The following is a 72,089-nucleotide window of genomic DNA, read 5'->3' on the forward strand; positions in this document are numbered from 1 at the left end:
TTTACAACCCAGGACAACGACTTCCAGAAAGGCTCTGCTGCCCTAGTACCCAGATTGGGGACTGGAGAAATGCTGCCTCCTTGTGGCCGTTTCCCACAGCAGCAGCTTTAAACCCACCGCAAAAGGTCACTAAATATTCACCAACTTGCAGTTCTGTAAATGACACGTGCCTTCCAAAGAATTTCTGGGGTCAAAAATCGAGCAAAAAATTCAAAAGAGGGCAACCTTCGAAGAAGACAATTTCAAGAGGTATATTGTACTCAGGGTTTTTTCTTTTAAGTGAAAAGAAAAAGGCGTGGGAAAATGATGAATTTTAGGAATTTTTAAAGACATGTAAACCCAAATTACAAAAAGCTATCAGCTCACACCAGTCAGAATGGCCATCAACAAAACTGCTGCAAACAATAAATGCTGACGTGATTGTGGAGAAATGCGTACCCTCGATTCTAAGGGGGACGTGGTAAGAGCCACTAATGAAAGCACAATTGAGGTGCCTTGAAAAGGTAAACATTGAGCTACCATACCAGTCAATCAGTCATACCCACTGCTGGGTCTATCACCTGAGAAAATGAAAATCCAAAAGTCACAGGCTGGCAATCCTGCACTCCCGCAATAGTTACCATAGGCAACACTTGGAAGCAACGAAAATGTCCATCAACAGAGGAATGCACCAAGAAGAAGTGGTCCATGTACACAATGGAATATTAGCCATGGAAAACATTGAAGCACTGTTCTTTGAGGCACCATAGATGAGCCTGGAGATAATCACAAAACATGAAGTAGGTCGGAAAGCAAAAGACCTATATCCTATAATATCACTTATGGCATTATCTACTAACTGACACAAATGAACATATTTCCAAAGAGAAAGACACTCACAGGCTTAGAAAACAAACTATGCTCATCTAAAAGGAAAGGAGGGGGGAATCGATAAATGAAGGTTAGTGTTACTATACGTATACAAATACATAGTATATACATGTATCAAAAAGAACGACCATATAGCAAGGGAGGTCTATGGAACACTGTAATATTTTACATGGGAAGAGGATCTGTACATTAATAGACATACATAATGTACAAATGAACCAGATTGTGTACACCTAGGACAAACAATATTCTAATCTTTACCCCGATTAAAAAAATTTTTAAAACCAAGAAGAAGTAATGAGACATAAACTTATGGGGATTTCTCCTGGCAAATTCCATTCTAATTTACAACCCAGGACAACGACTTCCAGAAAGGCTCTGCTGCCCTAGTACCCAGATTGGGGACTGGAGAAATGCTGCCTCCTTGTGGCCGTTTCCCACAACAGCAGCTTTAAACCCACCACAAAAGGTCACTAAATATTCACCAACTTGCAGTTCTGTAAATGACACGTGCCTTCCAAAGAATTTCTGGGGTCAAAAATCGAGCAAAAAATTCAAAAGAGGGCAACCTTCAAAGAAGACAATTTCAAGAGGTATATTGTACTCAGGGTTTTTTCTTTTAAGTGAAAAGAAAAAGGCGTGGGAAAATGATAAATTTTAGGAATTTTTAAAGACACGCAAACCGAAATTACAAATACCTATCAGCTCACAGCAGTCAGAATGGCCATCAGCAAAAATGCTGCAAACAATACATGCTGAAGGGATTGTGGAGAAATGTGTACGCTGAGCTCTAAGGGGGACGTGGTAAGAACCATTAATGTAAACACAATGGAGGTGCTTTGAAAAGGTAAACATTGAGCTACCAGTGAATCAAGCATACCAAGGAATGCACCAAGAAGAAGTGGTCCATGTATACAAGGGAATAGTACTCCAGTAAAAAATATAAATTAAATGTGAAAAACAAACAAATGTAAGGAGACATCAGCATTTGTGGGTTTCTCCGGGCACATTCCACTCTAATTTATAACCGAAGAACACCACTGGCCGGTAGGTCTGTTTCCCTAGTACCAGCGTGGGGAACGTAGAAAGGCTGCCGCCCTCTGGCCGTTACCTGCAAAAGCAGGTTTAAAGCCTGACCTAATGGTCACTTCATATGAACTAGTACTGCAGGGCTGTAAATGAAACCTGCCCTCAAAATGTCTTGAGGGAGGTAATGGCCAAAATATTTCAAAAGGTGACACATACTTTAAGGAAACACTTTGAAGAACTAAGCTCTAATCACAGCTGGAAAAATAAAAAGCACATGTCTTAAAGCTCAATTTCAACGCATTATGAGACACATGCAAATTCAACCACAAAGAGGTATCAGCTCACACCAGTCAGAATAACCATCAGCAAAAGACTACAAAGAATAAATGCTGAAGGTGCTGTGGAGAAATGCATACCCTCAACTTTATGTGCGACGTAACCTGGAAAGAGCCACCAAAGAGCACAGAATGGAGGTGCCTTTAAAAGGTAAACATTGAGCTACCATATGATCCAGCAGACCCATTCCTGGAACTATGACCTAAGAAGACAGAATTGGAAAGACACAGGCAGGCAAATCTGCATTGCATAGTATTACAATAGCCAAGATATGGAAGTAACCAAAAAGTCCACCGACAGATGGGTGGACAAAGAAGAACTGCTACATGTACAGACGGAATATGAGCTAGCGAAAAAATGAAACAATGCCATTTGCAGCACCACAGATGAGTCTAGAAGGAATCACGCAACTTGTAGTAAGTGAGACAGCGAAAGACACATATCTTATCATATCACATACAGGTGTTACCTAAAAACTGAAACAAACGAAGATATTTCCACAGAGAAAGGCAATCACAGATTCAGTACGAAAACTTATGGTTCGCCAAATGGAAAGGTGTGAGGATTGGATACACTACCATATGGAGGTTAACAGAGAGATACAAACACATGTGAAATATATAATCACCAAAGACCTACGGAATACCAAGAGAAGACTACTCAACATTGTGTCATAACCTACATGGGAAAAGGACCTGAAGAACAATAGATATACGTATATGTGTGAAAGAACCACATCTTGCACACCTAGAACACACAAAACATTGTAATCAAGTTTGCTGTGATAAAAAATAAAAATTAAGTTAAAACTCCGAACAAGAAGTAATGAGACATAAACTTAAAGGGCTTTTTCCTGGCACATTCCATTCTAATTTACAACCTAGAACACCACTTCCAGTAAGGCTCTGTTGCCCTAGTAACCAGATTTGGTAAGGGAGAAATGCTGCCGCCTTGTGGCCCATTCCCGCAAGAGCAGCTCTTAACCCACAGCTAATGGTCACTTAACATTCACAAGGACTCAGGGCTGTAAAGGACACCTGCCCTCAAAATTGTGCTGAGGTAGGGAATGGATAAAAACAATTCAAAACAGGCAACATTTTCAAGAAGATAGTATGAAGAGGTAAGTTTTACTCACTCTCTTTTTCAAAAAAGGAAAATGGATAAAAGCTCAACCTCAGGAAGTATTAGACTCATGCAATCTAATCTACAAAAAGTTTTCAACTCACACCAGTCGACTGACCATCAGCAAAAAGCCTACAAACAATCAATGCTGAGGAGGTTTTAGAGAACTGTGTACCCTCTAGCTGCTGGTGAGATGTAAAGTGGTTAACAGCCAATAATGAGAACAGAAAGGAGCTGCGTTTAAAAGGAAAAATTGACGTACCATTCAATCCAGCAGGCGCACCAATGGGCCTCTCACCTGAGAAGACCAGAATCAAGAAGACCCGGGCTGCAAAAGCTGCACTGCAGCCTTATTCACAATAGACAAGACAGTGAAGCAACCAAAATGTCCAGCAACAGATGAAGGGATAAAGAAGAAGGGGTCCATGTACACAATGAATACTAGCCATGGAAAACAATGAAACACTGCTCTTTGAGGCACCATACATGATCTTGGAGATAAACACAGAACATGAGGGAAGTCGGAAAGCAAAAGTCCTATATCCTATGATATCACTTATAGGCGTTATCTAATAACTGACACAAATGAACACATTTCCACAGAGAAAGGCAATCACAGACTTATAAAAAAAAAAAACTGTGCTTATCTAAAAGGAAAGGTGGGGGGAACGGATAAATGAAGATTAGCGTTACCATATGTATACAAATTCATATTATATACATATATCAAAAAGACCGACCATATAGCAAGGGAGGTTGACGGAACACTCTGTAATAATTTACATGGGAAGAGGATCTCTACATCAATAGATATATATAATGTGTAAATGAACCAGAGTGTGTACACCTTGGACAAACAACATTTGAACCATTACCCCAATGTAAAATATTAAAACAACGAACTAGAAGTAATGAGACGTAAACTTATGGGGGGTTTTCCTGGCACATTCCATTCAAATTTACAACCTAGGTAAACGACTTCCAGAAAGGCTCTGCTGCCCTAGTACCCAGATTTGGGAGTGGAGAAATGCTGCATCCTTGTGGCCGTTTCCCACAACAGCAGCTTTAAACCCACTGCAAAAGGTCACGAAATATTCACCAATTGCAGTTCTGTAAATGACACCTGCCCTCCAAAAAATACTGAGGTCGAAAATCGACCCCAAAATTCAAGAGTGCAACCTTCCAAGAAGACAATTTGAAGAGGTAGATTGTACTCACACTTTGTTTTTCTTTTTTCTTTTAACAGAAAAGAAAAAGGCGTGGAAAAATGATGAATTTTAGGAATTTTTAAAGACATGTAAACCCAAATTACAAAAAGCTATCAGCTCACACCAGTCAGAATGGCCATCAACAAAACTGCTGCAAACAATAAATGCTGACGTGATTGTGGAGAAATGCGTACCCTCGATTCTAAGGGGGACGTGGTAAGAGCCACTAATGAAAGCACAATTGAGGTGCCTTGAAAAGGTAAACATTGAGCTACCATACCAGTCAATCAGTCATACCCACTGCTGGGTCTATCACCTGAGAAAATGAAAATCCAAAAGTCACAGGCTGGCAATCCTGCACTCCCGCAATAGTTACCATAGGCAACACTTGGAAGCAACGAAAATGTCCATCAACAGAGGAATGCACCAAGAAGAAGTGGTCCATGTACACAATGGAATATTAGCCATGGAAAACATTGAAGCACTGTTCTTTGAGGCACCATAGATGAGCCTGGAGATAATCACAAAACATGAAGTAGGTCGGAAAGCAAAAGACCTATATCCTATAATATCACTTATGGCATTATCTACTAACTGACACAAATGAACATATTTCCAAAGAGAAAGACACTCACAGGCTTAGAAAACAAACTATGCTCATCTAAAAGGAAAGGAGGGGAGAATCGATAAATGAAGGTTAGTGTTACTATACGTATACAAATACATAGTATATACATGTATCAAAAAGAACGACCATATAGCAAGGGAGGTCTATGGAACACTGTAATATTTTACATGGGAAGAGGATCTGTACATTAATAGACATACATAATGTACAAATGAACCAGATTGTGTACACCTAGGACAAACAATATTCTAATCTTTACCCCGATAAAAAAAATTTTAAAAACCAAGAAGAAGTAATGAGACATAAACTTATGGGGATTTCCTCTGGCAAATTCCATTCTAATTTACAACCCAGGACAACGACTTCCAGAAAGGCTCTGCTGCCCTAGTACCCAGATTGGGGACTGGAGAAATGCTGCCTCCTTGTGGCCGTTTCCCACAACAGCAGCTTTAAACCCACCGCAAAAGGTCACTAAATATTCACCAACTTGCAGTTCTGTAAATGACACGTGCCTTCCAAAGAATTTCTGGGGTCAAAAATCGAGCAAAAAATTCAAAAGAGGGCAACCTTCGAAGAAGACAATTTCAAGAGGTATATTGTACTCAGGGTTTTTTCTTTTAAGTGAAAAGAAAAAGGCGTGGGAAAATGATAAATTTTAGGAATTTTTAAAGACACGCAAACCGAAATTACAAATACCTATCAGCTCACAGCAGTCAGAATGGCCATCAGCAAAAATGCTGCAAACAATACATGCTGAAGGGATTGTGGAGAAATGTGTACGCTGAGCTCTAAGGGGGACGTGGTAAGAACCATTAATGTAAACACAATGGAGGTGCTTTGAAAAGGTAAACATTGAGCTACCAGTGAATCAAGCATACCAAGGAATGCACCAAGAAGAAGTGGTCCATGTATACAACGGAATAGTACTCCAGTAAAAAATATAAATTAAATGTGAAAAACAAACAAATGTAAGGAGACATCAGCATTTGTGGGTTTCTCCGGGCACATTCCACTCTAATTTATAACCGAAGAACACCACTGGCCGGTAGGTCTGTTTCCCTAGTACCAGCGTGGGGAACGTAGAAAGGCTGCCGCCCTCTGGCCGTTACCTGCAAAAGCAGATTTAAAGCCTGAGCTAATGGTCACTTCATATGAACTAGTACTGCAGGGCTGTAAATGAAACCTGCCCTCAAAATGTCTTGAGGGAGGTAATGGCCAAAATATTTCAAAAGGTGACACATACTTTAAGGAAAAACTTTGAAGAACTAAGCTCTAATCACAGCTGGAAAAATAAAAAGCACATGTCTTAAAGCTCAATTTCAACGTATTATGAGACACATGCAAATTCAACCACAAAGAGGTATCAGCTCACACCAGTCAGAATAACCATCAGCAAAAAACTACAAAGAATAAATGCTGAAGGTGCTGTGGAGAAATGCATACCCTCAACTTTATGTGCGACGTAACCTGGAAAGAGCCACCAAAGAGAACAGAATGGAGGTGCCTTTAAAAGGTAAACATTGAGCTACCATATGATCCAGCAGACCCATTCCTGGAACTATGACCTAAGAAGACAGAATTGGAAAGACACAGGCAGGCAAATCTGCATTGCATAGTATTACAATAGCCAAGATATGGAAGTAACCAAAAAGTCCACCGACAGATGGGTGGACAAAGAAGAACTGCTACATGTACAGACGGAATATGAGCTAGCGAAAAAATGAAACAATGCCATTTGCAGCACCACAGATGAGTCTAGAAGGAATCACGCAACTTGTAGTAAGTGAGACAGCGAAAGACACATATCTTATCATATCACATACAGGTGTTACCTAAAAACTGAAACAAACGAAGATATTTCCACAGAGAAAGGCAATCACAGATTCAGTACGAAAACTTATGGTTCGCCAAATGGAAAGGTGTGAGGATTGGATACACTACCATATGGAGGTTAACAGAGAGATACAAACACATGTGAAATATATAATCACCAAAGACCTACGGAATACCAAGAGAAGACTACTCAACATTGTGTCATAACCCACATGGGAAAAGGATCTGAAGAACAATAGATATACGTATATGTGTGAAAGAACCACATCTTGCACACCTAGAACACACAAAACATTGTAATCAAGTTTGCTGTGATAAAAAATAAAAATTAAGTTAAAACTCCGAACAAGAAGTAATGAGACATAAACTTAAAGGGCTTTTTCCTGGCACATTCCATTCTAATTTACAACCTAGAACACCACTTCCAGTAAGGCTCTGTTGCCCTAGTAACCAGATTTGGTAAGGGAGAAATGCTGCCGCCTTGTGGCCCATTCCCGCAAGAGCAGCTCTTAACCCACAGCTAATGGTCACTTAACATTCACAAGGACTCAGGGCTGTAAAGGACACCTGCCCTCAAAATTGTGCTGAGGTAGGGAATGGATAAAAACAATTCAAAACAGGCAACATTTTCAAGAAGATAGTATGAAGAGGTAAGTTTTACTCACTCTCTTTTTCAAAAAAGGAAAATGGATAAAAGCTCAACCTCAGGAAGTATTAGACTCATGCAATCTAATCTACAAAAAGTTTTCAACTCACACCAGTCGACTGACCATCAGCAAAAAGCCTACAAACAATCAATGCTGAGGAGGTTTTAGAGAACTGTGTACCCTCTAGCTGCTGGTGAGATGTAAAGTGGTTAACAGCCAATAATGAGAACAGAAAGGAGCTGCGTTTAAAAGGAAAAATTGACGTACCATTCAATCCAGCAGGCGCACCAATGGGCCTCTCACCTGAGAAGACCAGAATCAAGAAGACCCGGGCTGCAAAAGCTGCACTGCAGCCTTATTCACAATAGACAAGACAGTGAAGCAACCAAAATGTCCAGCAACAGATGAAGGGATAAAGAAGAAGGGGTCCATGTACACAATGAATACTAGCCATGGAAAACAATGAAACACTGCTCTTTGAGGCACCATACATGATCTTGGAGATAAACACAGAACATGAGGGAAGTCGGAAAGCAAAAGTCCTATATCCTATGATATCACTTATAGGCGTTATCTAATAACTGACACAAATGAACACATTTCCACAGAGAAAGGCAATCACAGACTTATAAAAAAAAAAACTGTGCTTATCTAAAAGGAAAGGTGGGGGGAACGGATAAATGAAGATTAGCGTTACCATATGTATACAAATTCATATTATATACATATATCAAAAAGACCGACCATATAGCAAGGGAGGTTGACGGAACACTCTGTAATAATTTACATGGGAAGAGGATCTCTACATCAATAGATATATATAATGTGTAAATGAACCAGAGTGTGTACACCTTGGACAAACAACATTTGAACCATTACCCCAATGTAAAATATTAAAACAACGAACTAGAAGTAATGAGACGTAAACTTATGGGGGGTTTTCCTGGCACATTCCATTCAAATTTACAACCTAGGTAAACGACTTCCAGAAAGGCTCTGCTGCCCTAGTACCCAGATTTGGGAGTGGAGAAATGCTGCATCCTTGTGGCCGTTTCCCACAACAGCAGCTTTAAACCCACTGCAAAAGGTCACGAAATATTCACCAATTGCAGTTCTGTAAATGACACCTGCCCTCCAAAAAATACTGAGGTCGAAAATCGACCCCAAAATTCAAGAGTGCAACCTTCCAAGAAGACAATTTGAAGAGGTAGATTGTACTCACACTTTGTTTTTCTTTTTTCTTTTAACAGAAAAGAAAAAGGCGTGGAAAAATGATGAATTTTAGGAATTTTTAAAGACATGTAAACCCAAATTACAAAAAGCTATCAGCTCACACCAGTCAGAATGGCCATCAACAAAACTGCTGCAAACAATAAATGCTGACGTGATTGTGGAGAAATGCGTACCCTCGATTCTAAGGGGGACGTGGTAAGAGCCACTAATGAAAGCACAATTGAGGTGCCTTGAAAAGGTAAACATTGAGCTACCATACCAGTCAATCAGTCATACCCACTGCTGGGTCTATCACCTGAGAAAATGAAAATCCAAAAGTCACAGGCTGGCAATCCTGCACTCCCGCAATAGTTACCATAGGCAACACTTGGAAGCAACGAAAATGTCCATCAACAGAGGAATGCACCAAGAAGAAGTGGTCCATGTACACAATGGAATATTAGCCATGGAAAACATTGAAGCACTGCTCTTTGAGGCACCATAGATGAGCCTGGAGATAATCACAAAACATGAAGTAGGTCGGAAAGCAAAAGACCTATATCCTATAATATCACTTATGGCATTATATACTAACTGACACAAATGAACATATTTCCAAAGAGAAAGACACTCACAGGCTTAGAAAACAAACTATGCTCATCTAAAAGGAAAGGAGGGGGGAATCGATAAATGAAGGTTAGTGTTACTATACGTATACAAATACATAGTATATACATGTATCAAAAAGAACGACCATATAGCAAGGGAGGTCTATGGAACACTGTAATATTTTACATGGGAAGAGGATCTGTACATTAATAGACATACATAATGTACAAATGAACCAGATTGTGTACACCTAGGACAAACAATATTCTAATCTTTACCCCGATTAAAAAAATTTTAAAAACCAAGAAGAAGTAATGAGACATAAACTTATGGGGATTTCTCCTGGCAAATTCCATTCTAATTTACAACCCAGGACAACGACTTCCAGAAAGGCTCTGCTGCCCTAGTACCCAGATTGGGGACTGGAGAAATGCTGCCTCCTTGTGGCCGTTTCCCACAGCAGCAGCTTTAAACCCACCGCAAAAGGTCACTAAATATTCACCAACTTGCAGTTCTGTAAATGACACGTGCCTTCCAAAGAATTTCTGGGGTCAAAAATCGAGCAAAAAATTCAAAAGAGGGCAACCTTCGAAGAAGACAATTTCAAGAGGTATATTGTACTCAGGGTTTTTTCTTTTAAGTGAAAAGAAAAAGGCGTGGGAAAATGATGAATTTTAGGAATTTTTAAAGACATGTAAACCCAAATTACAAAAAGCTATCAGCTCACACCAGTCAGAATGGCCATCAACAAAACTGCTGCAAACAATAAATGCTGACGTGATTGTGGAGAAATGCGTACCCTCGATTCTAAGGGGGACGTGGTAAGAGCCACTAATGAAAGCACAATTGAGGTGCCTTGAAAAGGTAAACATTGAGCTACCATACCAGTCAATCAGTCATACCCACTGCTGGGTCTATCACCTGAGAAAATGAAAATCCAAAAGTCACAGGCTGGCAATCCTGCACTCCCGCAATAGTTACCATAGGCAACACTTGGAAGCAACGAAAATGTCCATCAACAGAGGAATGCACCAAGAAGAAGTGGTCCATGTACACAATGGAATATTAGCCATGGAAAACATTGAAGCACTGTTCTTTGAGGCACCATAGATGAGCCTGGAGATAATCACAAAACATGAAGTAGGTCGGAAAGCAAAAGACCTATATCCTATAATATCACTTATGGCATTATCTACTAACTGACACAAATGAACATATTTCCAAAGAGAAAGACACTCACAGGCTTAGAAAACAAACTATGCTCATCTAAAAGGAAAGGAGGGGAGAATCGATAAATGAAGGTTAGTGTTACTATACGTATACAAATACATAGTATATACATGTATCAAAAAGAACGACCATATAGCAAGGGAGGTCTATGGAACACTGTAATATTTTACATGGGAAGAGGATCTGTACATTAATAGACATACATAATGTAGAAATGAACCAGATTGTGTACACCTAGGACAAACAATATTCTAATCTTTACCCCGATTAAAAAAATTTTAAAAACCAAGAAGAAGTAATGAGACATAAACTTATGGGGATTTCTCCTGGCAAATTCCATTCTAATTTACAACCCAGGACAACGACTTCCAGAAAGGCTCTGCTGCCCTAGTACCCAGATTGGGGACTGGAGAAATGCTGCCTCCTTGTGGCCGTTTCCCACAACAGCAGCTTTAAACCCACCGCAAAAGGTCACTAAATATTCACCAACTTGCAGTTCTGTAAATGACACGTGCCTTCCAAAGAATTTCTGGGGTCAAAAATCGAGCAAAAAATTCAAAAGAGGGCAACCTTCGAAGAAGACAATTTCAAGAGGTATATTGTACTCAGGGTTTTTTCTTTTAAGTGAAAAGAAAAAGGCGTGGGAAAATGATAAATTTTAGGAATTTTTAAAGACACGCAAACCGAAATTACAAATACCTAGCAGCTCACAGCAGTCAGAATGGCCATCAGCAAAAATGCTGCAAACAATACATGCTGAAGGGATTGTGGAGAAATGTGTACGCTGAGCTCTAAGGGGGACGTGGTAAGAACCATTAATGTAAACACAATGGAGGTGCTTTGAAAAGGTAAACATTGAGCTACCAGTGAATCAAGCATACCAAGGAATGCACCAAGAAGAAGTGGTCCATGTATACAACGGAATAGTACTCCAGTAAAAAATATAAATTAAATGTGAAAAACAAACAAATGTAAGGAGACATCAGCATTTGTGGGTTTCTCCGGGCACATTCCACTCTAATTTATAACCGAAGAACACCACTGGCCGGTAGGTCTGTTTCCCTAGTACCAGCGTGGGGAACGTAGAAAGGCTGCCGCCCTCTGGCCGTTACCTGCAAAAGCAGGTTTAAAGCCTGATCTAATGGTCACTTCATATGAACTAGTACTGCAGGGCTGTAAATGAAACCTGCCCTCAAAATGTCTTGAGGGAGGTAATGGCCAAAATATTTCAAAAGGTGACACATACTTTAAGGAAACACTTTGAAGAACTAAGCTCTAATCACAGCTGGAAAAATAAACAGCACATGTCTTAAAGCTCAATTTCAACGCATTATGAGACACATGCAAATTCAACCACAAAGAGGTATCAGCTCACACCAGTCAGAATAACCATCAGCAAAAAACTACAAAGAATAAATGCTGAAGGTGCTGTGGAGAAATGCATACCCTCAACTTTATGTGCGACGTAACCTGGAAAGAGCCACCAAAGAGCACAGAATGGAGGTGCCTTTAAAAGGTAAACATTGAGCTACCATATGATCCAGCAGACCCATTCCTGGAACTATAACCTAAGAAGACAGAATTGGAAAGACACAGGCAGGCAAATCTGCATTGCATAGTATTACAATAGCCAAGATATGGAAGTAACCAAAAAGTCCACCGACAGATGGGTGGACAAAGAAGAACTGCTACATGTACAGACGGAATATGAGCTAGCGAAAAAATGAAACAATGCCATTTGCAGCACCACAGATGAGTCTAGAAGGAATCACGCAACTTGTAGTAAGTGAGACAGCGAAAGACACATATCTTATCATATCACATACAGGTGTTACCTAAAAACTGAAACAAACGAAGATATTTCCACAGAGAAAGGCAATCACAGATTCAGTACGAAAACTTATGGTTCGCCAAATGGAAAGGTGTGAGGATTGGATACACTACCATATGGAGGTTAACAGAGAGATACAAACACATGTGAAATATATAATCACCAAAGACCTACGGAATACCAAGAGAAGACTACTCAACATTGTGTCATAACCTACATGGGAAAAGGACCTGAAGAACAATAGATATACGTATATGTGTGAAAGAACCACATCTTGCACACCTAGAACACACAAAACATTGTAATCAAGTTTGCTGTGATAAAAAATAAAAATTAAGTTAAAACTCCGAACAAGAAGTAATGAGACATAAACTTAAAGGGCTTTTTCCTGGCACATTCCATTCTAATTTACAACCTAGAACACCACTTCCAGTAAGGCTCTGTTGCCCTAGTAACCAGATTTGGTAAGGGAGAAATGCTGCCGCCTTGTGGCCCATTCCCACAAGAGCAGCTCTTAACCCACAGCTAATGGTCACTTAACATTCACAAGGACTCAGGGCTGTAAAGGACACCTGCCCTCAAAATTGTGCTGAGGTAGGGAATGGATACAAACAATTCAAAACAGGCAACATTTTCAAGAAGATAGTATGAAGAGGTAAGTTTTACTCACTCTCTTTTTCAAAAAAGGAAAATGGATAAAAGCTCAACCTCAGGAAGTATTAGACTCATGCAATCTAATCTACAAAAAGTTTTCAACTCACACCAGTCGACTGACCATCAGCAAAAAGCCTACAAACAATCAATGCTGAGGAGGTTTTAGAGAACTGTGTACCCTCTAGCTGCTGGTGAGATGTAAAGTGGTTAACAGCCAATAATGAGAACAGAAAGGAGCTGCATTTAAAAGGAAAAATTGACGTACCATTCAATCCAGCAGGCGCACCAATGGGCCTCTCACCTGAGAAGACCAGAATCAAGAAGACCCGGGCTGCAAAAGCTGCACTGCAGCCTTATTCACAATAGACAAGACAGTGAAGCAACCAAAATGTCCAGCAACAGATGAAGGGATAAAGAAGAAGGGGTCCATGTACACAATGAATACTAGCCATGGAAAACAATGAAACACTGCTCTTTGAGGCACCATACATGATCTTGGAGATAAACACAGAACATGAGGGAAGTCGGAAAGCAAAAGTCCTATATCCTATGATATCACTTATAGGCGTTATCTAATAACTGACACAAATGAACACATTTCCACAGAGAAAGGCAATCACAGACTTATAAAAAAAAAACTGTGCTTATCTAAAAGGAAAGGTGGGGGGAACGGATAAATGAAGATTAGCGTTACCATATGTATACAAATTCATATTATATACATATATCAAAAAGACCGACCATATAGCAAGGGAGGTTGACGGAACACTCTGTAATAATTTACATGGGAAGAGGATCTCTACATCAATAGATATATATAATGTGTAAATGAACCAGAGTGTGTACACCTTGGACAAACAACATTTGAACCATTACCCCAATGTAAAATATTAAAACAACGAACTAGAAGTAATGAGACGTAAACTTATGGGGGGTTTTCCTGGCACATTCCATTCAAATTTACAACCTAGGTAAACGACTTCCAGAAAGGCTCTGCTGCCCTAGTACCCAGATTTGGGAGTGGAGAAATGCTGCATCCTTGTGGCCGTTTCCCACAACAGCAGCTTTAAACCCACTGCAAAAGGTCACGAAATATTCACCAATTGCAGTTCTGTAAATGACACCTGCCCTCCAAAAAATACTGAGGTCGAAAATCGACCCCAAAATTCAAGAGTGCAACCTTCCAAGAAGACAATTTGAAGAGGTAGATTGTACTCACACTTTGTTTTTCTTTTTTCTTTTAACAGAAAAGAAAAAGGCGTGGAAAAATGATGAATTTTAGGAATTTTTAAAGACATGTAAACCCAAATTACAAAAAGCTATCAGCTCACACCAGTCAGAATGGCCATCAACAAAACTGCTGCAAACAATAAATGCTGACGTGATTGTGGAGAAATGCGTACCCTCGATTCTAAGGGGGACGTGGTAAGAGCCACTAATGAAAGCACAATTGAGGTGCCTTGAAAAGGTAAACATTGAGCTACCATACCAGTCAATCAGTCATACCCACTGCTGGGTCTATCACCTGAGAAAATGAAAATCCAAAAGTCACAGGCTGGCAATCCTGCACTCCCGCAATAGTTACCATAGGCAACACTTGGAAGCAACGAAAATGTCCATCAACAGAGGAATGCACCAAGAAGAAGTGGTCCATGTACACAATGGAATATTAGCCATGGAAAACATTGAAGCACTGCTCTTTGAGGCACCATAGATGAGCCTGGAGATAATCACAAAACATGAAGTAGGTCGGAAAGCAAAAGACCTATATCCTATAATATCACTTATGGCATTATCTACTAACTGACACAAATGAACATATTTCCAAAGAGAAAGACACTCACAGGCTTAGAAAACAAACTATGCTCATCTAAAAGGAAAGGAGGGGGGAATCGATAAATGAAGGTTAGTGTTACTATACGTATACAAATACATAGTATATACATGTATCAAAAAGAACGACCATATAGCAAGGGAGGTCTATGGAACACTGTAATATTTTACATGGGAAGAGGATCTGTACATTAATAGACATACATAATGTACAAATGAAACAGATTGTGTACACCTAGGACAAACAATATTCTAATCTTTACCCCGATTAAAAAAATTTTAAAAACCAAGAAGAAGTAATGAGACATAAACTTATGGGGATTTCCTCTGGCAAATTCCATTCTAATTTACAACCCAGGACAACGACTTCCAGAAAGGCTCTGCTGCCCTAGTACCCAGATTGGGGACTGGAGAAATGCTGCCTCCTTGTGGCCGTTTCCCACAGCAGCAGCTTTAAACCCACCGCAAAAGGTCACTAAATATTCACCAACTTGCAGTTCTGTAAATGACACGTGCCTTCCAAAGAATTTCTGGGGTCAAAAATCGAGCAAAAAATTCAAAAGAGGGCAACCTTCGAAGAAGACAATTTCAAGAGGTATATTGTACTCAGGGTTTTTTCTTTTAAGTGAAAAGAAAAAGGCGTGGGAAAATGATGAATTTTAGGAATTTTTAAAGACATGTAAACCCAAATTACAAAAAGCTATCAGCTCACACCAGTCAGAATGGCCATCAACAAAACTGCTGCAAACAATAAATGCTGACGTGATTGTGGAGAAATGCGTACCCTCGATTCTAAGGGGGACGTGGTAAGAGCCACTAATGAAAGCACAATTGAGGTGCCTTGAAAAGGTAAACATTGAGCTACCATACCAGTCAATCAGTCATACCCACTGCTGGGTCTATCACCTGAGAAAATGAAAATCCAAAAGTCACAGGCTGGCAATCCTGCACTCCCGCAATAGTTACCATAGGCAACACTTGGAAGCAACGAAAATGTCCATCAACAGAGGAATGCACCAAGAAGAAGTGGTCCATGTACACAATGGAATATTAGCCATGGAAAACATTGAAGCACTGTTCTTTGAGGCACCATAGATGAGCCTGGAGATAATCACAAAACATGAAGTAGGTCGGAAAGCAAAAGACCTATATCCTATAATATCACTTATGGCATTATCTACTAACTGACACAAATGAACATATTTCCAAAGAGAAAGACACTCACAGGCTTAGAAAACAAACTATGCTCATCTAAAAGGAAAGGAGGGGGGAATCGATAAATGAAGGTTAGTGTTACTATACGTATACAAATACATAGTATATACATGTATCAAAAAGAACGACCATATAGCAAGGGAGGTCTATGGAACACTGTAATATTTTACATGGGAAGAGGATCTGTACATTAATAGACATACATAATGTACAAATGAACCAGATTGTGTACACCTAGGACAAACAATATTCTAATCTTTACCCCGATTAAAAAAATTTTTAAAACCAAGAAGAAGTAATGAGACATAAACTTATGGGGATTTCTCCTGGCAAATTCCATTCTAATTTACAACCCAGGACAACGACTTCCAGAAAGGCTCTGCTGCCCTAGTACCCAGATTGGGGACTGGAGAAATGCTGCCTCCTTGTGGCCGTTTCCCACTACAGCAGCTTTAAACCCACCACAAAAGGTCACTAAATATTCACCAACTTGCAGTTCTGTAAATGACACGTGCCTTCCAAAGAATTTCTGGGGTCAAAAATCGAGCAAAAAATTCAAAAGAGGGCAACCTTCAAAGAAGACAATTTCAAGAGGTATATTGTACTCAGGGTTTTTTCTTTTAAGTGAAAAGAAAAAGGCGTGGGAAAATGATAAATTTTAGGAATTTTTAAAGACACGCAAACCGAAATTACAAATACCTATCAGCTCACAGCAGTCAGAATGGCCATCAGCAAAAATGCTGCAAACAATACATGCTGAAGGGATTGTGGAGAAATGTGTACGCTGAGCTCTAAGGGGGACGTGGTAAGAACCATTAATGTAAACACAATGGAGGTGCTTTGAAAAGGTAAACATTGAGCTACCAGTGAATCAAGCATACCAAGGAATGCACCAAGAAGAAGTGGTCCATGTATACAAGGGAATAGTACTCCAGTAAAAAATATAAATTAAATGTGAAAAACAAACAAATGTAAGGAGACATCAGCATTTGTGGGTTTCTCCGGGCACATTCCACTCTAATTTATAACCGAAGAACACCACTGGCCGGTAGGTCTGTTTCCCTAGTACCAGCGTGGGGAACGTAGAAAGGCTGCCGCCCTCTGGCCGTTACCTGCAAAAGCAGGTTTAAAGCCTGACCTAATGGTCACTTCATATGAACTAGTACTGCAGGGCTGTAAATGAAACCTGCCCTCAAAATGTCTTGAGGGAGGTAATGGCCAAAATATTTCAAAAGGTGACACATACTTTAAGGAAACACTTTGAAGAACTAAGCTCTAATCACAGCTGGAAAAATAAAAAGCACATGTCTTAAAGCTCAATTTCAACGCATTATGAGACACATGCAAATTCAACCACAAAGAGGTATCAGCTCACACCAGTCAGAATAACCATCAGCAAAAGACTACAAAGAATAAATGCTGAAGGTGCTGTGGAGAAATGCATACCCTCAACTTTATGTGCGACGTAACCTGGAAAGAGCCACCAAAGAGCACAGAATGGAGGTGCCTTTAAAAGGTAAACATTGAGCTACCATATGATCCAGCAGACCCATTCCTGGAACTATGACCTAAGAAGACAGAATTGGAAAGACACAGGCAGGCAAATCTGCATTGCATAGTATTACAATAGCCAAGATATGGAAGTAACCAAAAAGTCCACCGACAGATGGGTGGACAAAGAAGAACTGCTACATGTACAGACGGAATATGAGCTAGCGAAAAAATGAAACAATGCCATTTGCAGCACCACAGATGAGTCTAGAAGGAATCACGCAACTTGTAGTAAGTGAGACAGCGAAAGACACATATCTTATCATATCACATACAGGTGTTACCTAAAAACTGAAACAAACGAAGATATTTCCACAGAGAAAGGCAATCACAGATTCAGTACGAAAACTTATGGTTCGCCAAATGGAAAGGTGTGAGGATTGGATACACTACCATATGGAGGTTAACAGAGAGATACAAACACATGTGAAATATATAATCACCAAAGACCTACGGAATACCAAGAGAAGACTACTCAACATTGTGTCATAACCTACATGGGAAAAGGACCTGAAGAACAATAGATATACGTATATGTGTGAAAGAACCACATCTTGCACACCTAGAACACACAAAACATTGTAATCAAGTTTGCTGTGATAAAAAATAAAAATTAAGTTAAAACTCCGAACAAGAAGTAATGAGACATAAACTTAAAGGGCTTTTTCCTGGCACATTCCATTCTAATTTACAACCTAGAACACCACTTCCAGTAAGGCTCTGTTGCCCTAGTAACCAGATTTGGTAAGGGAGAAATGCTGCCGCCTTGTGGCCCATTCCCGCAAGAGCAGCTCTTAACCCACAGCTAATGGTCACTTAACATTCACAAGGACTCAGGGCTGTAAAGGACACCTGCCCTCAAAATTGTGCTGAGGTAGGGAATGGATACAAACAATTCAAAACAGGCAACATTTTCAAGAAGATAGTATGAAGAGGTAAGTTTTACTCACTCTCTTTTTCAAAAAAGGAAAATGGATAAAAGCTCAACCTCAGGAAGTATTAGACTCATGCAATCTAATCTACAAAAAGTTTTCAACTCACACCAGTCGACTGACCATCAGCAAAAAGCCTACAAACAATCAATGCTGAGGAGGTTTTAGAGAAATGAGTACCCTCTAGCTGCTGGTGAGATGTAAAGTGGTTAACAGCCAATAATGAGAACAGAAAGGAGCTGCGTTTAAAAGGAAAAATTGACGTACCATTCAATCCAGCAGGCGCACCAATGGGCCTCTCACCTGAGAAGACCAGAATCAAGAAGACCCGGGCTGCAAAAGCTGCACTGCAGCCTTATTCACAACAGACAAGACAGTGAAGCAACCAAAATGTCCAGCAACAGATGAAGGGATAAAGAAGAAGGGGTCCATGTACACAATGAATACTAGCCATGGAAAACAATGAAACACTGCTCTTTGAGGCACCATAGATGATCTTGGAGATAATGACAGAACATGAGGGAAGTCGGAAAGCAAAAGTCCTATATCCTATGATATCACTTATAGGCGTTATCTAATAACTGACACAAATGAACACATTTCCACAGAGAAAGGCAATCACAGACTTATAAAAAAAAAACTGTGCTTATCTAAAAGGAAAGGTGGGGGGAACGGATAAATGAAGATTAGCGTTACCATATGTATACAAATTCATATTATATACATATATCAAAAAGACCGACCATATAGCAAGGGAGGTTGACGGAACACTCTGTAATAATTTACATGGGAAGAGGATCTCTAGATCAATAGATATATATAATGTGTAAATGAACCAGAGTGTGTACACCTTGGACAAACAACATTTGAACCATTACCCCAATGTAAAATATTAAAACAACGAACTAGAAGTAATGAGACGTAAACTTATGGGGGGTTTTCCTGGCACATTCCATTCAAATTTACAACCTAGGTAAACGACTTCCAGAAAGGCTCTGCTGCCCTAGTACCCAGATTTGGGAGTGGAGAAATGCTGCATCCTTGTGGCCGTTTCCCACAACAGCAGCTTTAAACCCACTGCAAAAGGTCACGAAATATTCACCAATTGCAGTTCTGTAAATGACACCTGCCCTCCAAAAAATACTGAGGTCGAAAATCGACCCCAAAATTCAAGAGTGCAACCTTCCAAGAAGACAATTTGAAGAGGTAGATTGTACTCACACTTTGTTTTTCTTTTTTCTTTTAACAGAAAAGAAAAAGGCGTGGAAAAATGATGAATTTTAGGAATTTTTAAAGACATGTAAACCCAAATTACAAAAAGCTATCAGCTCACACCAGTCAGAATGGCCATCAACAAAACTGCTGCAAACAATAAATGCTGACGTGATTGTGGAGAAATGCGTACCCTCGATTCTAAGGGGGACGTGGTAAGAGCCACTAATGAAAGCACAATTGAGGTGCCTTGAAAAGGTAAACATTGAGCTACCATACCAGTCAATCAGTCATACCCACTGCTGGGTCTATCACCTGAGAAAATGAAAATCCAAAAGTCACAGGCTGGCAATCCTGCACTCCCGCAATAGTTACCATAGGCAACACTTGGAAGCAACGAAAATGTCCATCAACAGAGGAATGCACCAAGAAGAAGTGGTCCATGTACACAATGGAATATTAGCCATGGAAAACATTGAAGCACTGTTCTTTGAGGCACCATAGATGAGCCTGGAGATAATCACAAAACATGAAGTAGGTCGGAAAGCAAAAGACCTATATCCTATAATATCACTTATGGCATTATCTACTAACTGACACAAATGAACATATTTCCAAAGAGAAAGACACTCACAGGCTTAGAAAACAAACTATGCTCATCTAAAAGGAAAGGAGGGGGGAATCGATAAATGAAGGTTAGTGTTACTATACGTATACAAATACATAGTATATACATGTATCAAAAAGAACGACCATATAGCAAGGGAGGTCTATGGAACACTGTAATATTTTACATGGGAAGAGGATCTGTACATTAATAGACATACATAATGTACAAATGAACCAGATTGTGTACACCTAGGACAAACAATATTCTAATCTTTACCCCGATTAAAAAAATTTTAAAAACCAAGAAGAAGTAATGAGACATAAACTTATGGGGATTTCTCCTGGCAAATTCCATTCTAATTTACAACCCAGGACAACGACTTCCAGAAAGGCTCTGCTGCCCTAGTACCCAGATTGGGGACTGGAGAAATGCTGCCTCCTTGTGGCCGTTTCCCACAACAGCAGCTTTAAACCCACCACAAAAGGTCACTAAATATTCACCAACTTGCAGTTCTGTAAATGACACGTGCCTTCCTAAGAATTTCTGGGGTCAAAAATCGAGCAAAAAATTCAAAAGAGGGCAACCTTCAAAGAAGACAATTTCAAGAGGTATATTGTACTCAGGGTTTTTTCTTTTAAGTGAAAAGAAAAAGGCGTGGGAAAATGATAAATTTTAGGAATTTTTAAAGACACGCAAACCGAAATTACAAATACCTATCAGCTCACAGCAGTCAGAATGGCCATCAGCAAAAATGCTGCAAACAATACATGCTGAAGGGATTGTGGAGAAATGTGTACGCTGAGCTCTAAGGGGGACGTGGTAAGAACCATTAATGTAAACACAATGGAGGTGCTTTGAAAAGGTAAACATTGAGCTACCAGTGAATCAAGCATACCAAGGAATGCACCAAGAAGAAGTGGTCCATGTATACAAGGGAATAGTACTCCAGTAAAAAATATAAATTAAATGTGAAAAACAAACAAATGTAAGGAGACATCAGCATTTGTGGGTTTCTCCGGGCACATTCCACTCTAATTTATAACCGAAGAACACCACTGGCCGGTAGGTCTGTTTCCCTAGTACCAGCGTGGGGAACGTAGAAAGGCTGCTGCCCTCTGGGCGTTACCTGCAAAAGCAGGTTTAAAGCCTGACCTAATGGTCACTTCATATGAACTAGTACTGCAGGGCTGTAAATGAAACCTGCCCTCAAAATGTCTTGAGGGAGGTAATGGCCAAAATATTTCAAAAGGTGACACATACTTTAAGGAAACACTTTGAAGAACTAAGCTCTAATCACAGCTGGAAAAATAAAAAGCACATGTCTTAAAGCTCAATTTCAACGCATTATGAGACACATGCAAATTCAACCACAAAGAGGTATCAGCTCACACCAGTCAGAATAACCATCAGCAAAAAACTACAAAGAATAAATGCTGAAGGTGCTGTGGAGAAATGCATACCCTCAACTTTATGTGCGACGTAACCTGGAAAGAGCCACCAAAGAGCACAGAATGGAGGTGCCTTTAAAAGGTAAACATTGAGCTACCATATGATCCAGCAGACCCATTCCTGGAACTATGACCTAAGAAGACAGAATTGGAAAGACACAGGCAGGCAAATCTGCATTGCATAGTATTACAATAGCCAAGATATGGAAGTAACCAAAAAGTCCACCGACAGATGGGTGGACAAAGAAGAACTGCTACATGTACAGACGGAATATGAGCTAGCGAAAAAATGAAACAATGCCATTTGCAGCACCACAGATGAGTCTAGAAGGAATCACGCAACTTGTAGTAAGTGAGACAGCGAAAGACACATATCTTATCATATCACATACAGGTGTTACCTAAAAACTGAAACAAACGAAGATATTTCCACAGAGAAAGGCAATCACAGATTCAGTACGAAAACTTATGGTTCGCCAAATGGAAAGGTGTGAGGATTGGATACAGTACCATATGGAGGTTAACAGAGAGATACAAACACATGTGAAATATATAATCACCAAAGACCTACGGAATACCAAGAGAAGACTACTCAACATTGTGTCATAACCCATATGGGAAAAGGATCTGAAGAACAATAGATATACGTATATGTGTGAAAGAACCACATCTTGCACACCTAGAACACACAAAACATTGTAATCAAGTTTGCTGTGATAAAAAATAAAAATTAAGTTAAAACTCCGAACAAGAAGTAATGAGACATAAACTTAAAGGGCTTTTTCCTGGCACATTCCATTCTAATTTACAACCTAGAACACCACTTCCAGTAAGGCTCTGTTGCCCTAGTAACCAGATTTGGTAAGGGAGAAATGCTGCCGCCTTGTGGCCCATTCCCGCAAGAGCAGCTCTTAACCCACAGCTAATGGTCACTTAACATTCACAAGGACTCAGGGCTGTAAAGGACACCTGCCCTCAAAATTGTGCTGAGGTAGGGAATGGATAAAAACAATTCAAAACAGGCAACATTTTCAAGAAGATAGTATGAAGAGGTAAGTTTTACTCACTCTCTTTTTCAAAAAAGGAAAATGGATAAAAGCTCAACCTCAGGAAGTATTAGACTCATGCAATCTAATCTACAAAAAGTTTTCAACTCACACCAGTCGACTGACCATCAGCAAAAAGCCTACAAACAATCAATGCTGAGGAGGTTTTAGAGAACTGTGTACCCTCTAGCTGCTGGTGAGATGTAAAGTGGTTAACAGCCAATAATGAGAACAGAAAGGAGCTGCGTTTAAAAGGAAAAATTGACGTACCATTCAATCCAGCAGGCGCACCAATGGGCCTCTCACCTGAGAAGACCAGAATCAAGAAGACCCGGGCTGCAAAAGCTGCACTGCAGCCTTATTCACAATAGACAAGACAGTGAAGCAACCAAAATGTCCAGCAACAGATGAAGGGATAAAGAAGAAGGGGTCCATGTACACAATGAATACTAGCCATGGAAAACAATGAAACACTGCTCTTTGAGGCACCATACATGATCTTGGAGATAAACACAGAACATGAGGGAAGTCGGAAAGCAAAAGTCCTATATCCTATGATATCACTTATAGGCGTTATCTAATAACTGACACAAATGAACACATTTCCACAGAGAAAGGCAATCACAGACTTATAAAAAAAAAAAAAACTGTGCTTATCTAAAAGGAAAGGTGGGGGGAACGGATAAATGAAGATTAGCGTTACCATATGTATACAAATTCATATTATATACATATATCAAAAAGACCGACCATATAGCAAGGGAGGTTGACGGAACACTCTGTAATAATTTACATGGGAAGAGGATCTCTACATAAATAGATATATATAATGTGTAAATGAACCAGAGTGTGTACACCTTGGACAAACAACATTCGAACCTTTACCCCAATGTAAAAACTTAAAACAACGAACTAGAAGCAATGAGACGTAAACTTATGGGGGGTTTTCCTGGCACATTCCATTCAAATTTACAACCTAGGTAAACGACTTCCAGAACGGCTCTGCTGCCCTAGTACCCAGATTTGGAAGTGGAGAAATGCTGCATCCTTGTGGCCGTTTCCCACAACAGCAGCTTTAAACCCACTGCAAAAGGTCACGAAATATTCACCAATTGCAGTTCTGTAAATGACACCTGCCCTCCAAAAAATACTGAGGTCGAAAATCGACCCAAAAATTCAAGAGTGCAACCTTCCAAGAAGACAATTTGAAGAGGTAGATTGTACTCACACATTGTTTTCTTTTTTCTTTTAACAGAAAAGAAAAAGGCGTGGAAAAATGATGAATTTTAGGAATTTTTAAAGACATGTAAACCCAAATTACAAAAAGCTATCAGCTCACACCAGTCAGAATGGCCATCAACAAAACTGCTGCAAACAATAAATGCTGACGTGATTGTGGAGAAATGCGTACCCTCGATTCTAAGGGGGACGTGGTAAGAGCCACTAATGAAAGCACAATTGAGGTGCCTTGAAAAGGTAAACATTGAGCTACCATACCAGTCAATCAGTCATACCCACTGCTGGGTCTATCACCTGAGAAAATGAAAATCCAAAAGTCACAGGCTGGCAATCCTGCACTCCCGCAATAGTTACCATAGGCAACACTTGGAAGCAACGAAAATGTCCATCAACAGAGGAATGCACCAAGAAGAAGTGGTCCATGTACACAATGGAATATTAGCCATGGAAAACATTGAAGCACTGTTCTTTGAGGCACCATAGATGAGCCTGGAGATAATCACAAAACATGAAGTAGGTCGGAAAGCAAAAGACCTATATCCTATAATATCACTTATGGCATTATCTACTAACTGACACAAATGAACATATTTCCAAAGAGAAAGACACTCACAGGCTTAGAAAACAAACTATGCTCATCTAAAAGGAAAGGAGGGGGGAATCGATAAATGAAGGTTAGTGTTACTATACGTATACAAATACATAGTATATATATGTATCAAAAAGAACGACCATATAGCAAGGGAGGTCTATGGAACACTGTAATATTTTACATGGGAAGAGGATCTGTACATTAATAGACATACATAATGTACAAATGAACCAGATTGTGTACACCTAGGACAAACAATATTCTAATCTTTACCCCGATTAAAAAAATTTTAAAAACCAAGAAGAAGTAATGAGACATAAACTTATGGGGATTTCCTCTGGCAAATTCCATTCTAATTTACAACCCAGGACAACGACTTCCAGAAAGGCTCTGCTGCCCTAGTACCCAGATTGGGGACTGGAGAAATGCTGCCTCCTTGTGGCCGTTTCCCACAACAGCAGCTTTAAACCCACCGCAAAAGGTCACTAAATATTCACCAACTTGCAGTTCTGTAAATGACACGTGCCTTCCAAAGAATTTCTGGGGTCAAAAATCGAGCAAAAAATTCAAAAGAGGGCAACCTTCGAAGAAGACAATTTCAAGAGGTATATTGTACTCAGGGTTTTTTCTTTTAAGTGAAAAGAATAAGGCGTGGGAAAATGATGAATTTTAGGAATTTTTAAAGACATGTAAACCCAAATTACAAAAAGCTATCAGCTCACACCAGTCAGAATGGCCATCAACAAAACTGCTGCAAACAATAAATGCTGACGTGATTGTGGAGAAATGCGTACCCTCGATTCTAAGGGGGACGTGGTAAGAGCCACTAATGAAAGCACAATTGAGGTGCCTTGAAAAGGTAAACATTGAGCTACCATACCAGTCAATCAGTCATACCCACTGCTGGGTCTATCACCTGAGAAAATGAAAATCCAAAAGTCACAGGCTGGCAATCCTGCACTCCCGCAATAGTTACCATAGGCAACACTTGGAAGCAACGAAAATGTCCATCAACAGAGGAATGCACCAAGAAGAAGTGGTCCATGTACACAATGGAATATTAGCCATGGAAAACATTGAAGCACTGCTCTTTGAGGCACCATAGATGAGCCTGGAGATAATCACAAAACATGAAGTAGGTCGGAAAGCAAAAGACCTATATCCTATAATATCACTTATGGCATTATCTACTAACTGACACAAATGAACATATTTCCAAAGAGAAAGACACTCACAGGCTTAGAAAACAAACTATGCTCATCTAAAAGGAAAGGAGGGGGGAATCGATAAATGAAGGTTAGTGTTACTATACGTATACAAATACATAGTATATACATGTATCAAAAAGAACGACCATATAGCAAGGGAGGTCTATGGAACACTGTAATATTTTACATGGGAAGAGGATCTGTACATTAATAGACATACATAATGTACAAATGAACCAGATTGTGTACACCTAGGACAAACAATATTCTAATCTTTACCCCGATTAAAAAAATTTTAAAAACCAAGAAGTAATGAGACATAAACTTATGGGGATTTCTCCTGGCAAATTCCATTCTAATTTACAACCCAGGACAACGACTTCCAGAAAGGCTCTGCTGCCCTAGTACCCAGATTGGGGACTGGAGAAATGCTGCCTCCTTGTGGCCGTTTCCCACAGCAGCAGCTTTAAACCCACCGCAAAAGGTCACTAAATATTCACCAACTTGCAGTTCTGTAAATGACACGTGCCTTCCAAAGAATTTCTGGGGTCAAAAATCGAGCAAAAAATTCAAAAGAGGGCAACCTTCGAAGAAGACAATTTCAAGAGGTATATTGTACTCAGGGTTTTTTCTTTTAAGTGAAAAGAAAAAGGCGTGGGAAAATGATGAATTTTAGGAATTTTTAAAGACATGTAAACCCAAATTACAAAAAGCTATCAGCTCACACCAGTCAGAATGGCCATCAACAAAACTGCTGCAAACAATAAATGCTGACGTGATTGTGGAGAAATGCGTACCCTCGATTCTAAGGGGGACGTGGTAAGAGCCACTAATGAAAGCACAATTGAGGTGCCTTGAAAAGGTAAACATTGAGCTACCATACCAGTCAATCAGTCATACCCACTGCTGGGTCTATCACCTGAGAAAATGAAAATCCAAAAGTCACAGGCTGGCAATCCTGCACTCCCGCAATAGTTACCATAGGCAACACTTGGAAGCAACGAAAATGTCCATCAACAGAGGAATGCACCAAGAAGAAGTGGTCCATGTACACAATGGAATATTAGCCATGGAAAACATTGAAGCACTGCTCTTTGAGGCACCATAGATGAGCCTGGAGATAATCACAAAACATGAAGTAGGTCGGAAAGCAAAAGACCTATATCCTATAATATCACTTATGGCATTATCTACTAACTGACACAAATGAACATATTTCCAAAGAGAAAGACACTCACAGGCTTAGAAAACAAACTATGCTCATCTAAAAGGAAAGGAGGGGAGAATCGATAAATGAAGGTTAGTGTTACTATACGTATACAAATACATAGTATATACATGTATCAAAAAGAACGACCATATAGCAAGGGAGGTCTATGGAACACTGTAATATTTTACATGGGAAGAGGATCTGTACATTAATAGACATACATAATGTACAAATGAACCAGATTGTGTACACCTAGGACAAACAATATTCTAATCTTTACCCCGATTAAAAAAATTTTAAAAACCAAGAAGAAGTAATGAGACATAAACTTATGGGGATTTCTCCTGGCAAATTCCATTCTAATTTACAACCCAGGACAACGACTTCCAGAAAGGCTCTGCTGCCCTAGTACCCAGATTGGGGACTGGAGAAATGCTGCCTCCTTGTGGCCGTTTCCCACAACAGCAGCTTTAAACCCACCGCAAAAGGTCACTAAATATTCACCAACTTGCAGTTCTGTAAATGACACGTGCCTTCCAAAGAATTTCTGGGGTCAAAAATCGAGCAAAAAATTCAAAAGAGGGCAACCTTCGAAGAAGACAATTTCAAGAGGTATATTGTACTCAGGGTTTTTTCTTTTAAGTGAAAAGAAAAAGGCGTGGGAAAATGATAAATTTTAGGAATTTTTAAAGACACGCAAACCGAAATTACAAATACCTATCAGCTCACAGCAGTCAGAATGGCCATCAGCAAAAATGCTGCAAACAATACATGCTGAAGGGATTGTGGAGAAATGTGTACGCTGAGCTCTAAGGGGGACGTGGTAAGAACCATTAATGTAAACACAATGGAGGTGCTTTGAAAAGGTAAACATTGAGCTACCAGTGAATCAAGCATACCAAGGAATGCACCAAGAAGAAGTGGTCCATGTATACAACGGAATAGTACTCCAGTAAAAAATATAAATTAAATGTGAAAAACAAACAAATGTAAGGAGACATCAGCATTTGTGGGTTTCTCCGGGCACATTCCACTCTAATTTATAACCGAAGAACACCACTGGCCGGTAGGTCTGTTTCCCTAGTACCAGCGTGGGGAACGTAGAAAGGCTGCCGCCCTCTGGCCGTTACCTGCAAAAGCAGGTTTAAAGCCTGAGCTAATGGTCACTTCATATGAACTAGTACTGCAGGGCTGTAAATGAAACCTGCCCTCAAAATGTCTTGAGGGAGGTAATGGCCAAAATATTTCAAAAGGTGACACATACTTTAAGGAAACACTTTGAAGAACTAAGCTCTAATCACAGCTGGAAAAATAAACAGCACATGTCTTAAAGCTCAATTTCAACGCATTATGAGACACATGCAAATTCAACCACAAAGAGGTATCAGCTCACACCAGTCAGAATAACCATCAGCAAAAAACTACAAAGAATAAATGCTGAAGGTGCTGTGGAGAAATGCATACCCTCAACTTTATGTGCGACGTAACCTGGAAAGAGCCACCAAAGAGCACAGAATGGAGGTGCCTTTAAAAGGTAAACATTGAGCTACCATATGATCCAGCAGACCCATTCCTGGAACTATAACCTAAGAAGACAGAATTGGAAAGACACAGGCAGGCAAATCTGCATTGCATAGTATTACAATAGCCAAGATATGGAAGTAACCAAAAAGTCCACCGACAGATGGGTGGACAAAGAAGAACTGCTACATGTACAGACGGAATATGAGCTAGCGAAAAAATGAAACAATGCCATTTGCAGCACCACAGATGAGTCTAGAAGGAATCACGCAACTTGTAGTAAGTGAGACAGCGAAAGACACATATCTTATCATATCACATACAGGTGTTACCTAAAAACTGAAACAAACGAAGATATTTCCACAGAGAAAGGCAATCACAGATTCAGTACGAAAACTTATGGTTCGCCAAATGGAAAGGTGTGAGGATTGGATACACTACCATATGGAGGTTAACAGAGAGATACAAACACATGTGAAATATATAATCACCAAAGACCTACGGAATACCAAGAGAAGACTACTCAACATTGTGTCATAACCTACATGGGAAAAGGATCTGAAGAACAATAGATATATGTATATGTGTGAAAGAACCACATCTTGCACACCTAGAACACACAAAACATTGTAATCAAGTTTGCTGTGATAAAAAATAAAAATTAAGTTAAAACTCCGAACAAGAAGTAATGAGACATAAACTTAAAGGGCTTTTTCCTGGCACATTCCATTCTAATTTACAACCTAGAACACCACTTCCAGTAAGGCTCTGTTGCCCTAGTAACCAGATTTGGTAAGGGAGAAATGCTGCCGCCTTGTGGCCCATTCCCACAAGAGCAGCTCTTAACCCACAGCTAATGGTCACTTAACATTCACAAGGACTCAGGGCTGTAAAGGACACCTGCCCTCAAAATTGTGCTGAGGTAGGGAATGGATACAAACAATTCAAAACAGGCAACATTTTCAAGAAGATAGTATGAAGAGGTAAGTTTTACTCACTCTCTTTTTCAAAAAAGGAAAATGGATAAAAGCTCAACCTCAGGAAGTATTAGACTCATGCAATCTAATCTACAAAAAGTTTTCAACTCACACCAGTCGACTGACCATCAGCAAAAAGCCTACAAACAATCAATGCTGAGGAGGTTTTAGAGAACTGTGTACCCTCTAGCTGCTGGTGAGATGTAAAGTGGTTAACAGCCAATAATGAGAACAGAAAGGAGCTGCATTTAAAAGGAAAAATTGACGTACCATTCAATCCAGCAGGCGCACCAATGGGCCTCTCACCTGAGAAGACCAGAATCAAGAAGACCCGGGCTGCAAAAGCTGCACTGCAGCCTTATTCACAATAGACAAGACAGTGAAGCAACCAAAATGTCCAGCAACAGATGAAGGGATAAAGAAGAAGGGGTCCATGTACACAATGAATACTAGCCATGGAAAACAATGAAACACTGCTCTTTGAGGCACCATACATGATCTTGGAGATAAACACAGAACATGAGGGAAGTCGGAAAGCAAAAGTCCTATATCCTATGATATCACTTATAGGCGTTATCTAATAACTGACACAAATGAACACATTTCCACAGAGAAAGGCAATCACAGACTTATAAAAAAAAAACTGTGCTTATCTAAAAGGAAAGGTGGGGGGAACGGATAAATGAAGATTAGCGTTACCATATGTATACAAATTCATATTATATACATATATCAAAAAGACCGACCATATAGCAAGGGAGGTTGACGGAACACTCTGTAATAATTTACATGGGAAGAGGATCTCTACATCAATAGATATATATAATGTGTAAATGAACCAGAGTGTGTACACCTTGGACAAACAACATTTGAACCATTACCCCAATGTAAAATATTAAAACAACGAACTAGAAGTAATGAGACGTAAACTTATGGGGGGTTTTCCTGGCACATTCCATTCAAATTTACAACCTAGGTAAACGACTTCCAGAACGGCTCTGCTGCCCTAGTACCCAGATTTGGGAGTGGAGAAATGCTGCATCCTTGTGGCCGTTTCCCACAACAGCAGCTTTAAACCCACTGCAAAAGGTCACGAAATATTCACCAATTGCAGTTCTGTAAATGACACCTGCCCTCCAAAAAATACTGAGGTCGAAAATCGACCCCAAAATTCAAGAGTGCAACCTTCCAAGAAGACAATTTGAAGAGGTAGATTGTACTCACACTTTGTTTTTCTTTTTTCTTTTAACAGAAAAGAAAAAGGCGTGGAAAAATGATGAATTTTAGGAATTTTTAAAGACATGTAAACCCAAATTACAAAAAGCTATCAGCTCACACCAGTCAGAATGGCCATCAACAAAACTGCTGCAAACAATAAATGCTGACGTGATTGTGGAGAAATGCGTACCCTCGATTCTAAGGGGGACGTGGTAAGAGCCACTAATGAAAGCACAATTGAGGTGCCTTGAAAAGGTAAACATTGAGCTACCATACCAGTCAATCAGTCATACCCACTGCTGGGTCTATCACCTGAGAAAATGAAAATCCAAAAGTCACAGGCTGGCAATCCTGCACTCCCGCAATAGTTACCATAGGCAACACTTGGAAGCAACGAAAATGTCCATCAACAGAGGAATGCACCAAGAAGAAGTGGTCCATGTACACAATGGAATATTAGCCATGGAAAACATTGAAGCACTGTTCTTTGAGGCACCATAGATGAGCCTGGAGATAATCACAAAACATGAAGTAGGTCGGAAAGCAAAAGACCTATATCCTATAATATCACTTATGGCATTATCTACTAACTGACACAAATGAACATATTTCCAAAGAGAAAGACACTCACAGGCTTAGAAAACAAACTATGCTCATCTAAAAGGAAAGGAGGGGGGAATCGATAAATGAAGGTTAGTGTTACTATACGTATACAAATACATAGTATATACATGTATCAAAAAGAACGACCATATAGCAAGGGAGGTCTATGGAACACTGTAATATTTTACATGGGAAGAGGATCTGTACATTAATAGACATACATAATGTACAAATGAACCAGATTGTGTACACCTAGGACAAACAATATTCTAATCTTTACCCCGATTAAAAAAATTTTAAAAACCAAGAAGTAATGAGACATAAACTTATGGGGATTTCTCCTGGCAAATTCCATTCTAATTTACAACCCAGGACAACGACTTCCAGAAAGGCTCTGCTGCCCTAGTACCCAGATTGGGGACTGGAGAAATGCTGCCTCCTTGTGGCCGTTTCCCACAGCAGCAGCTTTAAACCCACCGCAAAAGGTCACTAAATATTCACCAACTTGCAGTTCTGTAAATGACACGTGCCTTCCAAAGAATTTCTGGGGTCAAAAATCGAGCAAAAAATTCAAAAGAGGGCAACCTTCGAAGAAGACAATTTCAAGAGGTATATTGTACTCAGGGTTTTTTCTTTTAAGTGAAAAGAAAAAGGCGTGGGAAAATGATGAATTTTAGGAATTTTTAAAGACATGTAAACCCAAATTACAAAAAGCTATCAGCTCACACCAGTCAGAATGGCCATCAACAAAACTGCTGCAAACAATAAATGCTGACGTGATTGTGGAGAAATGCGTACCCTCGATTCTAAGGGGGACGTGGTAAGAGCCACTAATGAAAGCACAATTGAGGTGCCTTGAAAAGGTAAACATTGAGCTACCATACCAGTCAATCAGTCATACCCACTGCTGGGTCTATCACCTGAGAAAATGAAAATCCAAAAGTCACAGGCTGGCAATCCTGCACTCCCGCAATAGTTACCATAGGCAACACTTGGAAGCAACGAAAATGTCCATCAACAGAGGAATGCACCAAGAAGAAGTGGTCCATGTACACAATGGAATATTAGCCATGGAAAACATTGAAGCACTGCTCTTTGAGGCACCATAGATGAGCCTGGAGATAATCACAAAACATGAAGTAGGTCGGAAAGCAAAAGACCTATATCCTATAATATCACTTATGGCATTATCTACTAACTGACACAAATGAACATATTTCCAAAGAGAAAGACACTCACAGGCTTAGAAAACAAACTATGCTCATCTAAAAGGAAAGGAGGGGAGAATCGATAAATGAAGGTTAGTGTTACTATACGTATACAAATACATAGTATATACATGTATCAAAAAGAACGACCATATAGCAAGGGAGGTCTATGGAACACTGTAATATTTTACATGGGAAGAGGATCTGTACATTAATAGACATACATAATGTACAAATGAACCAGATTGTGTACACCTAGGACAAACAATATTCTAATCTTTACCCCGATTAAAAAAATTTTAAAAACCAAGAAGAAGTAATGAGACATAAACTTATGGGGATTTCTCCTGGCAAATTCCATTCTAATTTACAACCCAGGACAACGACTTCCAGAAAGGCTCTGCTGCCCTAGTACCCAGATTGGGGACTGGAGAAATGCTGCCTCCTTGTGGCCGTTTCCCACAACAGCAGCTTTAAACCCACCGCAAAAGGTCACTAAATATTCACCAACTTGCAGTTCTGTAAATGACACGTGCCTTCCAAAGAATTTCTGGGGTCAAAAATCGAGCAAAAAATTCAAAAGAGGGCAACCTTCGAAGAAGACAATTTCAAGAGGTATATTGTACTCAGGGTTTTTTCTTTTAAGTGAAAAGAAAAAGGCGTGGGAAAATGATAAATTTTAGGAATTTTTAAAGACACGCAAACCGAAATTACAAATACCTATCAGCTCACAGCAGTCAGAATGGCCATCAGCAAAAATGCTGCAAACAATACATGCTGAAGGGATTGTGGAGAAATGTGTACGCTGAGCTCTAAGGGGGACGTGGTAAGAACCATTAATGTAAACACAATGGAGGTGCTTTGAAAAGGTAAACATTGAGCTACCAGTGAATCAAGCATACCAAGGAATGCACCAAGAAGAAGTGGTCCATGTATACAAGGGAATAGTACTCCAGTAAAAAATATAAATTAAATGTGAAAAACAAACAAATGTAAGGAGACATCAGCATTTGTGGGTTTCTCCGGGCACATTCCACTCTAATTTATAACCGAAGAACACCACTGGCCGGTAGGTCTGTTTCCCTAGTACCAGCGTGGGGAACGTAGAAAGGCTGCCGCCCTCTGGCCGTTACCTGCAAAAGCAGGTTTAAAGCCTGAGCTAATGGTCACTTCATATGAACTAGTACTGCAGGGCTGTAAATGAAACCTGCCCTCAAAATGTCTTGAGGGAGGTAATGGCCAAAATATTTCAAAAGGTGACACATACTTTAAGGAAACACTTTGAAGAACTAAGCTCTAATCACAGCTGGAAAAATAAACAGCACATGTCTTAAAGCTCAATTTCAACGCATTATGAGACACATGCAAATTCAACCACAAAGAGGTATCAGCTCACACCAGTCAGAATAACCATCAGCAAAAGACTACAAAGAATAAATGCTGAAGGTGCTGTGGAGAAATGCATACCCTCAACTTTATGTGCGACGTAACCTGGAAAGAGCCACCAAAGAGCACAGAATGGAGGTGCCTTTAAAAGGTAAACATTGAGCTACCATATGATCCAGCAGACCCATTCCTGGAACTATGACCTAAGAAGACAGAATTGGAAAGACACAGGCAGGCAAATCTGCATTGCATAGTATTACAATAGCCAAGATATGGAAGTAACCAAAAAGTCCACCGACAGATGGGTGGACAAAGAAGAACTGCTACATGTACAGACGGAATATGAGCTAGCGAAAAAATGAAACAATGCCATTTGCAGCACCACAGATGAGTCTAGAAGGAATCACGCAACTTGTAGTAAGTGAGACAGCGAAAGACACATATCTTATCATATCACATACAGGTGTTACCTAAAAACTGAAACAAACGAAGATATTTCCACAGAGAAAGGCAATCACAGATTCAGTACGAAAACTTATGGTTCGCCAAATGGAAAGGTGTGAGGATTGGATACACTACCATATGGAGGTTAACAGAGAGATACAAACACATGTGAAATATATAATCACCAAAGACCTACGGAATACCAAGAGAAGACTACTCAACATTGTGTCATAACCTACATGGGAAAAGGACCTGAAGAACAATAGATATACGTATATGTGTGAAAGAACCACATCTTGCACACCTAGAACACACAAAACATTGTAATCAAGTTTGCTGTGATAAAAAATAAAAATTAAGTTAAAACTCCGAACAAGAAGTAATGAGACATAAACTTAAAGGGCTTTTTCCTGGCACATTCCATTCTAATTTACAACCTAGAACACCACTTCCAGTAAGGCTCTGTTGCCCTAGTAACCAGATTTGGTAAGGGAGAAATGCTGCCGCCTTGTGGCCCATTCCCGCAAGAGCAGCTCTTAACCCACAGCTAATGGTCACTTAACATTCACAAGGACTCAGGGCTGTAAAGGACACCTGCCCTCAAAATTGTGCTGAGGTAGGGAATGGATACAAACAATTCAAAACAGGCAACATTTTCAAGAAGATAGTATGAAGAGGTAAGTTTTACTCACTCTCTTTTTCAAAAAAGGAAAATGGATAAAAGCTCAACCTCAGGAAGTATTAGACTCATGCAATCTAATCTACAAAAAGTTTTCAACTCACACCAGTCGACTGACCATCAGCAAAAAGCCTACAAACAATCAATGCTGAGGAGGTTTTAGAGAAATGAGTACCCTCTAGCTGCTGGTGAGATGTAAAGTGGTTAACAGCCAATAATGAGAACAGAAAGGAGCTGCGTTTAAAAGGAAAAATTGACGTACCATTCAATCCAGCAGGCGCACCAATGGGCCTCTCACCTGAGAAGACCAGAATCAAGAAGACCCGGGCTGCAAAAGCTGCACTGCAGCCTTATTCACAATAGACAAGACAGTGAAGCAACCAAAATGTCCAGCAACAGATGAAGGGATAAAGAAGAAGGGGTCCATGTACACAATGAATACTAGCCATGGAAAACAATGAAACACTGCTCTTTGAGGCACCATACATGATCTTGGAGATAAACACAGAACATGAGGGAAGTCGGAAAGCAAAAGTCCTATATCCTATGATATCACTTATAGGCGTTATCTAATAACTGACACAAATGAACACATTTCCACAGAGAAAGGCAATCACAGACTTATAAAAAAAAAAAAACTATGCTTATCTAAAAGGAAAGGTGGGGGGAACGGATAAATGAAGATTAGCGTTACCATATGTATACAAATTCATATTATATACATATATCAAAAAGACCGACCATATAGCAAGGGAGGTTGACGGAACACTCTGTAATAATTTACATGGGAAGAGGATCTCTACATAAATAGATATATATAATGTGTAAATGAACCAGAGTGTGTACACCTTGGACAAACAACATTCGAACCTTTACCCCAATGTAAAAAATTAAAACAACGAACTAGAAGTAATGAGACGTAAACTTATGGGGGGTTTTCCTGGCACATTCCATTCAAATTTACAACCTAGGTAAACGACTTCCAGAACGGCTCTGCTGCCCTAGTACCCAGATTTGGGAGTGGAGAAATGCTGCATCCTTGTGGCCGTTTCCCACAACAGCAGCTTTAAACCCACTGCAAAAGGTCACGAAATATTCAGCAATTGCAGTTCTGTAAATGACACCTGCCCTCCAAAAAATACTGAGGTCGAAAATCGACCCAAAAATTCAAGAGTGCAACCTTCCAAGAAGACAATTTGAAGAGGTAGATTGTACTCACACTTTGTTTTTCTTTTTTCTTTTAACAGAAAAGAAAAAGGCGTGGAAAAATAATGAATTTTAGGAATTTTTAAAGACATGTAAACCCAAATTACAAAAACCTATCAGCTCACACCAGTCAGAATGGCCATCAACAAAACTGCTGCCAACAATAAATGCTGACGTGATTGTGGAGAAATGCGTACCCTCGATTCTAAGGGGGACGTGGTAAGAGCCACTAATGAAAGCACAATTGAGGCGCCTTGAAAAGGTAAACATTGAGCTACCATACCAGTCAATCAGTCATACCCACTGCTGGGTCTATCACCTGAGAAAATGAAAATGCAAAAGTCACAGGCTGGCAATCCTGCACTCCCGCAATAGTTACCATAGGCAACACTTGGAAGCAACGAAAATGTCCATCAACAGAGGAATGCACCAAGAAGAAGTGGTCCATGTACACAATGGAATATTAGCCATGGAAAACATTGAAGCACTGCTCTTTGAGGCACCATAGATGAGCCTGGAGATAATCACAAAACATGAAGTAGGTCGGAAAGCAAAAGACCTATATCCTATAATATCACTTATGGCATTATCTACTAACTGACACAAATGAACATATTTCCAAAGAGAAAGACACTCACAGGCTTAGAAAACAAACTATGCTCATCTAAAAGGAAAGGAGGGGGGAATCGATAAATGAAGGTTAGTGTTACTATACGTATACAAATACATAGTATATACATGTATCAAAAAGAACGACCATATAGCAAGGGAGGTCTATGGAACACTGTAATATTTTACATGGGAAGAGGATCTGTACATTAATAGACATACATAATGTACAAATGAACCAGATTGTGTACACCTAGGACAAACAATATTCTAATCTTTACCCCGATTAAAAAAATTTTAAAAACCAAGAAGAAGTAATGAGACATAAACTTATGGGGATTTCTCCTGGCAAATTCCATTCTAATTTACAACCCAGGACAACGACTTCCAGAAAGGCTCTGCTGCCCTAGTACCCAGATTGGGGACTGGAGAAATGCTGCCTCCTTGTGGCCGTTTCCCACAACAGCAGCTTTAAACCCACCGCAAAAGGTCACTAAATATTCACCAACTTGCAGTTCTGTAAATGACACGTGCCTTCCAAAGAATTTCTGGGGTCAAAAATCGAGCAAAAAATTCAAAAGAGGGCAACCTTCGAAGAAGACAATTTCAAGAGGTATATTGTACTCAGGGTTTTTTCTTTTAAGTGAAAAGAAAAAGGCGTGGGAAAATGATAAATTTTAGGAATTTTTAAAGACACGCAAACCGAAATTACAAATACCTATCAGCTCACAGCAGTCAGAATGGCCATCAGCAAAAATGCTGCAAACAATACATGCTGAAGGGATTGTGGAGAAATGTGTACGCTGAGCTCTAAGGGGGACGTGGTAAGAACCATTAATGTAAACACAATGGAGGTGCTTTGAAAAGGTAAACATTGAGCTACCAGTGAATCAAGCATACCAAGGAATGCACCAAGAAGAAGTGGTCCATGTATACAACGGAATAGTACTCCAGTAAAAAATATAAATTAAATGTGAAAAACAAACAAATGTAAGGAGACATCAGCATTTGTGGGTTTCTCCGGGCACATTCCACTCTAATTTATAACCGAAGAACACCACTGGCCGGTAGGTCTGTTTCCCTAGTACCAGCGTGGGGAACGTAGAAAGGCTGCCGCCCTCTGGCCGTTACCTGCAAAAGCAGGTTTAAAGCCTGAGCTAATGGTCACTTCATATGAACTAGTACTGCAGGGCTGTAAATGAAACCTGCCCTCAAAATGTCTTGAGGGAGGTAATGGCCAAAATATTTCAAAAGGTGACACATACTTTAAGGAAACACTTTGAAGAACTAAGCTCTAATCACAGCTGGAAAAATAAAAAGCACATGTCTTAAAGCTCAATTTCAACGCATTATGAGACACATGCAAATTCAACCACAAAGAGGTATCAGCTCACACCAGTCAGAATAACCATCAGCAAAAGACTACAAAGAATAAATGCTGAAGGTGCTGTGGAGAAATGCATACCCTCAACTTTATGTGCGACGTAACCTGGAAAGAGCCACCAAAGAGCACAGAATGGAGGTGCCTTTAAAAGGTAAACATTGAGCTACCATATGATCCAGCAGACCCATTCCTGGAACTATGACCTAAGAAGACAGAATTGGAAAGACACAGGCAGGCAAATCTGCATTGCATAGTATTACAATAGCCAAGATATGGAAGTAACCAAAAAGTCCACCGACAGATGGGTGGACAAAGAAGAACTGCTACATGTACAGACGGAATATGAGCTAGCGAAAAAATGAAACAATGCCATTTGCAGCACCACAGATGAGTCTAGAAGGAATCACGCAACTTGTAGTAAGTGAGACAGCGAAAGACACATATCTTATCATATCACATACAGGTGTTACCTAAAAACTGAAACAAACGAAGATATTTCCACAGAGAAAGGCAATCACAGATTCAGTACGAAAACTTATGGTTCGCCAAATGGAAAGGTGTGAGGATTGGATACACTACCATATGGAGGTTAACAGAGAGATACAAACACATGTGAAATATATAATCACCAAAGACCTACGGAATACCAAGAGAAGACTACTCAACATTGTGTCATAACCCACATGGGAAAAGGATCTGAAGAACAATAGATATACGTATATGTGTGAAAGAACCACATCTTGCACACCTAGAACACACAAAACATTGTAATCAAGTTTGCTGTGATAAAAAATAAAAATTAAGTTAAAACTCCGAACAAGAAGTAATGAGACATAAACTTAAAGGGCTTTTTCCTGGCACATTCCATTCTAATTTACAACCTAGAACACCACTTCCAGTAAGGCTCTGTTGCCCTAGTAACCAGATTTGGTAAGGGAGAAATGCTGCCGCCTTGTGGCCCATTCCCGCAAGAGCAGCTCTTAACCCACAGCTAATGGTCACTTAACATTCACAAGGACTCAGGGCTGTAAAGGACACCTGCCCTCAAAATTGTGCTGAGGTAGGGAATGGATAAAAACAATTCAAAACAGGCAACATTTTCAAGAAGATAGTATGAAGAGGTAAGTTTTACTCACTCTCTTTTTCAAAAAAGGAAAATGGATAAAAGCTCAACCTCAGGAAGTATTAGACTCATGCAATCTAATCTACAAAAAGTTTTCAACTCACACCAGTCGACTGACCATCAGCAAAAAGCCTACAAACAATCAATGCTGAGGAGGTTTTAGAGAAATGAGTACCCTCTAGCTGCTGGTGAGATGTAAAGTGGTTAACAGCCAATAATGAGAACAGAAAGGAGCTGCGTTTAAAAGGAAAAATTGACGTACCATTCAATCCAGCAGGCGCACCAATGGGCCTCTCACCTGAGAAGACCAGAATCAAGAAGACCCGGGCTGCAAAAGCTGCACTGCAGCCTTATTCACAATAGACAAGACAGTGAAGCAACCAAAATGTCCAGCAACAGATGAAGGGATAAAGAAGAAGGGGTCCATGTACACAATGAATACTAGCCATGGAAAACAATGAAACACTGCTCTTTGAGGCACCATACATGATCTTGGAGATAAACACAGAACATGAGGGAAGTCGGAAAGCAAAAGTCCTATATCCTATGATATCACTTATAGGCGTTATCTAATAACTGACACAAATGAACACATTTCCACAGAGAAAGGCAATCACAGACTTATAAAAAAAAAAACTATGCTTATCTAAAAGTAAAGGTGGGGGGAACGGATAAATGAAGATTAGCGTTACCATATGTATACAAATTCATATTATATACATATATCAAAAAGACCGACCATATAGCAAGGGAGGTTGACGGAACACTCTGTAATAATTTACATGGGAAGAGGATCTCTACATAAATAGATATATATAATGTGTAAATGAACCAGAGTGTGTACACCTTGGACAAACAACATTCGAACCTTTACCCCAATGTAAAAAATTAAAACAACGAACTAGAAGTAATGAGACGTAGACTTATGGGGGGTTTTCCTGGCACATTCCATTCAAATTTACAACCTAGGTAAACGACTTCCAGAACGGCTCTGCTGCCCTAGTACCCAGATTTGGGAGTGGAGAAATGCTGCATCCTTGTGGCCGTTTCCCACAACAGCAGCTTTAAACCCACTGCAAAAGGTCACGAAATATTCAGCAATTGCAGTTCTGTAAATGACACCTGCCCTCCAAAAAATACTGAGGTCGAAAATCGACCCAAAAATTCAAGAGTGCAACCTTCCAAGAAGACAATTTGAAGAGGTAGATTGTACTCACACTTTGTTTTTCTTTTTTCTTTTAACAGAAAAGAAAAAGGCGTGGAAAAATAATGAATTTTAGGAATTTTTAAAGACATGTAAACCCAAATTACAAAAACCTATCAGCTCACACCAGTCAGAATGGCCATCAACAAAACTGCTGCCAACAATAAATGCTGACGTGATTGTGGAGAAATGCGTACCCTTGATTCTAAGGGGGACGTGGTAAGAGCCACTAATGAAAGCACAATTGAGGCGCCTTGAAAAGGTAAACATTGAGCTACCATACCAGTCAATCAGTCATACCCACTGCTGGGTCTATCACCTGAGAAAATGAAAATGCAAAAGTCACAGGCTGGCAATCCTGCACTCCCGCAATAGTTACCATAGGCAACACTTGGAAGCAACGAAAATGTCCATCAACAGAGGAATGCACCAAGAAGAAGTGGTCCATGTACACAATGGAATATTAGCCATGGAAAACATTGAAGCACTGCTCTTTGAGGCACCATAGATGAGCCTGGAGATAATCACAAAACATGAAGTAGGTCGGAAAGCAAAAGACCTATATCCTATAATATCACTTATGGCATTATCTACTAACTGACACAAATGAACATATTTCCAAAGAGAAAGACACTCACAGGCTTAGAAAACAAACTATGCTCATCTAAAAGGAAAGGAGGGGGGAATCGATAAATGAAGGTTAGTGTTACTATACGTATACAAATACATAGTATATACATGTATCAAAAAGAACGACCATATAGCAAGGGAGGTCTATGGAACACTGTAATATTTTACATGGGAAGAGGATCTGTACATTAATAGACATACATAATGTACAAATGAACCAGATTGTGTACACCTAGGACAAACAATATTCTAATCTTTACCCCGATTAAAAAAATTTTAAAAACCAAGAAGAAGTAATGAGACATAAACTTATGGGGATTTCTCCTGGCAAATTCCATTCTAATTTACAACCCAGGACAACGACTTCCAGAAAGGCTCTGCTGCCCTAGTACCCAGATTGGGGACTGGAGAAATGCTGCCTCCTTGTGGCCGTTTCCCACAACAGCAGCTTTAAACCCACCGCAAAAGGTCACTAAATATTCACCAACTTGCAGTTCTGTAAATGACACGTGCCTTCCAAAGAATTTCTGGGGTCAAAAATCGAGCAAAAAATTCAAAAGAGGGCAACCTTCGAAGAAGACAATTTCAAGAGGTATATTGTACTCAGGGTTTTTTCTTTTAAGTGAAAAGAAAAAGGCGTGGGAAAATGATAAATTTTAGGAATTTTTAAAGACACGCAAACCGAAATTACAAATACCTATCAGCTCACAGCAGTCAGAATGGCCATCAGCAAAAATGCTGCAAACAATACATGCTGAAGGGATTGTGGAGAAATGTGTACGCTGAGCTCTAAGGGGGACGTGGTAAGAACCATTAATGTAAACACAATGGAGGTGCTTTGAAAAGGTAAACATTGAGCTACCAGTGAATCAAGCATACCAAGGAATGCACCAAGAAGAAGTGGTCCATGTATACAACGGAATAGTACTCCAGTAAAAAATATAAATTAAATGTGAAAAACAAACAAATGTAAGGAGACATCAGCATTTGTGGGTTTCTCCGGGCACATTCCACTCTAATTTATAACCGAAGAACACCACTGGCCGGTAGGTCTGTTTCCCTAGTACCAGCGTGGGGAACGTAGAAAGGCTGCCGCCCTCTGGCCGTTACCTGCAAAAGCAGGTTTAAAGCCTGACCTAATGGTCACTTCATATGAACTAGTACTGCAGGGCTGTAAATGAAACCTGCCCTCAAAATGTCTTGAGGGAGGTAATGGCCAAAATATTTCAAAAGGTGACACATACTTTAAGGAAACACTTTGAAGAACTAAGCTCTAATCACAGCTGGAAAAATAAAAAGCACATGTCTTAAAGCTCAATTTCAACGCATTATGAGACACATGCAAATTCAACCACAAAGAGGTATCAGCTCACACCAGTCAGAATAACCATCAGCAAAAGACTACAAAGAATAAATGCTGAAGGTGCTGTGGAGAAATGCATACCCTCAACTTTATGTGCGACGTAACCTGGAAAGAGCCACCAAAGAGCACAGAATGGAGGTGCCTTTAAAAGGTAAACATTGAGCTACCATATGATCCAGCAGACCCATTCCTGGAACTATGACCTAAGAAGACAGAATTGGAAAGACACAGGCAGGCAAATCTGCATTGCATAGTATTACAATAGCCAAGATATGGAAGTAACCAAAAAGTCCACCGACAGATGGGTGGACAAAGAAGAACTGCTACATGTACAGACGGAATATGAGCTAGCGAAAAAATGAAACAATGCCATTTGCAGCACCACAGATGAGTCTAGAAGGAATCACGCAACTTGTAGTAAGTGAGACAGCGAAAGACACATATCTTATCATATCACATACAGGTGTTACCTAAAAACTGAAACAAACGAAGATATTTCCACAGAGAAAGGCAATCACAGATTCAGTACGAAAACTTATGGTTCGCCAAATGGAAAGGTGTGAGGATTGGATACACTACCATATGGAGGTTAACAGAGAGATACAAACACATGTGAAATATATAATCACCAAAGACCTACGGAATACCAAGAGAAGACTACTCAACATTGTGTCATAACCCACATGGGAAAAGGATCTGAAGAACAATAGATATACGTATATGTGTGAAAGAACCACATCTTGCACACCTAGAACACACAAAACATTGTAATCAAGTTTGCTGTGATAAAAAATAAAAATTAAGTTAAAACTCCGAACAAGAAGTAATGAGACATAAACTTAAAGGGCTTTTTCCTGGCACATTCCATTCTAATTTACAACCTAGAACACCACTTCCAGTAAGGCTCTGTTGCCCTAGTAACCAGATTTGGTAAGGGAGAAATGCTGCCGCCTTGTGGCCCATTCCCGCAGGAGCAGCTCTTAACCCACAGCTAATGGTCACTTAACATTCACAAGGACTCAGGGCTGTAAAGGACACCTGCCCTCAAAATTGTGCTGAGGTAGGGAATGGATACAAACAATTCAAAACAGGCAACATTTTCAAGAAGATAGTATGAAGAGGTAAGTTTTACTCACTCTCTTTTTCAAAAAAGGAAAATGGATAAAAGCTCAACCTCAGGAAGTATTAGACTCATGCAATCTAATCTACAAAAAGTTTTCAACTCACACCAGTCGACTGACCATCAGCAAAAAGCCTACAAACAGAGAACTGTGTACCCTCTAGCTGCTGGTGAGATGTAAAGTGGTTAACAGCCAATAATGAGAACAGAAAGGAGCTGCGTTTAAAAGGAAAAATTGACGTACCATTCAATCCAGCAGGCGCACCAATGGGCCTCTCACCTGAGAAGACCAGAATCAAGAAGACCCGGGCTGCAAAAGCTGCACTGCAGCCTTATTCACAATAGACAAGACAGTGAAGCAACCAAAATGTCCAGCAACAGATGAAGGGATAAAGAAGAAGGGGTCCATGTACACAATGAATACTAGCCATGGAAAACAATGAAACACTGCTCTTTGAGGCACCATAGATGATCTTGGAGATAATGACAGAACATGAGGGAAGTCGGAAAGCAAAAGTCCTATATCCTATGATATCACTTATAGGCGTTATCTAATAACTGACACAAATGAACACATTTCCACAGAGAAAGGCAATCACAGACTTATAAAAAAAAAAAAACTATGCTTATCTAAAAGAAAAGGTGGGGGGAACGGATAAATGAAGATTAGCGTTACCATATGTATACAAATTCATATTATATACATATATCAAAAAGACCGACCATATAGCAAGGGAGGTTGACGGAACACTCTGTAATAATTTACATGGGAAGAGGATCTCTACATAAATAGATATATATAATGTGTAAATGAACCAGAGTGTGTACACCTTGGACAAACAACATTCGAACCTTTACCCCAATGTAAAAAATTAAAACAACGAACTAGAAGTAATGAGACGTAAACTTATGGGGGGTTTTCCTGGCACATTCCATTCAAATTTACAACCTAGGTAAACGACTTCCAGAACGGCTCTGCTGCCCTAGTACCCAGATTTGGGAGTGGAGAAATGCTGCATCCTTGTGGCCGTTTCCCACAACAGCAGCTTTAAACCCACTGCAAAAGGTCACGAAATATTCACCAATTGCAGTTCTGTAAATGACACCTGCCCTCCAAAAAATACTGAGGTCGAAAATCGACCCAAAAATTCAAGAGTGCAACCTTCCAAAAAGACAATTTGAAGAGGTAGATTGTACTCACACTTTGTTTTTCTTTTTTCTTTTAACAGAAAAGAAAAAGGCGTGGAAAAATAATGAATTTTAGGAATTTTTAAAGACATGTAAACCCAAATTACAAAAAGCTATCAGCTCACACCAGTCAGAATGGCCATCAACAAAACTGCTGCAAACAATAAATGCTGACGTGATTGTGGAGAAATGCGTACCCTCGATTCTAAGGGGGACGTGGTAAGAGCCACTAATGAAAGCACAATTGAGGCGCCTTGAAAAGGTAAACATTGAGCTACCATACCAGTCAATCAGTCATACCCACTGCTGGGTGTATCACCTGAGAAAATGAAAATCCAAAAGTCACAGGCTGGCAATCCTGCACTCCCGCAATAGTTACCATAGGCAACACTTGGAAGCAACGAAAATGTCCATCAACAGAGGAATGCACCAAGAAGAAGTGGTCCATGTACACAATGGAATATTAGCCATGGAAAACATTGAAGCACTGCTCTTTGAGGCACCATAGATGAGCCTGGAGATAATCACAAAACATGAAGTAGGTCGGAAAGCAAAAGACCTATATCCTATAATATCACTTATGGCATTATCTACTAACTGACACAAATGAACATATTTCCAAAGAGAAAGACACTCACAGGCTTAGAAAACAAACTATGCTCATCTAAAAGGAAAGGAGGGGAGAATCGATAAATGAAGGTTAGTGTTACTATACGTATACAAATACATAGTATATACATGTATCAAAAAGAACGACCATATAGCAAGGGAGGTCTATGGAACACTGTAATATTTTACATGGGAAGAGGATCTGTACATTAATAGACATACATAATGTACAAATGAACCAGATTGTGTACACCTAGGACAAACAATATTCTAATCTTTACCCCGATTAAAAAAATTTTAAAAACCAAGAAGAAGTAATGAGACATAAACTTATGGGGATTTCTCCTGGCAAATTCCATTCTAATTTACAACCCAGGACAACGACTTCCAGAAAGGCTCTGCTGCCCTAGTACCCAGATTGGGGACTGGAGAAATGCTGCCTCCTTGTGGCCGTTTCCCACAACAGCAGCTTTAAACCCACCGCAAAAGGTCACTAAATATTCACCAACTTGCAGTTCTGTAAATGACACGTGCCTTCCAAAGAATTTCTGGGGTCAAAAATCGAGCAAAAAATTCAAAAGAGGGCAACCTTCGAAGAAGACAATTTCAAGAGGTATATTGTACTCAGGGTTTTTTCTTTTAAGTGAAAAGAAAAAGGCGTGGGAAAATGATAAATTTTAGGAATTTTTAAAGACACGCAAACCGAAATTACAAATACCTATCAGCTCACAGCAGTCAGAATGGCCATCAGCAAAAATGCTGCAAACAATACATGCTGAAGGGATTGTGGAGAAATGTGTACGCTGAGCTCTAAGGGGGACGTGGTAAGAACCATTAATGTAAACACAATGGAGGTGCTTTGAAAAGGTAAACATTGAGCTACCAGTGAATCAAGCATACCAAGGAATGCACCAAGAAGAAGTGGTCCATGTATACAACGGAATAGTACTCCAGTAAAAAATATAAATTAAATGTGAAAAACAAACAAATGTAAGGAGACATCAGCATTTGTGGGTTTCTCCGGGCACATTCCACTCTAATTTATAACCGAAGAACACCACTGGCCGGTAGGTCTGTTTCCCTAGTACCAGCGTGGGGAACGTAGAAAGGCTGCCGCCCTCTGGCCGTTACCTGCAAAAGCAGGTTTAAAGCCTGACCTAATGGTCACTTCATATGAACTAGTACTGCAGGGCTGTAAATGAAACCTGCCCTCAAAATGTCTTGAGGGAGGTAATGGCCAAAATATTTCAAAAGGTGACACATACTTTAAGGAAACACTTTGAAGAACTAAGCTCTAATCACAGCTGGAAAAATAAAAAGCACATGTCTTAAAGCTCAATTTCAACGCATTATGAGACACATGCAAATTCAACCACAAAGAGGTATCAGCTCACACCAGTCAGAATAACCATCAGCAAAAGACTACAAAGAATAAATGCTGAAGGTGCTGTGGAGAAATGCATACCCTCAACTTTATGTGCGACGTAACCTGGAAAGAGCCACCAAAGAGCACAGAATGGAGGTGCCTTTAAAAGGTAAACATTGAGCTACCATATGATCCAGCAGACCCATTCCTGGAACTATGACCTAAGAAGACAGAATTGGAAAGACACAGGCAGGCAAATCTGCATTGCATAGTATTACAATAGCCAAGATATGGAAGTAACCAAAAAGTCCACCGACAGATGGGTGGACAAAGAAGAACTGCTACATGTACAGACGGAATATGAGCTAGCGAAAAAATGAAACAATGCCATTTGCAGCACCACAGATGAGTCTAGAAGGAATCACGCAACTTGTAGTAAGTGAGACAGCGAAAGACACATATCTTATCATATCACATACAGGTGTTACCTAAAAACTGAAACAAACGAAGATATTTCCACAGAGAAAGGCAATCACAGATTCAGTACGAAAACTTATGGTTCGCCAAATGGAAAGGTGTGAGGATTGGATACACTACCATATGGAGGTTAACAGAGAGATACAAACACATGTGAAATATATAATCACCAAAGACCTACGGAATACCAAGAGAAGACTACTCAACATTGTGTCATAACCCACATGGGAAAAGGATCTGAAGAACAATAGATATACGTATATGTGTGAAAGAACCACATCTTGCACACCTAGAACACACAAAACATTGTAATCAAGTTTGCTGTGATAAAAAATAAAAATTAAGTTAAAACTCCGAACAAGAAGTAATGAGACATAAACTTAAAGGGCTTTTTCCTGGCACATTCCATTCTAATTTACAACCTAGAACACCACTTCCAGTAAGGCTCTGTTGCCCTAGTAACCAGATTTGGTAAGGGAGAAATGCTGCCGCCTTGTGGCCCATTCCCGCAAGAGCAGCTCTTAACCCACAGCTAATGGTCACTTAACATTCACAAGGACTCAGGGCTGTAAAGGACACCTGCCCTCAAAATTGTGCTGAGGTAGGGAATGGATAAAAACAATTCAAAACAGGCAACATTTTCAAGAAGATAGTATGAAGAGGTAAGTTTTACTCACTCTCTTTTTCAAAAAAGGAAAATGGATAAAAGCTCAACCTCAGGAAGTATTAGACTCATGCAATCTAATCTACAAAAAGTTTTCAACTCACACCAGTCGACTGACCATCAGCAAAAAGCCTACAAACAATCAATGCTGAGGAGGTTTTAGAGAAATGAGTACCCTCTAGCTGCTGGTGAGATGTAAAGTGGTTAACAGCCAATAATGAGAACAGAAAGGAGCTGCGTTTAAAAGGAAAAATTGACGTACCATTCAATCCAGCAGGCGCACCAATGGGCCTCTCACCTGAGAAGACCAGAATCAAGAAGACCCGGGCTGCAAAAGCTGCACTGCAGCCTTATTCACAATAGACAAGACAGTGAAGCAACCAAAATGTCCAGCAACAGATGAAGGGATAAAGAAGAAGGGGTCCATGTACACAATGAATACTAGCCATGGAAAACAATGAAACACTGCTCTTTGAGGCACCATACATGATCTTGGAGATAAACACAGAACATGAGGGAAGTCGGAAAGCAAAAGTCCTATATCCTATGATATCACTTATAGGCGTTATCTAATAACTGACACAAATGAACACATTTCCACAGAGAAAGGCAATCACAGACTTATAAAAAAAAAAACTATGCTTATCTAAAAGTAAAGGTGGGGGGAACGGATAAATGAAGATTAGCGTTACCATATGTATACAAATTCATATTATATACATATATCAAAAAGACCGACCATATAGCAAGGGAGGTTGACGGAACACTCTGTAATAATTTACATGGGAAGAGGATCTCTACATAAATAGATATATATAATGTGTAAATGAACCAGAGTGTGTACACCTTGGACAAACAACATTCGAACCTTTACCCCAATGTAAAAAATTAAAACAACGAACTAGAAGTAATGAGACGTAGACTTATGGGGGGTTTTCCTGGCACATTCCATTCAAATTTACAACCTAGGTAAACGACTTCCAGAACGGCTCTGCTGCCCTAGTACCCAGATTTGGGAGTGGAGAAATGCTGCATCCTTGTGGCCGTTTCCCACAACAGCAGCTTTAAACCCACTGCAAAAGGTCACGAAATATTCAGCAATTGCAGTTCTGTAAATGACACCTGCCCTCCAAAAAATACTGAGGTCGAAAATCGACCCAAAAATTCAAGAGTGCAACCTTCCAAGAAGACAATTTGAAGAGGTAGATTGTACTCACACTTTGTTTTTCTTTTTTCTTTTAACAGAAAAGAAAAAGGCGTGGAAAAATAATGAATTTTAGGAATTTTTAAAGACATGTAAACCCAAATTACAAAAACCTATCAGCTCACACCAGTCAGAATGGCCATCAACAAAACTGCTGCCAACAATAAATGCTGACGTGATTGTGGAGAAATGCGTACCCTTGATTCTAAGGGGGACGTGGTAAGAGCCACTAATGAAAGCACAATTGAGGCGCCTTGAAAAGGTAAACATTGAGCTACCATACCAGTCAATCAGTCATACCCACTGCTGGGTCTATCACCTGAGAAAATGAAAATGCAAAAGTCACAGGCTGGCAATCCTGCACTCCCGCAATAGTTACCATAGGCAACACTTGGAAGCAACGAAAATGTCCATCAACAGAGGAATGCACCAAGAAGAAGTGGTCCATGTACACAATGGAATATTAGCCATGGAAAACATTGAAGCACTGCTCTTTGAGGCACCATAGATGAGCCTGGAGATAATCACAAAACATGAAGTAGGTCGGAAAGCAAAAGACCTATATCCTATAATATCACTTATGGCATTATCTACTAACTGACACAAATGAACATATTTCCAAAGAGAAAGACACTCACAGGCTTAGAAAACAAACTATGCTCATCTAAAAGGAAAGGAGGGGGGAATCGATAAATGAAGGTTAGTGTTACTATACGTATACAAATACATAGTATATACATGTATCAAAAAGAACGACCATATAGCAAGGGAGGTCTATGGAACACTGTAATATTTTACATGGGAAGAGGATCTGTACATTAATAGACATACATAATGTACAAATGAACCAGATTGTGTACACCTAGGACAAACAATATTCTAATCTTTACCCCGATTAAAAAAATTTTAAAAACCAAGAAGAAGTAATGAGACATAAACTTATGGGGATTTCTCCTGGCAAATTCCATTCTAATTTACAACCCAGGACAACGACTTCCAGAAAGGCTCTGCTGCCCTAGTACCCAGATTGGGGACTGGAGAAATGCTGCCTCCTTGTGGCCGTTTCCCACAACAGCAGCTTTAAACCCACCGCAAAAGGTCACTAAATATTCACCAACTTGCAGTTCTGTAAATGACACGTGCCTTCCAAAGAATTTCTGGGGTCAAAAATCGAGCAAAAAATTCAAAAGAGGGCAACCTTCGAAGAAGACAATTTCAAGAGGTATATTGTACTCAGGGTTTTTTCTTTTAAGTGAAAAGAAAAAGGCGTGGGAAAATGATAAATTTTAGGAATTTTTAAAGACACGCAAACCGAAATTACAAATACCTATCAGCTCACAGCAGTCAGAATGGCCATCAGCAAAAATGCTGCAAACAATACATGCTGAAGGGATTGTGGAGAAATGTGTACGCTGAGCTCTAAGGGGGACGTGGTAAGAACCATTAATGTAAACACAATGGAGGTGCTTTGAAAAGGTAAACATTGAGCTACCAGTGAATCAAGCATACCAAGGAATGCACCAAGAAGAAGTGGTCCATGTATACAACGGAATAGTACTCCAGTAAAAAATATAAATTAAATGTGAAAAACAAACAAATGTAAGGAGACATCAGCATTTGTGGGTTTCTCCGGGCACATTCCACTCTAATTTATAACCGAAGAACACCACTGGCCGGTAGGTCTGTTTCCCTAGTACCAGCGTGGGGAACGTAGAAAGGCTGCCGCCCTCTGGCCGTTACCTGCAAAAGCAGGTTTAAAGCCTGACCTAATGGTCACTTCATATGAACTAGTACTGCAGGGCTGTAAATGAAACCTGCCCTCAAAATGTCTTGAGGGAGGTAATGGCCAAAATATTTCAAAAGGTGACACATACTTTAAGGAAACACTTTGAAGAACTAAGCTCTAATCACAGCTGGAAAAATAAAAAGCACATGTCTTAAAGCTCAATTTCAACGCATTATGAGACACATGCAAATTCAACCACAAAGAGGTATCAGCTCACACCAGTCAGAATAACCATCAGCAAAAGACTACAAAGAATAAATGCTGAAGGTGCTGTGGAGAAATGCATACCCTCAACTTTATGTGCGACGTAACCTGGAAAGAGCCACCAAAGAGCACAGAATGGAGGTGCCTTTAAAAGGTAAACATTGAGCTACCATATGATCCAGCAGACCCATTCCTGGAACTATGACCTAAGAAGACAGAATTGGAAAGACACAGGCAGGCAAATCTGCATTGCATAGTATTACAATAGCCAAGATATGGAAGTAACCAAAAAGTCCACCGACAGATGGGTGGACAAAGAAGAACTGCTACATGTACAGACGGAATATGAGCTAGCGAAAAAATGAAACAATGCCATTTGCAGCACCACAGATGAGTCTAGAAGGAATCACGCAACTTGTAGTAAGTGAGACAGCGAAAGACACATATCTTATCATATCACATACAGGTGTTACCTAAAAACTGAAACAAACGAAGATATTTCCACAGAGAAAGGCAATCACAGATTCAGTACGAAAACTTATGGTTCGCCAAATGGAAAGGTGTGAGGATTGGATACACTACCATATGGAGGTTAACAGAGAGATACAAACACATGTGAAATATATAATCACCAAAGACCTACGGAATACCAAGAGAAGACTACTCAACATTGTGTCATAACCCACATGGGAAAAGGATCTGAAGAACAATAGATATACGTATATGTGTGAAAGAACCACATCTTGCACACCTAGAACACACAAAACATTGTAATCAAGTTTGCTGTGATAAAAAATAAAAATTAAGTTAAAACTCCGAACAAGAAGTAATGAGACATAAACTTAAAGGGCTTTTTCCTGGCACATTCCATTCTAATTTACAACCTAGAACACCACTTCCAGTAAGGCTCTGTTGCCCTAGTAACCAGATTTGGTAAGGGAGAAATGCTGCCGCCTTGTGGCCCATTCCCGCAGGAGCAGCTCTTAACCCACAGCTAATGGTCACTTAACATTCACAAGGACTCAGGGCTGTAAAGGACACCTGCCCTCAAAATTGTGCTGAGGTAGGGAATGGATACAAACAATTCAAAACAGGCAACATTTTCAAGAAGATAGTATGAAGAGGTAAGTTTTACTCACTCTCTTTTTCAAAAAAGGAAAATGGATAAAAGCTCAACCTCAGGAAGTATTAGACTCATGCAATCTAATCTACAAAAAGTTTTCAACTCACACCAGTCGACTGACCATCAGCAAAAAGCCTACAAACAGAGAACTGTGTACCCTCTAGCTGCTGGTGAGATGTAAAGTGGTTAACAGCCAATAATGAGAACAGAAAGGAGCTGCGTTTAAAAGGAAAAATTGACGTACCATTCAATCCAGCAGGCGCACCAATGGGCCTCTCACCTGAGAAGACCAGAATCAAGAAGACCCGGGCTGCAAAAGCTGCACTGCAGCCTTATTCACAATAGACAAGACAGTGAAGCAACCAAAATGTCCAGCAACAGATGAAGGGATAAAGAAGAAGGGGTCCATGTACACAATGAATACTAGCCATGGAAAACAATGAAACACTGCTCTTTGAGGCACCATAGATGATCTTGGAGATAATGACAGAACATGAGGGAAGTCGGAAAGCAAAAGTCCTATATCCTATGATATCACTTATAGGCGTTATCTAATAACTGACACAAATGAACACATTTCCACAGAGAAAGGCAATCACAGACTTATAAAAAAAAAAAAACTATGCTTATCTAAAAGAAAAGGTGGGGGGAACGGATAAATGAAGATTAGCGTTACCATATGTATACAAATTCATATTATATACATATATCAAAAAGACCGACCATATAGCAAGGGAGGTTGACGGAACACTCTGTAATAATTTACATGGGAAGAGGATCTCTACATAAATAGATATATATAATGTGTAAATGAACCAGAGTGTGTACACCTTGGACAAACAACATTCGAACCTTTACCCCAATGTAAAAAATTAAAACAACGAACTAGAAGTAATGAGACGTAAACTTATGGGGGGTTTTCCTGGCACATTCCATTCAAATTTACAACCTAGGTAAACGACTTCCAGAACGGCTCTGCTGCCCTAGTACCCAGATTTGGGAGTGGAGAAATGCTGCATCCTTGTGGCCGTTTCCCACAACAGCAGCTTTAAACCCACTGCAAAAGGTCACGAAATATTCACCAATTGCAGTTCTGTAAATGACACCTGCCCTCCAAAAAATACTGAGGTCGAAAATCGACCCAAAAATTCAAGAGTGCAACCTTCCAAAAAGACAATTTGAAGAGGTAGATTGTACTCACACTTTGTTTTTCTTTTTTCTTTTAACAGAAAAGAAAAAGGCGTGGAAAAATAATGAATTTTAGGAATTTTTAAAGACATGTAAACCCAAATTACAAAAAGCTATCAGCTCACACCAGTCAGAATGGCCATCAACAAAACTGCTGCAAACAATAAATGCTGACGTGATTGTGGAGAAATGCGTACCCTCGATTCTAAGGGGGACGTGGTAAGAGCCACTAATGAAAGCACAATTGAGGCGCCTTGAAAAGGTAAACATTGAGCTACCATACCAGTCAATCAGTCATACCCACTGCTGGGTGTATCACCTGAGAAAATGAAAATCCAAAAGTCACAGGCTGGCAATCCTGCACTCCCGCAATAGTTACCATAGGCAACACTTGGAAGCAACGAAAATGTCCATCAACAGAGGAATGCACCAAGAAGAAGTGGTCCATGTACACAATGGAATATTAGCCATGGAAAACATTGAAGCACTGCTCTTTGAGGCACCATAGATGAGCCTGGAGATAATCACAAAACATGAAGTAGGTCGGAAAGCAAAAGACCTATATCCTATAATATCACTTATGGCATTATCTACTAACTGACACAAATGAACATATTTCCAAAGAGAAAGACACTCACAGGCTTAGAAAACAAACTATGCTCATCTAAAAGGAAAGGAGGGGAGAATCGATAAATGAAGGTTAGTGTTACTATACGTATACAAATACATAGTATATACATGTATCAAAAAGAACGACCATATAGCAAGGGAGGTCTATGGAACACTGTAATATTTTACATGGGAAGAGGATCTGTACATTAATAGACATACATAATGTACAAATGAACCAGATTGTGTACACCTAGGACAAACAATATTCTAATCTTTACCCCGATTAAAAAAATTTTAAAAACCAAGAAGAAGTAATGAGACATAAACTTATGGGGATTTCTCCTGGCAAATTCCATTCTAATTTACAACCCAGGACAACGACTTCCAGAAAGGCTCTGCTGCCCTAGTACCCAGATTGGGGACTGGAGAAATGCTGCCTCCTTGTGGCCGTTTCCCACAACAGCAGCTTTAAACCCACCGCAAAAGGTCACTAAATATTCACCAACTTGCAGTTCTGTAAATGACACGTGCCTTCCAAAGAATTTCTGGGGTCAAAAATCGAGCAAAAAATTCAAAAGAGGGCAACCTTCGAAGAAGACAATTTCAAGAGGTATATTGTACTCAGGGTTTTTTCTTTTAAGTGAAAAGAAAAAGGCGTGGGAAAATGATAAATTTTAGGAATTTTTAAAGACACGCAAACCGAAATTACAAATACCTATCAGCTCACAGCAGTCAGAATGGCCATCAGCAAAAATGCTGCAAACAATACATGCTGAAGGGATTGTGGAGAAATGTGTACGCTGAGCTCTAAGGGGGACGTGGTAAGAACCATTAATGTAAACACAATGGAGGTGCTTTGAAAAGGTAAACATTGAGCTACCAGTGAATCAAGCATACCAAGGAATGCACCAAGAAGAAGTGGTCCATGTATACAACGGAATAGTACTCCAGTAAAAAATATAAATTAAATGTGAAAAACAAACAAATGTAAGGAGACATCAGCATTTGTGGGTTTCTCCGGGCACATTCCACTCTAATTTATAACCGAAGAACACCACTGGCCGGTAGGTCTGTTTCCCTAGTACCAGCGTGGGGAACGTAGAAAGGCTGCCGCCCTCTGGCCGTTACCTGCAAAAGCAGGTTTAAAGCCTGACCTAATGGTCACTTCATATGAACTAGTACTGCAGGGCTGTAAATGAAACCTGCCCTCAAAATGTCTTGAGGGAGGTAATGGCCAAAATATTTCAAAAGGTGACACATACTTTAAGGAAACACTTTGAAGAACTAAGCTCTAATCACAGCTGGAAAAATAAAAAGCACATGTCTTAAAGCTCAATTTCAACGCATTATGAGACACATGCAAATTCAACCACAAAGAGGTATCAGCTCACACCAGTCAGAATAACCATCAGCAAAAGACTACAAAGAATAAATGCTGAAGGTGCTGTGGAGAAATGCATACCCTCAACTTTATGTGCGACGTAACCTGGAAAGAGCCACCAAAGAGCACAGAATGGAGGTGCCTTTAAAAGGTAAACATTGAGCTACCATATGATCCAGCAGACCCATTCCTGGAACTATGACCTAAGAAGACAGAATTGGAAAGACACAGGCAGGCAAATCTGCATTGCATAGTATTACAATAGCCAAGATATGGAAGTAACCAAAAAGTCCACCGACAGATGGGTGGACAAAGAAGAACTGCTACATGTACAGACGGAATATGAGCTAGCGAAAAAATGAAACAATGCCATTTGCAGCACCACAGATGAGTCTAGAAGGAATCACGCAACTTGTAGTAAGTGAGACAGCGAAAGACACATATCTTATCATATCACATACAGGTGTTACCTAAAAACTGAAACAAACGAAGATATTTCCACAGAGAAAGGCAATCACAGATTCAGTACGAAAACTTATGGTTCGCCAAATGGAAAGGTGTGAGGATTGGATACACTACCATATGGAGGTTAACAGAGAGATACAAACACATGTGAAATATATAATCACCAAAGACCTACGGAATACCAAGAGAAGACTACTCAACATTGTGTCATAACCCACATGGGAAAAGGATCTGAAGAACAATAGATATACGTATATGTGTGAAAGAACCACATCTTGCACACCTAGAACACACAAAACATTGTAATCAAGTTTGCTGTGATAAAAAATAAAAATTAAGTTAAAACTCCGAACAAGAAGTAATGAGACATAAACTTAAAGGGCTTTTTCCTGGCACATTCCATTCTAATTTACAACCTAGAACACCACTTCCAGTAAGGCTCTGTTGCCCTAGTAACCAGATTTGGTAAGGGAGAAATGCTGCCGCCTTGTGGCCCATTCCCGCAAGAGCAGCTCTTAACCCACAGCTAATGGTCACTTAACATTCACAAGGACTCAGGGCTGTAAAGGACACCTGCCCTCAAAATTGTGCTGAGGTAGGGAATGGATAAAAACAATTCAAAACAGGCAACATTTTCAAGAAGATAGTATGAAGAGGTAAGTTTTACTCACTCTCTTTTTCAAAAAAGGAAAATGGATAAAAGCTCAACCTCAGGAAGTATTAGACTCATGCAATCTAATCTACAAAAAGTTTTCAACTCACACCAGTCGACTGACCATCAGCAAAAAGCCTACAAACAGAGAACTGTGTACCCTCTAGCTGCTGGTGAGATGTAAAGTGGTTAACAGCCAATAATGAGAACAGAAAGGAGCTGCGTATAAAAGGAAAAATTGACGTACCATTCAATCCAGCAGGCGCACCAATGGGCCTCTCACCTGAGAAGACCAGAATCAAGAAGACCCGGGCTGCAAAAGCTGCACTGCAGCCTTATTCACAACAGACAAGACAGTGAAGCAACCAAAATGTCCAGCAACAGATGAAGGGATAAAGAAGAAGGGGTCCATGTACACAATGAATACTAGCCATGGAAAACAATGAAACACTGCTCTTTGAGGCACCATAGAAGATCTTGGAGATAATGACAGAACATGAGGGAAGTCGGAAAGCAAAAGTCCTATATCCTATGATATCACTTATAGGCGTTATCTAATAACTGACACAAATGAACACATTTCCACAGAGAAAGGCAATCACAGACTTATAAAAAAAAAAAAAAAACTATGCTTATCTAAAAGGAAAGGTGGGGGGAACGGATAAATGAAGATTAGCGTTACCATATGTATACAAATTCATATTATATACATATATCAAAAAGACCGACCATATAGCAAGGGAGGTTGACGGAACACTCTGTAATAATTTACATGGGAAGAGGATCTCTACATAAATAGATATATATATAATGTGTAAATGAACCAGAGTGTGTACACCTTGGACAAACAACATTCGAACCTTTACCCCAATGTAAAAAATTAAAACAACGAACTAGAAGTAATGAGACGTAAACTTATGGGGGGTTTTCCTGGCACATTCCATTCAAATTTACAACCTAGGTAAACGACTTCCAGAACGGCTCTGCTGCCCTAGTACCCAGATTTGGGGGTGGAGAAATGCTGCATCCTTGTGGCCGTTTCCCACAACAGCAGCTTTAAACCCACTGCAAAAGGTCACGAAATATTCACCAATTGCAGTTCTGTAAATGACACCTGCCCTCCAAAAAATACTGAGGTCGAAAATCGACCCAAAAATTCAAGAGTGCAACCTTCCAAGAAGACAATTTGAAGAGGTAGATTGTACTCACACTTTGTTTTTCTTTTTTCTTTTAACAGAAAAGAAAAAGGCTTGGAAAAATAATGAATTTTAGGAATTTTTAAAGACATGTAAACCCAAATTACAAAAAGCTATCAGCTCACACCAGTCAGAATGGCCATCAACAAAACTGCTGCAAACAATAAATGCTGACGTGATTGTGGAGAAATGCGTACCCTCGATTCTAAGGGGGACGTGGTAAGAGCCACTAATGAAAGCACAATTGAGGCGCCTTGAAAAGGTAAACATTGAGCTACCATACCAGTCAATCAGTCATACCCACTGCTGGGTCTCTCACCTGAGAAAATGAAAATGCAAAAGTCACAGGCTGGCAATCCTGCACTCCCGCAATAGTTACCATAGGCAACACTTGGAAGCAACGAAAATGTCCATCAACAGAGGAATGCACCAAGAAGAAGTGGTCCATGTACACAATGGAATATTAGCCATGGAAAACATTGAAGCACTGCTCTTTGAGGCACCATAGATGAGCCTGGAGATAATCACAAAACATGAAGTAGGTCGGAAAGCAAAAGACCTATATCCTATAATATCACTTATGGCATTATCTACTAACTGACACAAATGAACATATTTCCAAAGAGAAAGACACTCACAGGCTTAGAAAACAAACTATGCTCATCTAAAAGGAAAGGAGGGGGGAATCGATAAATGAAGGTTAGTGTTACTATACGTATACAAATACATAGTATATACATGTATCAAAAAGAACGACCATATAGCAAGGGAGGTCTATGGAACACTGTAATATTTTACATGGGAAGAGGATCTGTACATTAATAGACATACATAATGTACAAATGAACCAGATTGTGTACACCTAGGACAAACAATATTCTAATCTTTACCCCGATTAAAAAAATTTTAAAAACCAAGAAGAAGTAATGAGACATAAACTTATGGGGATTTCTCCTGGCAAATTCCATTCTAATTTACAACCCAGGACAACGACTTCCAGAAAGGCTCTGCTGCCCTAGTACCCAGATTGGGGACTGGAGAAATGCTGCCTCCTTGTGGCCGTTTCCCACAACAGCAGCTTTAAACCCACCGCAAAAGGTCCCTAAATATTCACCAACTTGCAGTTCTGTAAATGACACGTGCCTTCCAAAGAATTTCTGGGGTCAAAAATCGAGCAAAAAATTCAAAAGAGGGCAACCTTCGAAGAAGACAATTTCAAGAGGTATATTGTACTCAGGGTTTTTTCTTTTAAGTGAAAAGAAAAAGGCGTGGGAAAATGATAAATTTTAGGAATTTTTAAAGACACGCAAACCGAAATTACAAATACCTATCAGCTCACAGCAGTCAGAATGGCCATCAGCAAAAATGCTGCAAACAATACATGCTGAAGGGATTGTGGAGAAATGTGTACGCTGAGCTCTAAGGGGGACGTGGTAAGAACCATTAATGTAAACACAATGGAGGTGCTTTGAAAAGGTAAACATTGAGCTACCAGTGAATCAAGCATACCAAGGAATGCACCAAGAAGAAGTGGTCCATGTATACAACGGAATAGTACTCCAGTAAAAAATATAAATTAAATGTGAAAAACAAACAAATGTAAGGAGACATCAGCATTTGTGGGTTTCTCCGGGCACATTCCACTCTAATTTATAACCGAAGAACACCACTGGCCGGTAGGTCTGTTTCCCTAGTACCAGCGTGGGGAACGTAGAAAGGCTGCCGCCCTCTGGCCGTTACCTGCAAAAGCAGGTTTAAAGCCTGACCTAATGGTCACTTCATATGAACTAGTACTGCAGGGCTGTAAATGAAACCTGCCCTCAAAATGTCTTGAGGGAGGTAATGGCCAAAATATTTCAAAAGGTGACACATACTTTAAGGAAACACTTTGAAGAACTAAGCTCTAATCACAGCTGGAAAAATAAAAAGCACATGTCTTAAAGCTCAATTTCAACGCATTATGAGACATATGCAAATTCAACCACAAAGAGGTATCAGCTCACACCAGTCAGAATAACCATCAGCAAAAGACTACAAAGAATAAATGCTGAAGGTGCTGTGGAGAAATGCATACCCTCAACTTTATGTGCGACGTAACCTGGAAAGAGCCACCAAAGAGCACAGAATGGAGGTGCCTTTAAAAGGTAAACATTGAGCTACCATATGATCCAGCAGACCCATTCCTGGAACTATGACCTAAGAAGACAGAATTGGAAAGACACAGGCAGGTAAATCTGCATTGCATAGTATTACAATAGCCAAGATATGGAAGTAACCAAAAAGTCCACCGACAGATGGGTGGACAAAGAAGAACTGCTACATGTACAGACGGAATATGAGCTAGCGAAAAAATGAAACAATGCCATTTGCAGCACCACAGATGAGTCTAGAAGGAATCACGCAACTTGTAGTAAGTGAGACAGCGAAAGACACATATCTTATCATATCACATACAGGTGTTACCTAAAAACTGAAACAAACGAAGATATTTCCACAGAGAAAGGCAATCACAGATTCAGTACGAAAACTTATGGTTCGCCAAATGGAAAGGTGTGAGGATTGGATACACTACCATATGGAGGTTAACAGAGAGATACAAACACATGTGAAATATATAATCACCAAAGACCTACGGAATACCAAGAGAAGACTACTCAACATTGTGTCATAACCCACATGGGAAAAGGATCTGAAGAACAATAGATATACGTATATGTGTGAAAGAACCACATCTTGCACACCTAGAACACACAAAACATTGTAATCAAGTTTGCTGTGATAAAAAATAAAAATTAAGTTAAAACTCCGAACAAGAAGTAATGAGACATAAACTTAAAGGGCTTTTTCCTGGCACATTCCATTCTAATTTACAACCTAGAACACCACTTCCAGTAAGGCTCTGTTGCCCTAGTAACCAGATTTGGTAAGGGAGAAATGCTGCCGCCTTGTGGCCCATTCCCGCAAGAGCAGCTCTTAACCCACAGCTAATGGTCACTTAACATTCACAAGGACTCAGGGCTGTAAAGGACACCTGCCCTCAAAATTGTGCTGAGGTAGGGAATGGATAAAAACAATTCAAAACAGGCAACATTTTCAAGAAGATAGTATGAAGAGGTAAGTTTTACTCACTCTCTTTTTCAAAAAAGGAAAATGGATAAAAGCTCAACCTCAGGAAGTATTAGACTCATGCAATCTAATCTACAAAAAGTTTTCAACTCACACCAGTCGACTGACCATCAGCAAAAAGCCTACAAACAATCAATGCTGAAGAGGTTTTAGAGAACTGTGTACCCTCTAGCTGCTGGTGAGATGTAAAGTGGTTAACAGCCAATAATGAGAACAGAAAGGAGCTGCGTTTAAAAGGAAAAATTGACGTACCATTCAATCCAGCAGGCGCACCAATGGGCCTCTCACCTGAGAAGACCAGAATCAAGAAGACCCGGGCTGCAAAAGCTGCAATGCACCCTTATTCACAATAGACAAGACAGTGAAGCAACCAAAATGTCCAGCAACAGATGAAGGGATAAAGAAGAAGGGGTCCATGTACACAATGAATACTAGCCATGGAAAACAATGAAACACTGCTCTTTGAGGCACCATACATGATCTTGGAGATAATGACAGAACATGAGGGAAGTCGGAAAGCAAAAGTCCTATATCCTATGATATCACTTATAGGCGTTATCTAATAACTGACACAAATGAACACATTTCCACAGAGAAAGGCAATCACAGACTTATAAAAAAAAAAAAACTATGCTTATCTAAAAGGAAAGGTGGGGGGAACGGATAAATGAAGATTAGCGTTACCATATGTATACAAATTCATATTATATACATATATCAAAAAGACCGACCATATAGCAAGGGAGGTTGACGGAACACTCTGTAATAATTTACATGGGAAGAGGATCTCTACATAAATAGATATATATAATGTGTAAATGAACCAGAGTGTGTACACCTTGGACAAACAACATTCGAACCTTTACCCCAATGTAAAAAATTAAAACAACGAACTAAAAGTAATGAGACGTAAACTTATGGGGGGTTTTCCTGGCACATTCCATTCAAATTTACAACCTAGGTAAACGACTTCCAGAACGGCTCTGCTGCCCTAGTACCCAGATTTGGGAGTGGAGAAATGCTGCATCCTTGTGGCCGTTTCCAACAACAGCAGCTTTACACCCATTGCAAAAGGTCACGAAATATTCACCAATTGCAGTTCTGTAAATGACACCTGCCCTCCACAAAATAATGAGGTCGAAAATCGACCCAAAAATTCAAGAGTGCAACCTTCCAAGAAGACAATTTGAAGAGGTAGATTGTACTCACACTTTGTTTTTCTTTTTTCTTTTAACAGAAAAGAAAAAGGCGTGGAAAAATGATGAATTTTAGGAATTTTTAAAGACATGTAAACCCAAATTACAAAAAGCTATCAGCTCACACCAGTCAGAATGGCCATCAACAAAACTGCTGCAAACAATAAATGCTGACGTGATTGTGGAGAAATGCGTACCCTCGATTCTAAGGGGGACGTGGTAAGAGCCACTAATGAAAGCACAATTGAGGCGCCTTGAAAAGGTAAACATTGAGCTACCATACCAGTCAATCAGTCATACCCACTGCTGGGTCTATCACCTGAGAAAATGAAAATGCAAAAGTCACAGGCTGGCAATCCTGCACTCCCGCAATAGTTACCATAGGCAACACTTGGAAGCAACGAAAATGTCCATCAACAGAGGAATGCACCAAGAAGAAGTGGTCCATGTACACAATGGAATATTAGCCATGGAAAACATTGAAGCACTGCTCTTTGAGGCACCATAGATGAGCCTGGAGATAATCACAAAACATGAAGTAGGTCGGAAAGCAAAAGACCTATATCCTATAATATCACTTATGGCATTATCTACTAACTGACACAAATGAACATATTTCCAAAGAGAAAGACACTCACAGGCTTAGAAAACAAACTATGCTCATCTAAAAGGAAAGGAGGGGGGAATCGATAAATGAAGGTTAGTGTTACTATACGTATACAAATACATAGTATATACATGTATCAAAAAGAACGACCATATAGCAAGGGAGGTCTATGGAACACTGTAATATTTTACATGGGAAGAGGATCTGTACATTAATAGACATACATAATGTACAAATGAACCAGATTGTGTACACCTAGGACAAACAATATTCTAATCTTTACCCCGATTAAAAAAATTTTAAAAACCAAGAAGAAGTAATGAGACATAAACTTATGGGGATTTCTCCTGGCAAATTCCATTCTAATTTACAACCCAGGACAACGACTTCCAGAAAGGCTCTGCTGCCCTAGTACCCAGATTGGGGACTGGAGAAATGCTGCCTCCTTGTGGCCGTTTCCCACAACAGCAGCTTTAAACCCACCGCAAAAGGTCCCTAAATATTCACCAACTTGCAGTTCTGTAAATGACACGTGCCTTCCAAAGAATTTCTGGGGTCAAAAATCGAGCAAAAAATTCAAAAGAGGGCAACCTTCGAAGAAGACAATTTCAAGAGGTATATTGTACTCAGGGTTTTTTCTTTTAAGTGAAAAGAAAAAGGCGTGGGAAAATGATAAATTTTAGGAATTTTTAAAGACACGCAAACCGAAATTACAAATACCTATCAGCTCACAGCAGTCAGAATGGCCATCAGCAAAAATGCTGCAAACAATACATGCTGAAGGGATTGTGGAGAAATGTGTACGCTGAGCTCTAAGGGGGACGTGGTAAGAACCATTAATGTAAACACAATGGAGGTGCTTTGAAAAGGTAAACATTGAGCTACCAGTGAATCAAGCATACCAAGGAATGCACCAAGAAGAAGTGGTCCATGTATACAACGGAATAGTACTCCAGTAAAAAATATAAATTAAATGTGAAAAACAAACAAATGTAAGGAGACATCAGCATTTGTGGGTTTCTCCGGGCACATTCCACTCTAATTTATAACCGAAGAACACCACTGGCCGGTAGGTCTGTTTCCCTAGTACCAGCGTGGGGAACGTAGAAAGGCTGCCGCCCTCTGGCCGTTACCTGCAAAAGCAGGTTTAAAGCCTGACCTAATGGTCACTTCATATGAACTAGTACTGCAGGGCTGTAAATGAAACCTGCCCTCAAAATGTCTTGAGGGAGGTAATGGCCAAAATATTTCAAAAGGTGACACATACTTTAAGGAAACACTTTGAAGAACTAAGCTCTAATCACAGCTGGAAAAATAAAAAGCACATGTCTTAAAGCTCAATTTCAACGCATTATGAGACACATGCAAATTCAACCACAAAGAGGTATCAGCTCACACCAGTCAGAATAACCATCAGCAAAAGACTACAAAGAATAAATGCTGAAGGTGCTGTGGAGAAATGCATACCCTCAACTTTATGTGCGACGTAACCTGGAAAGAGCCACCAAAGAGCACAGAATGGAGGTGCCTTTAAAAGGTAAACATTGAGCTACCATATGATCCAGCAGACCCATTCCTGGAACTATGACCTAAGAAGACAGAATTGGAAAGACACAGGCAGGCAAATCTGCATTGCATAGTATTACAATAGCCAAGATATGGAAGTAACCAAAAAGTCCACCGACAGATGGGTGGACAAAGAAGAACTGCTACATGTACAGACGGAATATGAGCTAGCGAAAAAATGAAACAATGCCATTTGCAGCACCACAGATGAGTCTAGAAGGAATCACGCAACTTGTAGTAAGTGAGACAGCGAAAGACACATATCTTATCATATCACATACAGGTGTTACCTAAAAACTGAAACAAACGAAGATATTTCCACAGAGAAAGGCAATCACAGATTCAGTACGAAAACTTATGGTTCGCCAAATGGAAAGGTGTGAGGATTGGATACACTACCATATGGAGGTTAACAGAGAGATACAAACACATGTGAAATATATAATCACCAAAGACCTACGGAATACCAAGAGAAGACTACTCAACATTGTGTCATAACCCACATGGGAAAAGGATCTGAAGAACAATAGATATACGTATATGTGTGAAAGAACCACATCTTGCACACCTAGAACACACAAAACATTGTAATCAAGTTTGCTGTGATAAAAAATAAAAATTAAGTTAAAACTCCGAACAAGAAGTAATGAGACATAAACTTAAAGGGCTTTTTCCTGGCACATTCCATTCTAATTTACAACCTAGAACACCACTTCCAGTAAGGCTCTGTTGCCCTAGTAACCAGATTTGGTAAGGGAGAAATGCTGCCGCCTTGTGGCCCATTCCCGCAAGAGCAGCTCTTAACCCACAGCTAATGGTCACTTAACATTCACAAGGACTCAGGGCTGTAAAGGACACCTGCCCTCAAAATTGCGCTGAGGTAGGGAATGGATAAAAACAATTCAAAACAGGCAACATTTTCAAGAAGATAGTATGAAGAGGTAAGTTTTACTCACTCTCTTTTTCAAAAAAGGAAAATGGATAAAAGCTCAACCTCAGGAAGTATTAGACTCATGCAATCTAATCTACAAAAAGTTTTCAACTCACACCAGTCGACTGACCATCAGCAAAAAGCCTACAAACAATCAATGCTGAAGAGGTTTTAGAGAACTGTGTACCCTCTAGCTGCTGGTGAGATGTAAAGTGGTTAACAGCCAATAATGAGAACAGAAAGGAGCTGCGTTTAAAAGGAAAAATTGACGTACCATTCAATCCAGCAGGCGCACCAATGGGCCTCTCACCTGAGAAGACCAGAATCAAGAAGACCCGGGCTGCAAAAGCTGCACTGCAGCCTTATTCACAATAGACAAGACAGTGAAGCAACCAAAATGTCCAGCAACAGATGAAGGGATAAAGAAGAAGGGGTCCATGTACACAATGAATACTAGCCATGGAAAACAATGAAACACTGCTCTTTGAGGCACCATAGATGATCTTGGAGATAATGACAGAACATGAGGGAAGTCGTAAAGCAAAAGTCCTATATCCTATGATATCACTTATAGGCGTTATCTAATAACTGACACAAATGAACACATTTCCACAGAGAAAGGCAATCACAGACTTATAAAAAAAAAAAACTATGCTTATCTAAAAGGAAAGGTGGGGGGAACGGATAAATGAAGATTAGCGTTACCATATGTATACAAATTCATATTATATACATATATCAAAAAGACCGACCATATAGCAAGGGAGGTTGACGGAACACTCTGTAATAATTTACATGGGAAGAGGATCTCTACATAAATAGATATATATAATGTGTAAATGAACCAGAGTGTGTACACCTTGGACAAACAACATTCGAACCTTTACCCCAATGTAGAAAATTAAAACAACGAACTAGAAGTAATGAGACGTAAACTTATGGGGGGTTTTCCTGGCACATTCCATTCAAATTTACAACCTAGGTAAACGACTTCCAGAACGGCTCTGCTGCCCTAGTACCCAGATTTAGGAGTGGAGAAATGCTGCATCCTTGTGGCCGTTTCCCACAACAGCAGCTTTACACCCACTGCAAAAGGTCACGAAATATTCACCAATTGCAGTTCTGTAAATGACACCTGCCCTCCAAAAAATAATGAGGTCGAAAATCGACCCAAAAATTCAAGAGTGCAACCTTCCAAGAAGACAATTTGAAGAGGTAGATTGTACTCACACTTTGTTTTTCTTTTTTCTTTTAACAGAAAAGAAAAAGGCGTGGAAAAATGATGAATTTTAGGAATTTTTAAAGACATGTAAACCCAAATTACAAAAACCTATCAGCTCACACCAGTCAGAATGGCCATCAACAAAACTGCTGCAAACAATAAATGCTGACGTGATTGTGGAGAAATGCGTACCCTCGATTCTAAGGGGGACGTGGTAAGAGCCACTAATGAAAGCACAATTGAGGTGCCTTGAAAAGGTAAACATTGAGCTACCATACCAGTCAATCAGTCATACCCACTGCTGGGTCTATCACCTGAGAAAATGAAAATGCAAAAGTCACAGGCTGGCAATCCTGCACTCCCGCAATAGTTACCATAGGCAACACTTGGAAGCAACGAAAATGTCCATCAACAGAGGAATGCACCAAGAAGAAGTGGTCCATGTACACAATGGAATATTAGCCATGGAAAACATTGAAGCACTGCTCTTTGAGGCACCATAGATGAGCCTGGAGATAATCACAAAACATGAAGTAGGTCGGAAAGCAAAAGACCTATATCCTATAATATCACTTATGGCATTATCTACTAACTGACACAAATGAACATATTTCCAAAGAGAAAGACACTCACAGGCTTAGAAAACAAACTATGCTCATCTAAAAGGAAAGGAGGGGGGAATCGATAAATGAAGGTTAGTGTTACTATACGTATACAAATACATAGTATATACATGTATCAAAAAGAACGACCATATAGCAAGGGAGGTCTATGGAACACTGTAATATTTTACATGGGAAGAGGATCTGTACATTAATAGACATACATAATGTACAAATGAACCAGATTGTGTACACCTAGGACAAACAATATTCTAATCTTTACCCCGATTAAAAAAATTTTAAAAACCAAGAAGAAGTAATGAGACATAAACTTATGGGGATTTCTCCTGGCAAATTCCATTCTAATTTACAACCCAGGACAACGACTTCCAGAAAGGCTCTGCTGCCCTAGTACCCAGATTGGGGACTGGAGAAATGCTGCCTCCTTGTGGCCGTTTCCCACAACAGCAGCTTTAAACCCACCGCAAAAGGTCCCTAAATATTCACCAACTTGCAGTTCTGTAAATGACACGTGCCTTCCAAAGAATTTCTGGGGTCAAAAATCGAGCAAAAAATTCAAAAGAGGGCAACCTTCGAAGAAGACAATTTCAAGAGGTATATTGTACTCAGGGTTTTTTCTTTTAAGTGAAAAGAAAAAGGCGTGGGAAAATGATAAATTTTAGGAATTTTTAAAGACACGCAAACCGAAATTACAAATACCTATCAGCTCACAGCAGTCAGAATGGCCATCAGCAAAAATGCTGCAAACAATACATGCTGAAGGGATTGTGGAGAAATGTGTACGCTGAGCTCTAAGGGGGACGTGGTAAGAACCATTAATGTAAACACAATGGAGGTGCTTTGAAAAGGTAAACATTGAGCTACCAGTGAATCAAGCATACCAAGGAATGCACCAAGAAGAAGTGGTCCATGTATACAAGGGAATAGTACTCCAGTAAAAAATATAAATTAAATGTGAAAAACAAACAAATGTAAGGAGACATCAGCATTTGTGGGTTTCTCCGGGCACATTCCACTCTAATTTATAACCGAAGAACACCACTGGCCGGTAGGTCTGTTTCCCTAGTACCAGCGTGGGGAACGTAGAAAGGCTGCCGCCCTCTGGCCGTTACCTGCAAAAGCAGGTTTAAAGCCTGACCTAATGGTCACTTCATATGAACTAGTACTGCAGGGCTGTAAATGAAACCTGCCCTCAAAATGTCTTGAGGGAGGTAATGGCCAAAATATTTCAAAAGGTGACACATACTTTAAGGAAACACTTTGAAGAACTAAGCTCTAATCACAGCTGGAAAAATAAAAAGCACATGTCTTAAAGCTCAATTTCAACGCATTATGAGACACATGCAAATTCAACCACAAAGAGGTATCAGCTCACACCAGTCAGAATAACCATCAGCAAAAGACTACAAAGAATAAATGCTGAAGGTGCTGTGGAGAAATGCATACCCTCAACTTTATGTGCGACGTAACCTGGAAAGAGCCACCAAAGAGCACAGAATGGAGGTGCCTTTAAAAGGTAAACATTGAGCTACCATATGATCCAGCAGACCCATTCCTGGAACTATGACCTAAGAAGACAGAATTGGAAAGACACAGGCAGGCAAATCTGCATTGCATAGTATTACAATAGCCAAGATATGGAAGTAACCAAAAAGTCCACCGACAGATGGGTGGACAAAGAAGAACTGCTACATGTACAGACGGAATATGAGCTAGCGAAAAAATGAAACAATGCCATTTGCAGCACCACAGATGAGTCTAGAAGGAATCACGCAACTTGTAGTAAGTGAGACAGCGAAAGACACATATCTTATCATATCACATACAGGTGTTACCTAAAAACTGAAACAAACGAAGATATTTCCACAGAGAAAGGCAATCACAGATTCAGTACGAAAACTTATGGTTCGCCAAATGGAAAGGTGTGAGGATTGGATACACTACCATATGGAGGTTAACAGAGAGATACAAACACATGTGAAATATATAATCACCAAAGACCTACGGAATACCAAGAGAAGACTACTCAACATTGTGTCATAACCCACATGGGAAAAGGATCTGAAGAACAATAGATATACGTATATGTGTGAAAGAACCACATCTTGCACACCTAGAACACACAAAACATTGTAATCAAGTTTGCTGTGATAAAAAATAAAAATTAAGTTAAAACTCCGAACAAGAAGTAATGAGACATAAACTTAAAGGGCTTTTTCCTGGCACATTCCATTCTAATTTACAACCTAGAACACCACTTCCAGTAAGGCTCTGTTGCCCTAGTAACCAGATTTGGTAAGGGAGAAATGCTGCCGCCTTGTGGCCCATTCCCGCAAGAGCAGCTCTTAACCCACAGCTAATGGTCACTTAACATTCACAAGGACTCAGGGCTGTAAAGGACACCTGCCCTCAAAATTGTGCTGAGGTAGGGAATGGATAAAAACAATTCAAAACAGGCAACATTTTCAAGAAGATAGTATGAAGAGGTAAGTTTTACTCACTCTCTTTTTCAAAAAAGGAAAATGGATAAAAGCTCAACCTCAGGAAGTATTAGACTCATGCAATCTAATCTACAAAAAGTTTTCAACTCACACCAGTCGACTGACCATCAGCAAAAAGCCTACAAACAATCAATGCTGAAGAGCTTTTAGAGAACTGTGTACCCTCTAGCTGCTGGTGAGATGTAAAGTGGTTAACAGCCAATAATGAGAACAGAAAGGAGCTGCGTTTAAAAGGAAAAATTGACGTACCATTCAATCCAGCAGGCGCACCAATGGGCCTCTCACCTGAGAAGACCAGAATCAAGAAGACCCGGGCTGCAAAAGCTGCACTGCAGCCTTATTCACAATAGACAAGACAGTGAAGCAACCAAAATGTCCAGCAACAGATGAAGGGATAAAGAAGAAGGGGTCCATGTACACAATGAATACTAGCCATGGAAAACAATGAAACACTGCTCTTTGAGGCACCATAGATGATCTTGGAGATAATGACAGAACATGAGTGAAGTCGGAAAGCAAAAGTCCTATATCCTATGATATCACTTATAGGCGTTATCTAATAACTGACACAAATGAACACATTTCCACAGAGAAAGGCAATCACAGACTTATAAAAAAAAAAAACTATGCTTATCTAAAAGGAAAGGTGGGGGGAACGGATAAATGAAGATTAGCGTTACCATATGTATACAAATTCATATTATATACATATATCAAAAAGACCGACCATATAGCAAGGGAGGTTGACGGAACACTCTGTAATAATTTACATGGGAAGAGGATCTCTACATAAATAGATATATATAATGTGTAAATGAACCAGAGTGTGTACACCTTGGACAAACAACATTCGAACCTTTACCCCAATGTAAAAAATTAAAACAACGAACTAGAAGTAATGAGACGTAAACTTATGGGGGGTTTTCCTGGCACATTCCATTCAAATTTACAACCTAGGTAAACGACTTCCAGAACGGCTCTGCTGCCCTAGTACCCAGATTTGGGAGTGGAGAAATGCTGCATCCTTGTGGCCGTTTCCCACAACAGCAGCTTTACACCCACTGCAAAAGGTCACGAAATATTCACCAATTGCAGTTCTGTAAATGACACCTGCCCTCCAAAAAATAATGAGGTCGAAAATCGACCCAAAAATTCAAGAGTGCAACCTTCCAAGAAGACAATTTGAAGAGGTAGATTGTACTCACACTTTGTTTTTCTTTTTTCTTTTAACAGAAAAGAAAAAGGCGTGGAAAAATGATGAATTTTAGGAATTTTTAAAGACATGTAAACCCAAATTACAAAAAGCTATCAGCTCACACCAGTCAGAATGGCCATCAACAAAACTGCTGCAAACAATAAATGCTGACGTGATTGTGGAGAAATGCGTACCCTCGATTCTAAGGGGGACGTGGTAAGAGCCACTAATGAAAGCACAATTGAGGTGCCTTGAAAAGGTAAACATTGAGCTACCATACCAGTCAATCAGTCATACCCACTGCTGGGTCTATCACCTGAGAAAATGAAAATGCAAAAGTCACAGGCTGGCAATCCTGCACTCCCGCAATAGTTACCATAGGCAACACTTGGAAGCAACGAAAATGTCCATCAACAGAGGAATGCACCAAGAAGAAGTGGTCCATGTACACAATGGAATATTAGCCATGGAAAACATTGAAGCACTGCTCTTTGAGGCACCATAGATGAGCCTGGAGATAATCACAAAACATGAAGTAGGTCGGAAAGCAAAAGACCTATATCCTATAATATCACTTATGGCATTATCTACTAACTGACACAAATGAACATATTTCCAAAGAGAAAGACACTCACAGGCTTAGAAAACAAACTATGCTCATCTAAAAGGAAAGGAGGGGGGAATCGATAAATGAAGGTTAGTGTTACTATACGTATACAAATACATAGTATATACATGTATCAAAAAGAACGACCATATAGCAAGGGAGGTCTATGGAACACTGTAATATTTTACATGGGAAGAGGATCTGTACATTAATAGACATACATAATGTACAAATGAACCAGATTGTGTACACCTAGGACAAACAATATTCTAATCTTTACCCCGATTAAAAAAATTTTAAAAACCAAGAAGAAGTAATGAGACATAAACTTATGGGGATTTCTCCTGGCAAATTCCATTCTAATTTACAACCCAGGACAACGACTTCCAGAAAGGCTCTGCTGCCCTAGTACCCAGATTG

The sequence above is a fragment of the Eubalaena glacialis genome, chromosome 12 (genome assembly GCF_028564815.1).
Source record: "Eubalaena glacialis isolate mEubGla1 chromosome 12, mEubGla1.1.hap2.+ XY, whole genome shotgun sequence".
Lineage (NCBI taxonomy): Eukaryota > Metazoa > Chordata > Mammalia > Artiodactyla > Balaenidae > Eubalaena > Eubalaena glacialis.